We start from the raw sequence: 72,089 nt of genomic DNA, 5'->3' as shown, positions 1-72,089 counted from the left end.
TTTTTTTCGCTTTTTTTCTCTTTTTTATTGTATTCACTGCTTTTTCTTGCTTCAAGAATCATTTTTATGATTTTTCAGATCCTCAGTAACATGTCTCCTTTTTCATCATTCTTTCAAGAGCCAACATTCATGAACCACAAATTCAAAAGACATATGCACTGTTTAAGCATACATTCAGAAAACAAAAGTATTGCCACCACATCAAAATAATTAATCTGTTATAAAATTTAAAAATTCATGCAATTCTTCTCTTTTTCAATTAAGAACATTTTTCATTTTAAGAAAGGTGATGGATTCATAGGACATTCATAACCTTAAGGCATAGACACTAAGACACTAATGATCATAAGACACAAACATGGATAAACATAGGCATAAATTTTCGAAAAACAAGAAAGTAAAGAACAAGGAAATTAAAGAACGGGTCCACCTTAGTGATGGCGGCTTGTTCTCCCTCTTGAAGATCTTATGGAGTGCTTGAGCTCCTCAATGTCTCTTCCTTGCCTTTGTTGCTCCTCTCTCATGATTCTTTGATCTTCTCTAATTTCATGGAGGAGGATGGAATGTACTTGGTGCTCCACCCTTAGTTGTCCCATGATGGAACTCAATTCTCCTAGGGAGGTGTTGATTTGCTCCCAATAGTTTTGTGGAGGAAAGTGCATCCCTTGAGGCATCTCAGGAATTTCATGATGAGTGGGATCTCTTGTTTGCTCCATCCTTTTTTTAGTGATGGGCTTGTCCTCATCAATGAGGATGTCTCTCTCTATGTCAACTCCAACTGAATAACAGAGGTGACAAATGAGATGAGGAAAGGCTAACCTTGCCAAGGTAGAGGACTTGTCTGCCACCTTATAGAGTTCTTGGGCTATAACCTCATGAACTTCTACTTCTTCTCCAATCATGATGCTATGGATCATGATGGCCCGGTCTAGAGTAACTTCGGACCGGTTGCTAGTGGGAATGATTGAGCGTTGGATAAACTCCAACCATCCTCTAGCTACGGGCTTGAGGTCATGCCTTCTCAGTTGAACCGGCTTCCCTCTTGAATCTCTCTTCCATTGGGCGCCCTCTTCACAGATGTCTATGAGGACTTGGTCCAACCTTTGATCAAAGTTGACCCTTCTAGTGTAAGGATATTCATCTTCTTGCATCATGGGCAAGTTGAATGCCAACCTTACATTTTTCGGACTAAAATCTAAGTATTTCCCCCGAACCATTGTAAGCCAATTCTTTGGGTCCGGGTTCACACTTTGATCATGGTTCTTGGCGATCCATGCATTGGCATAGAACTCTTGAACCATCAAGATTCCGACTTGTTGAATAGGGTTGGTAAGAACTTCCCAACCTCTTCTTCGAATCTCATGTCGGATCTCCGGATATTCACTCTTTTTGAGTTTGAAAGGGACCTCGGGGATCACCTTCTTTAAGGCCACAACTTCATAGAAGTGGTCTTGATGCACCCTTGAGATGAATCTCTCCATCTCCCATGACTCGGAGGTGAAAGCTTTTGCCTTCCCTTTCCTCTTTTTAGAGGTTTCTCCGGCCTTGGATGCCATAAATGGTTATGGAAAAACAAAAAGCAATGCTTTTACCATACCAAACTTAAAAGGTTTGCTCGTCCTCGAGCAAAAGAAGAAAGAAGAGAGTAGAAGAAGAAGAAATGGAGGAGAGGGAGATGGCTTTGTGGTTCGGCCAATAAGGGGAGAAGTAGTGTTTAGTGTGTGTGAAAATGAAGGAGTGAAGATGGGTTTATATAGGGATGAAGGGAGGGGTAGGGTTCGGCCATTATGGGAGGGTGGGTTTGGGTGGAAACGTGGTTTGAATTTTGAATGGTGAGGTAGGTGAAGAAGAAGAGAGAGGGTGGTGGGGTAGGTGGGGATCCTGTGGGGTCCACAGATCCTGAGGTGTCAAGGAAAAGTCATCCCTGCACCAATTGGCGAGCAAAATTGCTCTTTGTGCCAATTCTGGCGTTAAACGCCGAGCTGATGCCCATTTCTGGCGTTTAACGCCAGCTTCTTGCCCTTTTCTGGCGTTTAATGCCAGTCTGGTGCCCCTTTCTGGCGTTAAACGCCCAGAATGGTGCCAGACTGGGCGTTAAACGCCCATCTGCTAGCCTCACTGGCGTTTAAACGCCAGCAAGTTCTCCTCCAGGGTGTGCTGTTTTTCTTTCTGTTTTTCTTTCTGTTTTTGCTTTTTCAATTGATTTTGTGACTTCTCATGATCATCAACCTACAGAAAACATAAAATAACAAAGGAAGATAGATAAAATATAACATTGGGTTGCCTCCCAACAAGCGCTTCTTTAATGTCAGTAGCTTGACAGAGGGCTCTCATGGAGCCTCACAGATACTCAGAGAAATATTGGAACCTCCCAACACCAAACTTAGAGTTTGAATGTGGGGGTTCAACACCAAACTTAGAGTTTGGTTGTGGCCTCCCAACACCAAACTTAGAGTTTGACTGTGGGGGCTCTGTTTGACTCTGTTTTGAGAGAAGCTCTTCATGCTTCCTCTCCATGGTGACAGAGGGATATCCTTGAGCCTTAAACACAAAGGATTCTTCATTCACTTGAATGATCAATTCTCCTCTGTCCACATCAATCACAGCCTTTGCTGTGGCTAGGAAGGGTCTCCCAAGGATGATGGATTCATCCATGCACTTCCCAGTCTCTAGGACTATGAAATCAGCAGGGATGTAATGGTTTTCAACTTTCACCAAAACATCCTCTACAAGTCCATAAGCTTGTTTTCTTGAATTGTCTGCCATCTCTAGTGAGATTCTTGCAGCTTGTACCTCAAAGATCCCTAGCTTCTCCATTACAGAGAGAGGCATGAGGTTTACACTTGACCCTAAGTCACACAGAGCCTTCTTGAAGGTCATGGTGCCTATGGTACAAGGTATTGAAAACTTCCCAGGATCTTGTGTCTTTTGAGGTAATTTCTGCCTAGACAGGTCATCCAGTTCTTTGGTGAGCAAAGGGGGTTCATTCTCCCAAGTCTCATTACCAAATAACTTGTCATTTAGCTTCATGATTGCTCCAAGGTATTTAGCAACTTGCTCTTCAGTAATATATTTATCCTCTTCAGAGGAAGAATACTCATCAGAGCTCATGAATGGCAGAAGTAAATCCAATGGAATCTCTATAGTCTCAGTGTGAGCCTCAGATTCCCATGGTTCCTCATTAGGGAACTCATTGGAGGCCAGTGGACGTCCATTGAGGTCTTCCTCAGTGGCGTTCACTGCCTCTTCATCCTCTCCAAGTTCGGCCATGTTGATGGCCTTGCACTCTCTTTTTGGATTTTCTTCTGTATTGCTTGGGAGAGTACTAGGAGGGAGTTCAGTAATTTTCTTGCTCAGCTGTCCCACTTGTGCCTCCAAATTTCTAATGGAGGATCTTGTTTCAGTCATGAAACTTTGAGTGGTTTTGATTAGATCAGAGACCATGGTTGCTAAGTCAGAGTGGTTCTGCTTAGAATTCTCTGTCTGTTGCTGAGAAGATGATGGAAAAGGCTTGCCATTGCTAAACCTGTTTCTTCCACCATTATTGTTGTTGAAACCTTGTTGAGGTCTCTGTTGATCCTTCCATGAGAAATTTGGATGATTTCTCCATGAAGAATTATAGGTGTTTCCATAGGGTTCTCCTATGTAATTCACCTCTTCCATTGAAGGGTTCTCAGGATCATAAGCTTCTTCTTCAGATGAAGCATCCTTAGTACTGCCTGGTGCAGCTTGCATTCCAGACAGGCTTTGAGAAATCAAATTGACTTGTTGAGTCAATATTTTGTTCTGAGCCAATATGGCATTCAGAGTATCAATCTCAAGAACTCCTTTCTTCTGACTTATCCCATTGTTCACAGGATTCCTTTCAGAAGTATACATGAATTGGTTATTTGCAACCATTTCAATTAGTTCTTGAGCTTCTGTAGGCGTCTTCTTCAGATGAAGAGATCCTCCAGCAGAGCTATCCAGAGACATCTTGGATAGTTCAGAGAGACCATCATAGAAAATACCTATGATGCTCCATCAGAAAGCATGTCAGAGGGGCACTTTCTGATCAATTGTTTGTATCTTTCCCAAGCTTCATAGAGGGATTCTCCTTCCTTCTGTCTGAAGGTTTGGACTTCCACTCTAAGCTTACTCAATTTTTGAGGTGGAAAGAACTTTGCCAAGAAGGCATTGACTAGCTTTTCCCAAGAGTTCAGGCTGTCTTTAGGTTGTAAGTCCAACCATATTCTAGCTCTGTCTCTTACAGCAAAAGGGAATAGCATAAGTCTGTAGACCTCAGGGTCAACCCCATTAGTCTTGACAGTGTCACAGATTTGCAAGAACTCAGCTAAAAACTGATGAGGATCTTCCAATGGAAGTCCATGGAACTTGCAATTCTGTTGCATTAGAGAAACTAATTGAGGCTTAAGCTCAAAGTTGTTTGCTCCAATGGCAGGGATAGAGATGCTTCTCCCATAGAAGTCGAGAGTAGGTGCAGTAAAGTCACCCAGCACCTTCCTTGCATTGTTGGCATTGTTGTTGTTTTCGGCTGCCATGTCTTCTTCTTTGAAGATTTCTGTTAGATCCTCTACAGAGAGTTGTGCCTTAGCTTCTCTTAGCTTTCGCTTCAAGGTCCTTTCAGGTTCAGGGTCAGCTTCAACAAGAATGCCTTTGTCTTTGCTCCTGCTCATATGAAAGAGAAGAGAACAAGAAAATGTGGAATCCTCTATGTCACAGTATAGAGATTCCTTGAGGTGTCACAAGAACAGAAAAATAGAAGGAAGAGGTAGAAGAATTTGAACTTAGTGAGATAGAGTTCGAATTGTGCATTGAGGAGGAGTGGTACTCCATAAATAGAAGGATCTGAGAAGAGGGGAAGAGATTTTTTTCAAAAATTAAGTTAAAAAGATTTAAAAAAAATATTTTGAAAAACTTGAATTGATTTTCGAAAACTAAAAGTGGAAAAGAAATCAAGTGATTTTTGAAAAAGATTTTGAAATTAGAAATGAAAAAGATATGATTGAAAACTATTTTGAAAAAGATATGATTTGAAAAACAATTTTAAAAAGATTTGATTTTAAAAATTAATGACTTGCCTAACAAGAAAAGATATGATTCAAACATTAAACCTTTCTCAACAGAAAAGGCAACATACTTGAAATGTTGAATCAAATCATTAATTGATAGCAAGTATCTTTGAAAAAGGAAAGAAATTGATTTTGAAAACATTTGATTGAAAAGATATGGTTTGAAAAAGATTTGATTTTGAAAAACTTTGAAAACTTGAAAAAAATTGAATTAAAAACAGAATCTTCCCTCTTGTGCCATCGTGGCGTTAAACGCCCAGAATGGTGCACATTCTGGCGTTTAACGCCCAATGCTCTACCCTTTTGGGCGTTAAACGCCCAACCAGGCACCCTGGCTGGTGTTTAAACGCCAGTCTGCCCTTCTTCACTGGGCGTTTTGAACGCCCAGCTTTTTCTGTGTAATTCCTCTGCTGCATGTACTGAATCTTCAGTTCCCTGTACTATTGACTTGAAAATAGAACCAAGATCAAATAAACAATGCATGCAAGACACCAAACTTAAAATGAGACACTGGACTCAAACAAGAAACATAAAATATTTTTGGTATTTATGACTTTGTAATTTTTTTTGGATTTTTCGAAAATTAAGTGGAAAAGTAAAATAAAGGATTCAAAATTCTTAATGAGAATTCCAGGAATCATTGCAATGCTAGTCTAAGACTTCGGTCCAGGAATTAGACATGGCTTCACAGCCAGCCAAGCTTTCAAAGAAAGCTTCGGTCCAAAACACTAGACAGGCCAATGGCCAGCCAAGCCTTAGCAGATCATTGCTCTAACAGCAAGATTGATAGAGATCAACAAGCTCTTGTGATGATAAGTTGAAACCTCGGTCCAATAAGATTAGACATGGCTTCACAGCCAGCCAGACTTCAACAGATCATCATGAAACTCTAGAACTCATTTTTAAGAATTCTGAAAAATACCTAATCTAAGCAACAAGATGAACCGTCAGTTGTCCATACTCGAAACAATCCCCGGCAACGGCGCCAAAAACTTGGTATGCGAAATTGTGATCACTACTTTTCACAACTCAAATAATCCCTAGTAATGGCCCCAAAGACTTGGTGCTCAATACCATGGCATAAACACAACTTCGCACAACTAACCAGCAAGTGCACTGGGTCGTCCAAGTAATAAACCTTACGCGAGTAAGGGTCGATCCCACGGAGATTGTTGGTATGAAGCAAGCTATGGTCACCTTCTAAATCTTAGTCAGGCAGACTCAAATGGGTATGGGTGATATATGAATAAAACATAAAGATAAAGATAGAGATACTTATGCAATTCATTGGTGAGAACTTCAGATAAGCGAATGGAGATGCTTTGTCCCTTCCGTCTCTCTGCTTTCCTACTGTCTTCATCCAATCCTTCTTACTCCTTTCCATGGCAAGCTGTATGTTCGGGCATCACCGTTGTCAATGGCTACAGTCCTGTCCTCTCAGTGGAAATGTTCAACGCACCCTGTCACGGCACGGCTATCCAGCTGTCGGTTCTCGATCATGTCGGAATAGAATCCAGTGATTCTTTTGCGTCTGTCACTAACGCCCCACAATCGCGAGTTTGAAACTCGTCACAGTCATTCAATCATTGAATCCTACTCAGAATACCACAGACAAGGTTTAGACCTTCTGGATTCTCTTGAATGCCGCCATCAATTCTAGCTTATACCACGAAGATTCCGGTTAAAGAACCCAAGAGATAAACATTCAAGCCTTGTTTGCTTGTAGAACGGACGTGGTTGTCAGCCACGCGTTCATAAGTGAGAATGATAATGAGCGTCACATAATCATCACATTCATCAAGTTCTTGAGTGCGAATGAATATCTTGGAATAAGAACAAGCTGAATTGAATAGAAGAACAATAGTAATTGCATTAATACTCGAGGTACAGCAGAGCTCCACACCTTAATCTATGGTGTGTAGAAACTCCACCGTTGAAAATACATAAGAACAAGGTCTAGGCATGGACGTGAGGCCAGCCTCCCAAAACATGATCAAAGGATTCAAAGACCTAAAGATGATCTAAGATCCTAAGATGAAAAATACAATAGTAAAAGGTCCTATTTATAGGGAACTAGTAGCTTAAGAGTTACAAAGGTGAGTAAATGACATAAAAATCCACTTCTGGGCCCACTTGGTGTGTGCTTGGTCTGAGCATTGAAGCATTTTCGTGTAGAGACTCTTCTTGGAGTTAAACGCCAGCTTTTGTGCCAGTTTGGGCGTTTAACTCCCATTTTGGTGCCAGTTCCGGCGTTTAACGCTGGGAATTCTGAAGGTGACTTTGAACGCCGGTTTGGGCCATCAAATCTTGGGCAAAGTATAGACTATCATATATTGATGGAAAGCCCAGAATGTCTACTTTCCAACGCCGTTGAGAGCGCGCCAATTGGGCTTCTGTAATTCCAGAAAATCCACTTCGAGTGCAGGGAGCTCAGAATCCAACAGCATCTGCAGTCCTTTTCAGTCTCTGAATCAGATTTTTGCTCAAGTCTCTCAATTTCAGCCAGAAAATACCTAAAATCATAGAAAAACACACAAACTCATAGTAAAGTCCAGAAAAGTGAATTTTAACTAAAAACTAATAAAAATATACTAAAAACTAACTAAATCTACTAAAAACATACTAGAAACAATGCCAGAAAGCGTACAAATTATTCGCTCATCACCTTGTCTATGGTATTCCGAGTAGGATTCTGGGATTGAATGACTGTGACGAGCTTTAATCTCCTGAAGGCTGGGTGTTAGTGACAGACGCAAAAGAATCAAGGGATTCTATTCCAACCTGATTGAGAACCGACAGATGATTAGCCGTGCTGTGACAGAGCATTTGGACCTTTTTCACTGAGAGGATGGGATGTAGCCATTGACAACGGTGATGCCCTACATAAAGCTTGCCATGGAAAGGAGTAAGAAGGATTGAAGGAAGAAGTAGGAAAGTAGAATAAGAAAGGGCATAGTATCTCCATACGCTTATCTGAAATTCTCACTATTAATTTACATAAGTATTTCTATCCCTTGTTATTTATCTTTATTTCCTGCTTATTATTTATTATTATTCGAAAATCCATAATCAATTATAATCCGCCTGACTAAGATTTACAAGATGACCATAGCTTGCTTCATACCAATAATCTCTATGGGATCGACCCTTACTCACGTAACGTATTACTTGGATGACCCAGTAAACTTGCTGGTTAGTTGAACGGAGTTGTGACCACACATAATTGTGAACCATGGTATTGGTATCATGTTTTTGGCGCCATTGCCAGGGAAAGAAAAAGCAATGAATTTTACAAAATACAATAACAAATGAATCACAATTTCTTCATGATCTTCAAGTTGTTCTTGGTAAGTCCTCTTGTTTGATCTTGATGTTTTCTTGTTTGGTGTATTTTCTTGTTTTTCATATGCATTTTTTGTTTGTTAGAGTCCATGCATTAAAGATTTCTAAGTTTGGTGTCTTGCATGTTTTCTTTGCATCAATTTTTTTTTCAAAAATATGTTCTTAATGTTCATCATGATCTTCAAAGTGTTCTTGGTGTTCATCTTGACATTCATAGTGTTCTTGCATGCATCATGTGTTTTGATCCAAAATTTTTATGTTTTGGGTCATAATTGTGTTTTTCTCTCTCATAAAAAAATTCAAAAATCAAAAAAATATCTTTTCCTTATTTTTCTCATAATTTTCGAAAATTTGAGTTGACTTAGTCAAAAGTTTTCAAAATTAGTTGTTTCTTACAAGTCAAGTCAAATTTTCAAAAATTTAAAAATCTTATCTTTTCAAAATCTTTTTCAAAAATCATATCTTTTCCAATTTTTCCTCTTTCTCGAAAAATTCAAAAATTCTTTTTCAAATTATTTTCAAAATCTTTTTCTTATCTTTATATCAAATTTTCGAAATTACACTAACAAGTAATATAATTGATTCAAAAATTTGAATTTTGTTACTTTCTTGTTAAGAAAGGTTCAATCATTAAATTCTAGAATCTTATCTTTTAGTTTCTTGTTAGTTAAGTAATTAATTTTAATTTTAAAAATTTAAATCTTTTTCAAAATATCTTTTTCCTAAAAATTTTATCTTTTTATCTTATCTATTTATCTTATCTTTTTATCTTATCTTTTTCAAAATTTTATCTTTTTCAAAATTTGATTTCAAAATATCTTATCTAACTTATCTTCTTATCTTTTCAAATTTGATTTTAATATCTTTTTCAACTAACTAATTAACTTTTTGTTTGTTTCTTATCTTTTTCAAAATCACCTAACTACTTTTCCCTCTTCAATTTTCGAAAATACCTCTCTTTTTTTCAAAAATTCTTTTTAATTGTTTTAAATTTTAAATTTTAATTATATCTTATCTTTAATTTTCGAAAATAACTAACTCCTTTTCAAAAATATTTTCGAAAATCCTTCTCTCATTTTCTTCTATTTATTTATTTACTAACACTTCTGTTCACCTATCTTCATCTAAAAAAATTCGAACCCATTCTTCTTCACTCTTCTCCCCTTTCTTCTTCTACTAACAATAAGGAACCTCTTTACTGTGACATAGAGGATTCCTCTTCTTTTCTTGTTTTCTTCTCTTTCATATGAGCAGGAACAAGAAAAAAGGAACTCTTGTTGAAATTGATCCTGAACCTGAAAGGACTCTGAAGAGGAAACTAAGAGAAGCTAAATTACAACAATCTAAAGGTAACCTTTCAGAAATATTAGAGCAAGAGAAGGAGATGGCAGCCGAAAATAATAATAATGCAAGGAGGATGCTTGGTGACTTTACTAAACCCACGTCCAAGTTTGATAGAAGAAGCATCTCTATTCCTGCCATTGGATCAAACAACTTTGAGCTGAAACCTCAGCTAGTTGCTTTAATGCAACAAAATTGCAAGTTTCATGGACTTCCATCTGAAGATCCTTATCAGTTTTTAACTGAGTTCTTGCAGATTTGTGAGACTGTAAAGACTAATGGAGTAGATCCTGAAGTCTACAGGCTCGTGCTTTTCCTTTTTGCTGTAAGAGACAGAGCTAGAACATGGTTGGACTCACAACCTAAAGATAGCCTGGACTCCTGGGAAAAGCTGGTCACGGCCTTCTTGGATAAATTCTTTCCTCCTTAAAAGTTGAGCAAGCTTAGAGTGGATGTTCAAACCTTCAAACAAAAAGATGGTGAATCCCTCTATGAAGCTTGGGAAAGATACAAGTAGCTGACCAAAAGGTGTCCATTTGACATGTTTTCAGAATGGACCATATTAGATATATTCTATTATGGTCTATCTGAATTTTTTGAAAATGTCATTGGACCATTCTGCAGGTGGATCCATTCACCTAAAGAAAACACCTACAGAAGCTCAAGAACTTATTAACATGGTTGCAAACAACCAGTTCTTGTACACCTCTGAGAGGAACTCCGTGAATAATGGGACACCTCAGAGAAAGGGAGTTCTTGAACTTGATGCTCTGAATGCCATATTGGCTCAGAACAAAGTGTTGACTCAGCAAGTCAACATGATTTCTCGAAGTCTAAATGGATGGCAAAATGCATCCAACAGTACTAAAGAGGCAGCTTTTGAAGAAGCTTATGATCCTGAGAACCCTGCAATGGCAGAGGTTAATTATATGGGTGAACCTTATGGAAACACCTATAACTCATCATGGAGAAATCACCCAAATTTCTCATGGAAGGATCAACAAAAGCCTCAACAAGGCTTTAATAATGGTGGAAGAAATAGGCTCAGTAATAACAAGCCTTTTCCATCATCTTCTCAGCAACAGACAGAAAATTCTGAACAGAGCCCCTCTAATTTAGCAAACTTAGTCTCTGATATGTCAAAAGCCACTTTCAGTTTCATGAGTGAAACAAGATCCTCCATCAGAAATCTGGAGGCACAAGTGGGCCAGCTGAGTAAGAAAGTCATTGAAACTCCTCCCAGCATTCTCCCAAGCAATACAGAAGAGAATCCAAAAGGAGAGTGCAAGGCCATTGATGTGATCAATATGGCCGAATGCACGAGGGAGGAGAAGAACGAAAATCCTAGTGAGGAGGACCTCTTGGGACATCTCTCAAGCAAGAAGGAGTTTCCTATTAAGGATCCAAAGGAATCTGAGGCTCATATAGAGACCATAGAGATTCCATTAAATCTCCTTCTGCCATTCATGAGCTCTGAAGACTATTCTTCCTCTGAAGAGGATGAAGATGTGACTGGAGAGCAAGTTGCTCAATATTTAGGAGCTATCATGAAGCTGAATGCCAAGTTGTTTGGTAATGAGACTTGGGAAAATGAATCTCCCTTGCTCATTAGTGAACTAGATACCTGGATTCAGCAAATTTTACCTCAAAAGAGACAAGATCCTGGCAAGTTCTTAATACCTTGTACCATAGGCACCATGACCTTTGAAAAAGCTCTGTGTGATCTGGGGTCAGGGATAAATCTTATGCCACTCTCTGTAATGGAGAAGCTGGGGATCATTGAGGTACAACCTGCATTGTTCTCATTACAATTGGCAGACAAGTCATTAAGACAAGCTTATGGATTAGTAGAGGACGTGTTAGTAAAGGTTGAAGGCCTTTACATCCTTGCTGATTTCATAATCTTAGACACTAGAAAGGAAGAGGATGAGTGCATCATCCTTGGAAGACCTTTCCTAGCCACGGCAGGAGCTGTGATAGATGTCAACAGAGGTGAATTAGTCCTTCAATTGAATGGGGACTACCTTGTGTTTAAGGCACATGGCCATCCCTCTGTGACAAAAGAGAGTAAGCATGAAGAGCTTCTCTCAGTACAGAGTCAAACAGAGCCCCCACAGTCAAACTCTAAGTTTGGTGTTGGGAGGCCACAACCAAACACTAAGTTTGGTGTTAAGACCACACATCCAAACTCTAAGTTTGGTGTTGGGAGTTTACAACATTGACCTGATCACCTTTGTGGCTCCATGAGAGCCCACTGTCAAGCTATTGACATTAAAGAAGTGCTTGTTGGGAGGCAACCCAATTTTTATTTTATTTTATTGTTATTTTGTGTTTTATTAGGTACATGATCATGTGGAGTCACGAAAAAAATATAAAAATTAAAAACATCAAAAACAGCAGAAGAAAAATCACACTCTGGAGGGAGGACATAGTGGCGTTCAACGCCAGTAAGGAGCATCTGGCTGGCGTTCAACGCCAGAACAGAGCATGATTCTGGCGCTGAATGCCAGAAACAAGCAACATCCTGGCGTTTGAACGCCAGGAAAGTACCTTGAGGAAAGCTGGCACTGAACGCCAGTAACAAGCATGGAACTGGCGTTCAACGCCAGAAACATGCTTCACATAGGCGTTGAACGCCCAGAACGTGCATCACCTCGGCGTTTAAATGCCAGAATGGTATGCAAAGGCATTTTACATGCCTAATTGGTGCAGGGATGTAAATCCTTGACACCTCAGGATCTGTAGACCCCACAGGATCACCTCAGGATCTGTGGACCTCACAGGATCCCCACCTACCTCGTCCTCTCTCTCTCCATTCATGGTCATCCCTTCTTGTTTCCATTCACCACTCACATCCATCCACTCTTCCCCATACACCCCACCTACCTTCAAAATTAAAAATCTCTTTCCCACCCAATCCCACCCATATAGTCGAATACACACATCCATCCATCTCCTCCATATCTTATTCTTATTCTTCATCTTTTCTTTCTTTTCTTGCTCGAGGGCGAGCAATTTTCTAAGTTTGGTGTGGTAAAAGCATAGCCTTTTGTTTTTCCATAACCATTGATGGCACCTAAGGCCAGAGAAACCTCAAAAAAAAAAAGAGAGAGAAAAGGGAAGACAAAAGCTTCCACCTCTGAGTCATGGGAGATGGAATGACTCATCTAAAGGGTTTATAGCTCAGTGGTAGAACATTTGACTGCAAATCAAAAGATTCCTACGATACCTCAGGGGATAAATTGTCCTCCACACAATTATTGGGAGCAACAAAGGATAGGAGCACCAAAATTACTAGGGATCATCCAACAGAAGCAAGGAAGAGACATAAAGGAGCTCAAAGAGCACCATTGGTTCTTCAAGAAGGCGCCACCCTCACTAAGGTGGACTCATTCCTTGTTCTTATTTTTCTATTTTTCATTTTTATTTATGTTATATGTTCATCTATGTTTTGTGTCTCTACTTCATGATCATTAGTATGTAGTAACTATGTCTTAAAGTTATGAATAATTCCATTAATCCTTCACCTCTCTTAAATAAAAAATGTTTTTAATTCAAAAGAACAAGAAGTACATGAATTTTGAATTTATCCTTGAATTTAATTTAATTATATTGATGTGGTGACAATACTTTTTGTTTTCTGAATGAATGCTTAAACAATGCATATTTTTTATCTTGTTGTTTATAAATGTTAAAATTGTTGGCTCTTGAAAGAATGATGAACAAAGAGAAATGTTATTGACAATCTAAAAAATCATGAAATTGGTTCTTGAAGCAAGAAAAAGCAGTGAATAAGCAAAAGCTTGCAAAAAAAAACCAGAAAGAAAAAGAAAAAGCAAGCAGAAAAAGCCAGTAGCCCTTAAAACCAAAAGGCAAGGGTAAAAAGGATCCAAGGCTTTGAGCATCAATGGATAGGAGGGCCCAAGGAAATTAAATCCAGGCCTAAGCGGCTAAATCAAGCTGTCCCTAACCATGTGCTTGTGTCATGAAGGTCCAAGTGAAAAGCTTGAGACTGAGTGGTTAAAGTCGTGATCCAAAGCAAAAAGAGTGTGCTTAAGAGCTCTGGACACCTCTAACTGGGGACTCTAGCAAAGCTGAGTCACAATCTGAAAAGGTTCACCCAGTCATGTGTCTGTGGCATTTATGTATCCGGTGGTAATACTGGAAAAAAAAGTGCTTAGGGCCACGGCTAAGACTCATAAGTAGCTGTGTTCAAGAATCAACATACTTAACTAGGAAAGTCAATAACACTATCCGAAATTCTAAGTTCCTAGAGAAGCCAATCATTCTAAACTTCAAAGGAAAAAGTGAGATGCCAAAACTGTTCAGAAGCAAAAAGGTACAAGTCCCCCTCATCTAATTAGAATTAATATCCATTGATATTTTGGAATTTATAGTATATTCTCTTCTTTTTATCCTATTTGATTTTCAGTTGCTTAGGGACAAGCAACAATTTAAGTTTGGTGTTGTGATGAGCGGATAATTTATACGCTTTTTGGCATTGTTTTTAGGTAGTTTTTAGTAAGTTCAAGCTACTTTTAGGGATGTTTTCATTAGTTTTTATGTTAAATTCACATTTCTGGACTTTACTATGAGTTTGTGTGTTTTTCTGTGATTTCAGGTAAATTCTGGCTGAAATTGAGGGACTTGAGCAAAACTCTAATGGGAGGCTGACAAAGGACTACTGATGCTGTTGGAATCTGACCTCCCTGCACTCGAAATGGATTTTCTGGAGCTGCTGAACTTCAAATGGCGTGCTCTCAATGGCGTTGGAAAGTAGACATCCAGAGCTTTCCAGCAATATATAATAGTCCATACTTTATTTGGGAATTGACGACGTAAACTGGCGCTCAACGCCAGTTTCATGTTGCTATCTGGAGTAAAACGCCAGAAACACGTCACGACCCGGAGTTGAACGCCCAAAACACGTTACAACTTGGTGTTCAACTCCAAAAGAAGCCTCAGCTCGTGGATAGATCAAGCTCAGCCCAAGCACACACCAAGTGGGCCCCGGAAGTGGATTTATGCATCAATTACTTACTCATGTAAACCCTAGTAGCTAGTCTAGTATAAATAGGATAATTTACTATTGTATTAGACATCTTGGGACGATTAGTTCTCAGATCATGGGGGCTGGCCATTCGGCCATGCCTGAACCTTTCACTTATGTATTTTCAACGGTGGAGTTTCTACACACCATAGATTAAGGGTGTGGAGCTCTGCTGTACCTCAAGTTTTAATGCAATTACTACTGTTTCTATTCAATTCTCTTTATTCCTATTCTAAGATATTCGTTGCACTTCAACTTGATGAATGTGATGATCCGTGACACTCATCATCATTCTCACCTATGAACGCGCGTGACTGACAACCACTTCCGTTCTACCTTAGACCAGGCGCATATCTCTTGGATTCCTTAATCAGAATCTTCGTGGTATAAGCTAGAATTGATGGCGGCATTCATGGGAATCCAGAAAGTCTAACCTTGTCTTTGGTATTCCGAGTAGGATTCTGGGATTGAATGACTGTGACGAGCTTCAAACTCCTGAAGGCTAGGCGTTAGTGACAGACGCAAAAGAATCAAGGGATTCTATTTCAACCTGATTGAGAACCGACAGATGATTAGCCGTGCTGTGACAGAACATTTGGACCTTTTTCACTGAGAGGATGGGATGTAGCCATTAACAACGGTGATGCCCTACATACAGCTTGCGATGGAAAGGAGTAAGAAGGATTGAAGGAAGAAGTAGGAAAGTAGAAAAAGAAAGGGCACAGTATCTCCATACGCTTATCTGAAATTCCCACTATTAATTTACATAAGTATTTCTATCCCTTGTTATTTATCTTTATTTCCTGCTTATTATTTATTATTATTCGAAAATCCATAATCAATTATAATCTGCCTGACTGAGATTTACAAGATGACCATAGCTTGCTTCATACCAACAATCTCTGTGGGATCGACCCTTACTCACGTAAGGTATTACTTGGATGACCCAGTACACTTGCTGGTTAGTTGAACGGAGTTGTGACCACACATAGTTGTGAACCATGGTATTGGCATCATGTTTTTGGCGCCATTGCCAGGGAAAGAAAAAGCAATGAATTTTACAAAATACAATAACAAATGAATCACAATTTCGTCCACCAATCATCAATTCTAGGTAATGGATATTTATTCTTCACAATAACCTTATTCAGTTGTCGATAATTAACACACAAGCGCATACTTTCGTCCTTCTTCTTTACCAGTAATACTGGCGCTCCCCACAGAGAAACACTTGGTCAAATAAAGTACTTACCCCACAGATCTTCCAGCTGAGCTTTCAGTTCAAGCATTTCTAAAGGTGACATCCTGTAAAGAGTAATCAAAATCGGACTAGCTCCACGAACTAACTCAATTGTGAATTCAACCTCTCAGTTAGGTGGAAATTCATTAATATCATCCGGAAATACGTCTGGAAATTCACATACAACCGAAATCTGCTCTAAACTTTTATCATCACCTGATACTCCCACAATTAATAACATAATGCCCTAAGATACAATTCCAGAACAATTTACTATCATAGAGTTCAAATAGTAACTATTCACCACAACCGGCGTTTCTGACCCTTCCGGCATAAACTGTACTGACTTCTCAGAACAATCAAGCAAAACATGATTCTTGGATAACCAATCCAATCCCAAGATGAGATCTAGACCAGTCATCGGCAAACAAATCAAAACATGCACAAATTCACCTTGTTGTACTAGAAATAGAACTTGTGGACATCCTAACCTATTCACTATAGCTTCATGAGTAGCATTATGCACTTTCAAATCATAACCTAAACCCACCATCCTCAATCCTAGTTCAATATCCTTTTCAAATTCAATAAATGAATGAGTTGCTCTTGAATCAAATAAAGCATTTAAGATTTTACCAGCTATTTCACAGTTACTTCTAATCAGTGTCTCAAATCCCTCAGCACCTGCTGCAGAAGTGGTATATACTCTCCTTGCCTATTGTACCCTACCAGTCTCATACTTCTTCTTCTCCAAACAATCATTGGCCAAGTGTCCGGGCTGTCCACAAAAATAGCATACCCCAAGTCCTGAGCTGCACGGAACTCCAAAATGATACTACTCGCACCTCTGACAGCTCAAATTCTGCTGTGGCTACTTTCTAAACCTTCTCCCCTGATTAACATTAGTATTCGACCTTCTGTAACTACCCTGGCCTTGATTCTGCTGTGGAACAAAGCCTCCATACTTGAAATTTCTACCTCTCAGAGCAAAGTTTCTTCATGAAATCTTTTGAAAAGGCACCCTCAGACTTCCTTTCTCTGCTGCCGCCTTCCTCACACATTCCTCAACCACCCTACTCTTATTCACTAATTCAGAAAATACTGATCTTCATTGGGGAAACAAAGCTCAGAATATTGCTCCGAAGACCTCCCTCATATTTAATACATTTCCACTCAGCAAAATCTTCAAGTGCACCTTAACAGATATGAGAATAGCGACATAGCTTCTCAAACCTACTAGTATACTTAGTAACAGTCATTTGGCCCTGTTTTAATTGTATCAATTCAAGTTCCTTAGAATTTTTGGTTGAATTAGGAAAGTACTTCTTATAGAACTCTGTTCGGAAGACCTTCCAAGGAATCACATCGCCATCTGGCTACAGGATACATCGTGTTCCCTGCCACTAATACTGAGCCTCACCTTGCAACTGATAAGTTCCAAACTCAACCCATTGCTCCTCAGGAACCTGTTGAGCCTGCAATGCCCGTTCCATAGCCTGAATCCAATTATCTGCATCAGTGAGATTTGAGGTTCCCTTGAAGGCCGGAGGGTGAACTTTCAGAAATGTAGCAAGTGTCATAGGGCCATCTTCATCATTATTGTTCCTGTGATTACCCTGGTTTATCTGATTACCAAGTGCCTCGGCTGTTGCCTGCATAGCTATAGCCATATTCCCCAGGACAGCCATGAAATCTATTGGATCATTTCCTGCCGGGCTAGGAGTAATGGTGCCTATCCTACCTCTACCTCGCCTGCGACTACATCTGCGAGTCGACATCTGGTCCCTATATAAACCAAACAAGTGATATTAAGTTGATCAGTCTCAATATCGCAAGTCTAATGCTTTAAGTTCCAAATGCATGCTCAAAAACAATTATGCCATATATATCAATCAGATATCCTAATAGCACATAGACACATATACAGAGAATGCACATAACCATAATCAGTCCGTCTTTTAGGCTCTATAGGAACGAACTACTCTGATACCATAATGTAACACCTTACCACACTGAGCTTTACGCTTAAGCCATAAAACAGAGGTGGTGTGGTATTACGACCTCTAAAATAAAATATTTACATATAATATCAGAAAAATTATAATATACTAGGAGCCTTGAAGAATAGATGAAATAAAAATCGCAAAATAAAAACGCTACGCTTAAGAGACGAGTTAACTTGCGTGCTAAGAAAACCATAACTATCAAGCATAAGATAACAAAAATAGGAATAGAGGGCCAAAGATATAAAATATCAAGCTCCTAACTCAGCCCGCGAAGTCGATTCTGGCCGGAGAACCCCCACACACACACACACACACACATACATATCCAAAACCCAAATTTACATAAACAAAATCCTGTCTCTCCATAAGTTTCTAAGAGGATAAAAAAGAACAAGTAATGCGGAGAGAAAACTAAGTGCATGTATATGTATGACTATACAATCCAAAAAATAACCCGACAACCACTTTGCCTTAGAAGCTCAGACGCCTAAGGAGGTCTGATAAATCCCAATTTTGTGGTTTATTTTGTACTTATTTTGGGGGATTTTATCATCTTTTCTCACATTTATTCAATGAAATAGCATGGTTTTGCAATTCTCCCTTGATTTGTGCTTAAATGTGAAAACGTGCTTTTTAAGCCCTAAAATTAGTGATTTTAATTCACTTTAATTCTATTTGATACCTTGATATGTTTGTTGAGTAATTTCAGGTTCATAAGGCAAGTATTGGATGGAAGAAGTGAGGAGAAAAGCATGTAAAGTGGGAGAACTCATGAAGAAATGAAGGAACCGTAAAGCTGTCAAGCCTGACCTCTTTGCACTCAAACGACCATAACTTGAGCTACAGAGGTTCAAATGAGGCGGTTCTAGTTGCGTTGGAAAGCTAACATCTGGGGCTTCAAAATGATATAAAATCTGCCATATGTTGCTTCGCGTATAAGGGTGCACACGCGCCATGTACGCGCGCGCACCGATGCTGCTCGTGGCCCACTAAAGTGAAATCGCTCCCAGCGATTTCTGAAGCACTTTGGGCCCAACCCAACTCATTTTCAATGCTATTTCATACAAAATTCAAGCTTGGGCAAGGGGGGAGCAATTGTTTGGTAGTATAGCATCATGTAGGTTAGTTTCTAGAGAGAGAAGCACCCTCTTCTCTCTAGAATTAGGTTAGGTTAATCCATCTTAGATCTAGGCATGATTTCTTGATTTCATCTTGTTTCCTTTCCAATTTCTTGTTTCTACTACTATATTCTTCTTAGTTCTTTTGTCAATTTTACTTTTATGTCTCTTTTATGTCTATGAACACTCATGTTGGATCTTAATTTTTTCTAATGCAATTTTATGTTTCCATGTTTCTTTTATGTTTATCTTCATTGCTATTGTTGATTTCTTGTTCATGATGGTTATGGATTTTGGTAATTCTTGCATTTTGTGATATTTATTTTTGTTGCACTCTAGGTGTTTGATAAAATATTTTCTCTAGTTTTTTAGTAGTTTTCTTTACTCTTGGCCTAGGCTAAGGGAATTGAGTTACCTTGAGTCATTGGGTCTCAATGAATTGGTGATTTGAGAATCCTTGGTGATCAATTTGATAGCCATTGACATTAGCCTACTACTAGGTTAATTAGTAGTGAGGTTAGACCTTATGGGTTGATGTGATCAAGCCTATTTGACATACTTCAAGCTTAGGAGTAGATATTACGTACTTAAAGCTCTTGGAAGTAGACTTAATAGGTTGGCCTCTCATAATTATCAATATATGGGTTATAGACAAGGATGGTGATCTCAATTTCCCACGTCTTAGCCAAGAGTTCTTTCCCTTTATTTTATTAGTTCTTGTCATTTTACTTTCTTGTTATTTACTTTTATTGTCAAAATATAAAATCAAAACCCCTTGATCCCCGTAGTCAATAATTGAGCACTTCATTACAATTCCTTGTGAGACGACCCGGAGTCTATATACTTTGGTTAATTCTTATTGGGGATTGTTAATTGTGACAACCAATATTTTTGTATGAAAGAATTATTGATTGGTTTGGAAACTATACTTTACAACGAGACTCCATTAGATAAATTCTAAACCGTCAAGAATTCGTTCATCAAGGTACCTCTCGACGTGCATATGAAAAACAACAACATAGTATGAGGTGAGAACCAGAGGTTCTCAGTATGGTAAAGGTACCACACATATAAGATATAAGGTCTTGGGAATGCCAGAGGCAACCCTAGAATACTGACACTCAGATTATAAAGCTTAAAGTATTAAACAGAAGTCATAAAAGGTGGTTTTCTAAGAGTATCAAAGCCCAACTTAACTTAATCTTAAACCTAAGTTCCATTGGCTTTCATCTATACCTCCATCTCCTTCGACAAATCACAGACAAATAAGCATATAAAGGCAAACACAAGAAGGTTACAAGTACTGCAGGTAACAATTATACATTTAACATAGCAAGTACACTTAGGCACACCCAGTTAATGCACAAACAAGTAATTCAAGTAATATGCACATGATGCTTGCCTGTCCTATGGCTGATGAGTCTCATTTGTCAGTTATCAAGCCAACCCAAGAAAGTCTGGTTTGCTAAACCTTTGGACTTTCCCCCGACGTGCATCCCCATGATTCTATGCACATCTTTTACTCACTATATATATATATATATATATATATATATATATATATATCAAATCGCTCAATGGAGCTACCATTCCCAGGAATTTATAGGTGCCCGATTACCCTTACGTCGTAGGGTCAACAGAGTATCGAGTGTTCGACTTGGTACACATGGCGGCAAGCCACGGTACTTTACCCAGGGAATCTCATATCTCAGATCATTTAGTTCATCAAGCCAAATATCATACCTAATCATTCATCTGATTATTCAAGCCAAGTATCATACATGATCATCCATAACATTTCATAATTAATTCATCACTTTTCAGCTTTACTTCGTCTCCAAGTTATTCCCATCTCCTAACTTCATCTGATTTTCAGGTTTAATACTATTATTTATGACTAATGGAATGAAAATAGATATTTAGAAGTTTGAAATAGGGATTAAAAATAAAAAATCATGCTTGATGGAATAGGGACCACGCGTATGCGTGGCTTATGCGTACATGTGGAGTATAAATGTAGCTCGCACGCGCATTCCCTTACCATGCGTACGCATAGATGAGAACATCATGTCACGCGTACGTGTGGGCCATGCGTACGCGTGGACATGCATGTCGGTCCGTCACGCATACGCATAGGGCTACTTGCGTACACGCAAGTAAAAACTCCATGCCACGCGTACGCGTGGGCAGGGACGGATACATGGGGGGACAAGTAGAGGACTGGCCCCCCAACTTTTAAAAAAAACTAATAATAAAATTTAAGAAGCCCAAGTTCCCAACCCAATAAAATATAATGATATTTGAATAAATACTATATTATCACGCGTCTTCAGTACCAAAAAAAAAACACTACATTATCTTGCTTCCCTTATTCAGTTTGACGCTTAATATTCTTTTGAAGCCATAGCGAATTAGCCATTCCCAAGACGCCTTCCACTTTCAAGTGTCACAGCGGTACAACCGTACAAGGTACAATATGCTAAACACTTTTTTATTATACATGTATAAAATTGTTATATTCTATACCTGGCATGGATAGTGCATTATAAATAGAATTAGTCTTTGAAGTTTGATCCAATGGCGGTAGAAGCTCCAAATAATTCTAATTATTTAGTAATAAACTAATAACCAATTTCCTTTGCAAGATAGCATTTTCGTTTGTGTGTAACATCTATCATGACCAATTGACCACCAACTAACTATTGATACGGATTCCATTGATGTTGTACCGCCTGTACGCCTAGTAGATTTTGACTTTTGAGCAAATACCACTGTGAACAAATGCCACTTTGAGTTCTATTCTATTGATGTTGTACGCCTAATAGTTTTTTTATTTTTTTCTTAAAAATATTGTTAATTTGTTATTGATATTTAATTAATAGAAAATATTTCGACTTTGTTTATGTGAGTATATAATTATTTGAATTTTTTTCAGGTAAAAAAAGACTAGAATATTTTATGATGAGAAAGCAAAGTAAAATTGATGCAATTTTTAAGAGAAAAGCTACTGATAATGTTGGAGTTCAAACAAGTCAACCCTCTAATCTTATTTCACAAGAAGTTCAAGTAAGTGAACTTTCTAATCTTACTCAAAATACACATCAACATGAAGCCAAAGTTCCAAGATTAGAAAGAGATGTTGATATCTCTTTACTAGAAAGGGATCTAGGAAAGCGACATCCAATTTAGCAGTATAATGTCAATAAACGTGATAAGATTTGTAGAGCATACATAATAGCTGGGCCATACCAACCAACAAACATTAGCTATCCAGCTTCTGGTAATAACAATCACAGTCAATATTTTCAATCTTCTTGGTTTAAAAAATTTTCAAGTTAGTTAGAATATTCACTAGAAAAAGATGCTGCTTATTGTTTGCCTTGCTATTTATTTAGTAAACATTATAGTGCTCGCAATGATAGAAAAAATTCATTTTCAGAGTTAGGATTTAGTAATTGGAAGAAAGTAAACAATGGAGTGAATTGTGCATTTGTATGTCACGAGGGTTTTATTCCTAATTCTCTCTATAATTTATGTGTGAAATATTGTGATGATTTAATGGCTCAATCTAAGCATATAGACAAAGTTCTTGATAGGCATAGTGATGAAACTATTGCAAATAATCGCTTAAGGTTGAAGACATCTATTGATGCTATTCGATGGCTTGCATTCAAGCATGTGCATTTAGAGGCGACGATGAAAGTCTTGGGTATTTGAATAGGGGAAGTTGTATTGAGTTAATTAAGCTTTTAGCTTCATATAATCAGAATGTTAATAATGTTGTCCTTGAAAATGCTCCTGAAAATGCTTAATATATATCTCCCAGTGTTCAAAAAGATATATTGCATATCTTTGCTAGAAAAGTGCGTGCAACAATTCGAGAAGAAATTGGTGATTCTAAATTTTGTATAATTATTGATGAATCAAGAGATGAGTCAAAGCGAGAACAAATGTCTGTGTTTTTGAGATTTGTAGACAAGCACGGTTGTGTTCAAGAAAGATTTTTTGATCTTATACATGTTTCTGATACGTGTTCTTTGACATTGAAAATAGAAATTTCATCAGTTTTTCTCGTCATAATCTTGATGTTCAAAATCTTAGGGGACAAGGGTATGATGGAGCTAGTAATATGCGTGGTGAATGGAATAGATTGCAAGCTCTATTTTTGAAAGATTGTCCTTTTGCTTATTACATTCACTGTCTTGCTTATTGATTACAATTAGCACATATTTTTGCAGCCGAAGAAGTTTGCTATGTTCATCAATTCTTTTCAAAACTTACACTAACTGTGAATGTTGTGACTGTTTCTCCTAAACGTCATGATTAGTTAAGGGTTGCTCAAACAAATAATGTTGCAGACTTAATTGCCGATGATCAACTTGTGACAGGTAGTTGACTTGATCAAATTGGTACTTTGCAAAAAGCTGGAGATGCTAGATGGGGGTCTCATTTGAATTTTGTATGTAGCTTGCTATGCATGTTTGATGCTACTTGTGAAGTTCTTGAAAAAAGCACTGAAGAAGGTAATTTCTCCACTCGTGGTGATGCTAGTGCTGCTTATGATGCTATCACATCCTTTGAATTTGTCTTTGTTTTGCATTTGATGAGAAATATTTTGGAAGTTAGTCATGATCTTTGTCAAGCTTTGCAACGAAAAAATCAAGACATATTGAATGCTTTAACTTTGGTTTTTACTACCAAGACTTTAATCCAACGCATGAGAGAATCAAGTTGGGAGGCTTTTGAAGGTTGTGGTAGGCTTAGAGAAGGGGGTTGAATCTATGCCTTCCTTTTAAGTTGCTGTTATGGCCCTTTTAAAACAAACTTTTAATTCTGATTCTATTTGTATTCAGTAGTGGAAATTTATGAGACAATTTATTTTTGTATCATGAATATCAGAAAACAGAACACAACAGAGAAGAGAAAAGTTAACACTAGCATGTATCCTGGTTCGGTTGCCTTGTGCTATGCAACCTACGTCCAGTCTCCTCCACAACAATGGAGAAATTTTTACTATAGTTAAAAGTATTACATACACCAATTCCACAGGATTGACCCAATCCTTTCACACTCAAGTTCTAACCTAACTTGACAATGGCTATGCTAATACCTAACTATTCACTCTTAGTGCTAACCCAACTAAGAAATGGATACCTCACACGTACAAGATACAAGACATAGACATACCTAAAGAAATCTGAAATAACTCTAGGCTTTTCTCTCAAGTGTATCACTCAGCCTTTTTCCACTCACGGCTTTTACTTGAGCTCTATCAATATGCCTTTTCTCTCAAGAAATTAAGAAAGATAAACATAGAAAAGTACATTACAATCTGTAAAACATGAAGGAGATTGACTTCATCAACAGCCTCTTTGCTATGTGATAAATGGTTCACGAAATTGTGATCATCAATGGCGCCATCAACATGGTACGCTCAATTGCAATCTCAACTCGCACAACTAACCAGCAAGTGCACTGGGTCGTCCAAGTAATAAACCTTACGCGAGTAAGGGTCGATCCCACGGAGATTGTTGGTATGAAGCAAGCTATGGTCATCTTGTAAATCTCAGTCAGGCGGATTCAAATGGTTATGGAGGATTAATGACTAAAAGATGAATAAAACATAAAATAAAGATAGAGATATTTATGTAGTTCATTGGTGAGAATTTCAGATAAGCGTATGGAGATGCTTTGTCCCTTCCGTCTCTCTGCTTTCCTACTGTCTTCATCCAATCCTTCTTACTCCTTTGCATGGCAAGCTGTATGTTGGGCATCACCATTGTCAATGGCTACAGTCCCGTCCTCTCAGTGAAAATGTTCAACGCGCTCTGTCACAGCACGGCTATTCAGTTGTCGGTTCTCAATCATGTCGGAATAGAATCCAGTGATTCTTTTGCGTCTGTCACTAACGCCCCACAATCGCGAGTTTGAAGCTTGTCACAGTCATTCAATCCTTGAATCCTACTCGGAATACCACAGACAAGGTTTAGACTTTCCAGATTCTCAAGAATGCCGCCATCAATTCTAGCTTATACTACGAAGATTCTGATTAAGGAGTCCAAGAGATAAACATTCAAGCCTTGTTTGCTTGTAGAACAGAAGTGGTTGTCAGGCACGCGTTCATAAGTGAGAATGATGATGAGCATCACATAATCATTACATTCATCATGTTCTTGGGTACGAATGAATATCTTAGAACAAGAATAAGCTGAATTGAATAGAAGAACAATAGTAATTGCATTAATACTCGAGGTACAGCAGAGCTCCACACCTTAATCTATGGTGTGTAGAAACTCCACCGTTGAAAATATGATAAACCCATATTTTATGCTTTATCTTGTGCTTAATTGAGTGGATTTTATCAACTCTTTACCCACTTATTCATACAATTTGCATGTTTTACATTTGCCTTCCTAATTATGTGCTTTGATTGAAAACATGCTTCTTTGATCTTATATTTGCTTATTATTAATCCTCTCTTATGACCATTAGATGCCATGATATGTGTGTTAAGTGTTTTCAGATATTATAGGGCAGGAATGGCTTGGAGGATGGAAAGGAAGCATGCAAAAGTGGAAGGAATACAAGAAGTTGGAGAAACTGCAAAGCTGTCAGCCTGACCCTCTCGCACTAAAACGACCATAACTTGAGCTACAAAGGTCCAAATGACGCGGTTTCAGTTGCGTTGGAAAGCTAACGTCCGGGGCTTCAATTTGATATATAATGTGCCATAGTGGCCCTGACGCTAGGTGACGCGACCGCGTGCTCCATGCGGCCGCGTCGCAGTGACGAAAAACCAGCGCGGCAGATTTCTTCTCCAGCGATTTCTGGGCTGTTTTCGACCTAGTTTTTGGCCCAGAAAACTCAGATTAGAGGCTATAAAGTTGAGGGATTGCATCCATTCATATCATGCTTTTGATAATTCTCTTTTTATTATTTTAGATGTAGTTTTCAGATAGAGAGGTTCTCTCCTCTCTCTTAGGATTAGGATTTAGGACTTCTCTTATTTTTAAGAGTGACTCTCAATCCCAGGTTCTTTATTTTTATTTATCCCAATTTAATTTATGAATTCTTCCATGTTACAGATTACTCTTTTAAATTAATGTTATTTGAGATATTTCAGTTTATGATTGCTTTATTCATGAATGCTTTTTATTTAATTTAGATAGTTTCCCTTTTAGGCTTTGGTTAAATAATTGGTGACTCTAGAGTTATCAAACTCATTGTTGATTGAAAATTGGATTTCTTCATTTCATTAATTCATATTCCAATAACTCTAGTCTTTCCTCAAAATTAATTCATCCACTTAACTTACCTTCATAGTTAGAGGTTAACAAAGTGGGAGAAAAATTCAATTCTCATTACAATTGATAAGGATAACCAGGATAGGACCTCCATTTCCCATACCTTGCCAAGAGTTTATTTTATAGTTATTTATTTATTTTTCTTATTATTTTTTTGTGCAACATACTGCCCCCTTACTTCCAAAACCCCAAATTTTCCTTTTTCATAGCCAATAATAAGAACATACCTCCCTGCAATTCCTTGAGAAGATGACCCGAGGTTTAAATACTCGGTTAACAATTTTTAAAGGGATTTGTTACTTGTGACAACCAAAACGTTTGCACGAAGGGATTTCTGTTAGTTTAGAAGCTGTATCTACAACGCGAATATTTTTAATAATTCTTTACTAGCAAAAATCCTAACGTCAAAATACATAAGAACAAGGTCTAGGCATGGCCGAATGGCCAGCCTTCCAAAGAGGGTTCAATCATAAAAACATGATCCAAAGCATCATAGCAAAAGGTCCTATTTGTAGAGAACTAGTAGCTTAGGGTTTACAAAGATGAGTAAATGACATAAAAATCCACTTCCGGGCCCACTTGGTGTGTGCTTGGGCTGAGCATTGAAGCTTTCATGTGTAGAGACTTTTCTTGGAGTTAAACGCCAGCTTTTGTGCCAGTTTGGGCGTTTAACTCCCATTCTTGTGCCAGTTCCGGCGTTTAACGCCAGAATTCTTAAGCCGACTTGGAACGCCTATTTGGGCCATTAAATCTCAGGTAAAGTATGAACTATTATATATTGCTGGAAAGCCCAGGATGTCTAATTTCCAACGCAATTGAAAGCGCACCAATTGGATATCTGTAGCTCCAGAAAATCCACTTCGAGTGCAGGGAGGTCAGAATCCAACATCATCTGCAGTCCTTTTCAGCCTCTGAATCAGATTTTTGCTCAGGTCCCTCAATTTCAGCCAGAAAATACCTGAAATCACAGAAAAACACACAAACTCATAGTAAAGTCTAGAAAAGTGAATTTTAACTAAAAACTAATAAAAATATAATAAAAACTAACTAAAACATACTAAAAACATACTAAAAACAATGCCAAAAAGCGTATAAATTATCCGCTCATCAATAAACCAGATTTGCAAACCTCAGATTCAGTTCTTCAGTATTAGCCGAATGCTTCTTTGAAAGAAAGCATTATCCAAGTAGAGGAACTTCTTTACAGAACACAACTCACCAAACTCTGGTTTTCTCTCATTGGCTTCTGAATGAATAGAAAGCTTCTTTTATCTCCTTGCATGTTGCTTGGTTGCTTTTCCTAGGTCAACTTCTTAAGCCTTGAGCTTCACCAACCCCAGCCATTCACTTTCTCCCATTTTTACTTAAATTAGAAACTTTGGTTCTGACCATCTTTTTGACTGAAAGCCTCAATACAGCAACCAAAACAAGTCTTCCAATGGTAAATCAGATCTCAGCCCTTGAAAACTAACTTGGTCCCCAAGATTCGTTTGAGACTGTAGATACATGATAAACCCATATTTCATGAGATCTTTTGTACTTAATTTGAGTGATTTATACAATCCCTCACCTACTTATTCACATTAATTGCATGGTTTTACTTTTCCTTCCTTATTATGTCGTATTGTGAAAAACGTGTTTCCTAAGCTTTAAAAATTAATTATTTTAATTACCTTTATTTCCATTCAATGTCGTGATTAGTGTGTTGAGTAGTTTCAGATTTTCTAAGGCAGAATGACTTAAAGGATGAAAAAGGAAACATACTAAAAGGAAAGGAGAAAGCAAAACGGAGCTTTAAGGAAACTGGTATCCACGCGATCGCATGGACGACGCGATCGCGTGCCAGAAGCGAAGATTCAGCGACGCGGTCACATGACTGACGCGACCGCGCGCCTTAAGCAGAACGCACATGACGCGGTCGCATGACTGACGCGACCGCGTGGCAAGGAAAAGCTCCGAATGACGCTACCGTGTGGCCCACGCGGACGCATGACAGAGGCCACGCACCAGAAAATTACAAAACACGCCCCAGCGAGTTCTAAAGCCCTTTTTGGCCCAAATCCAAGTCCAGAAAGCATAAACCAGAGGTTATAAAGTGGGGGAATGCATCCATTCAGAATCATGCTTTTCATAATTCACTTTTCATGATTTAGATCTAGTTTGGAGAGAGGCTCTCTCCTCTCTCTTTAGGATTTAGGTAGTGTTTTTAGAAATTAGGATTTAAGACTTCTCTTAGCTTGTAAGAGTGACTCTCGATCCAGGTTTTATATTTCCTTGTTTTCAAAGCTTTCCTTCACTTTATTTATTCCAGCATTTGAATTGATCATTTACTTTTATAATTTAATTTATGAATTATCCCATGTTACAGATTATTATTTGAATTAATGATATTGAGATATTTTCAGTTTATTATTGCTCTTGTTAATTTATGATTATCATTGTTTACGATTTGAGGATATTTTTATTATTCCAGCAATTTTACTTTTTTCCCTTTTGATTCTGATTAAGAATTTAGTAACTCAACAGTTATTAAACTCAACTTAATTAATAATCGTTATCTTGCTAATTGAGCTGAACCTAAATAATCCCAACCTTTTCTTAGGAAATAATTAGGATTCAAAGGTCAATTTAATTAGTCCCTTGACTTTCCTTTGCCCTGGTAAAGGTTGACCAAGTGGAGTTTAGATTCAACTTTTATTATAGTTGAGAGAGATAACTAAGTTAGACCTCTAAATTCCCTTATCTTGCCAAAAGTTGTTTTATAGTTATTATTTATTTTTAATTGCCATTTAATTCACTCATTATTTAAATTACTTGCTTTTCACCTTCTAAACCCCGATTACAACCTTTATAACCAATAATAAGAACATACTTCCTCGCAGTTCCTTGAGAAGACGACCCGAGGTTTGAATACTCGGTTAACAATTTCTAAAGGGGTTTGTTACTTGTGACACCCAAAACATTTGTACGAAGGGATTTTTGTCGGTTTAGAGACCATATCTACAACGCGACTGTTTTTATGACATTCTTTACTGGCAAAAATCACAACGTCAATACACAGCAGATTAGAGTAGAAATTAACTTTTCCTTGTAACCCATTTTCAGAATGGCAGAGTGTTGGGAAGAAGAGAAGAAAATGAGATGCATGTAGAAGGAAATGAAAATCACCTTTAAATCTGACCTCTTCTTGATATAGATTGATGATGGGTGATTAGACTTAGGGGTCTCACTCTATCCTTTGAAATTCAAAATGATTGGCTTCTATAGGAACTTAGAATCCAGATAGTGTTATTGATTCTCCTAGTTAAGTATGATGATTCTTGAACACATCTACTTTATGAGTCTTGGCCGTGGCCCAAAGCACTCTGTCTTCCAGTATTACCACTGGATACATACATGCCACAGACACATAACTGGGTGAACCTTTTCAGATTGTGACTCAGCTTTGCTAGAGTCCCCAATTAGAGGTGTCCAGGCTTCTTAAGCACACTCTTTTTTTTGCCTTGGATCACGACTTTATTTTTACCCTTGCCTTTTGGTTTAAAGGGCTGTTGGCTTTTTCTGCTTGCTTTCTCTCTTTTTTTTTCGCACATAATCTCTCTTTTTTTTGTATTCACTGCTTTTTCTTGCTTCAAGAATCATTTTTATGATTTTTCAGATCCTCAGTAACATGTTTCCTTTTTTCATCATTCTTTCAAGAGCCAACATTCATGAACAACAAATTCAAAAGACATATGCACTGTTCAAGCATACATTCAGAAGTCAAAGTATTGCCACCACATCAAAATAATTAATCTGTTATAAAATTTAAAATTCATGAAATTCTTCTCTTTTTTAATTAAGAACATTTTTCATTTAAGAAAGTGATGGATTCATAGGACATTCATAACTTTAAGGCATAGACACTAAGACACTAATGATCATAAGACACAAACATAAATAAAACATAAAACATAATTTTCGAAAAAAAAAACAGAAAAATAAAGAACAAGGAGATTAAAGAACGGGTCCACCTTAGTGATGGCGGCTTGTTCTTCCTCTTGAAGATCTTATGGAGTGCTTGAGCTCCTCAATGTCTCTTCCTTGCCTTTGTTTCTCCTCTCTCATGATTCTTTGATCTTCTCTAATTTCATGGAGGAGGATGGAATGTTCTTGGTGCTCCACCCTTAGTTGTCCCATGTTGGAACTCAATTCTCCTAGGGAGGTGTTGATTTGCTCCCAATAGTTTTGTGGAGGAAAGTGCATCCCTTGAGGCATCTCAGGGATTTCATGATGAGGAATTTCCTCATGTCCATGAGTGGGATCTCTTGTTTGCTCCATCCTCTTCTTAGTGATGGGCTTGTCCTCATCAATGAGGATGTCTCACTCTATGTTAATTCCAACTGAATTACAGAGGTGACAAATGAGATGAGGGAAGGCTAACCTTGCCAAGGTAGAGGACTTGTCCGCCACCTTATAAAGTTATTGGGATATAACCTCATGAACTTCTACTTCCTCTCCAATCATGATGCTATGAATCATGATAGCCCGGTCTATAGTAACTTCGGACCGGTTGCTAGTGGGAATGATTGAGCGTTGGATAAACTCCAACCATCCCCTAGCCACGGGCTTGAGGTCATGCCTTCTCAGTTGAACCGGCTTCCCTCTTGAATCTCTCTTCCATTGAGCGCCCTCTTCACAAATGTCTATGAGGACTTGGTCCAACCTTTGATCAAAGTTAACCCTTCTAGTGTAAGGGTGTTCATCTCCTTGCATCATGGGCAAGTTGAATGCCAACCTTACATTTTCCGGACTAAAATCTAAGCATTTTCCCCGAACCATTGTAAGCCAATTCTTTGGGTCCGGGTTCAGACTTTGATCATGGTTTTTGGTGATCCATGCATTGGCATAGAACTCTTGAACCATTAAGATTCCAACTTGTTGAATGGGGTTGGTAAGAACTTCCCATCCTCTTCTTTGGATCTTATGTCGGATCTCCGGATATTCACTCTTTTTGAGTTTGAAAGGGACCTCGGGGATCACCTTCTTCATGGCCACAACTTCATGGAAGTGGTCTTGATGCACCCTTGAGATGAATCTCTCCATCTCCCATGACTCGGAGGTGGAAGCTTTTGCCTTCCCTTTCCTCTTTCTAGAGGTTTCTCCGGCCTTAGATGCCATAAATGGTTATGAAAAAACAAAAAGCAATGCTTTTACCACACCAAACTTAGAAGGTTTGCTCGTCCTTGAGCAAAAGAAGAAAGAAGAGAGTAGAAGAAGAAGAAATAGAGGAGATGAATGTGGCTTTGTTTTTCGGCCAAGGGGGAGAAGTAGTGTTTAGGTTGTGTGAAAATGAGGGGCTGAAGATGGGTTTATATAGGAGTGGAGAGAGGGGTAAGGTTCGGCCATTATAGGTGGGTTTGGGAGGGAAAGTGGTTTGAATTTGAATGGTGAGGTAGGTGGGGTTTTATGAAGGATGGATGTGAGTGGTGAAGAGAATGGTAGGATTTGATAGGTGAGGGATTTTTGAGGAAGAGGTGTTGAGGTGATTGGTGAATGGGTGAAGAAGAGAGATAGTGGTGGGGTAGGTGGGGATCCTGTGGGGTCCACAGATCCTGAGGTGTCAAAGATAATTCATCCCTGCACCAAGTGGCGAGTAAAAATGCTCCTTCTGCCAATCCTGGCGTTAAACACCGGGCTGGTGCCCATTTCTGGCGTTTAACGCCAGCTTCTTGCCCATTCCTGGCGTTAAACGCCAGTCTGGTGCCCCTTTCTGGCGTTAAACGCCCAGAATGGTGCCAGACTGGGCGTTAAACGCCCATTCTGCTATCTTCACTGGCGTTTAAATGCCAGCAGATTTTCTTCCAAGGTGCTGTTTTTTTCTTTCTGTTTTTCATTCTATTTTTGCTTTTTCAATTGATTTTGTGACTTCCCATGATCATCAACCTATAGAAAACATAAAATAACAAAGGAAAATAGATTAATATAGCATTGGGTTGCCTCCCAACAAGCGCTTCTTTAATGTCAATAGCTTGACAGTGGGCTCTCATGGAGCCTCACAGATACTCAAAGCAATGTTGGAACCTCCCAACACCAAACTTAGAGTTTGAATGTGGGGGTTCAACACCAAACATAGAAGTAGGTTGTGGCCTCCTAACACCAAACTTAGAGTTTGACCGTGGGGGCTCTGTTGGACTTTATTTTGAGGGAAGCTCTTCATGCTTCCTCTCCATGGTTATAGAGGGGTATCCTTGAGCCTTAAACACAAAGGATTCTTCATTCACTTGAATAATCAATTCTCCTCTGTCAACATCAATCACAGCCTTTGCTGTGGCTAGGAAGGGTCTGCCAAGGATGATGGATTCATCCATGCACTTCCCAGTCTCTAGGACTATGAAATCAGCAGGGATGTAATGGTCTTCAACCTTTACCAGAACATCCTCTACAAGTTCATAAGCTTGTTTTCTTGAATTATCTGCCATCTCTAGTGAGATTCTTGCAGCTTGCACCTCAAAGATCCCTAGCTTCTCCATTACAGAGAGAGGCATGAGGTTTATGCTTGACCCTAGGTCACACAGAGCCTTCTCAAAAGTCATGGTGCCTATGGTACAAGGTATTGAAAGCTTCCCAGGGTCCTGTCTCTTTTGAGGTAATCTCTGCCTAGTCAAGTCATCCAGTTCTTTGGTGAGCAAAAGGGGGTTCATCCTCCCAAGTCTCATTACCAAATAACTTGTCATTTAGCTTCATGATTGCTCCAAGGTACTTAGCAACTTGCTCTTCAGTGACATCTTCGTCCTCTTCAGACGAAGAATACTCATCAGAGCTCATGAATGGCAGAAGTAATTTCAATGGAATCTCTATGGTCTCAGTGTGAGCCTCAGATTCCCATGGTTCCTCATTAGGGAACTCATTGGAGGCCAGTGGACGTCCATTGAGGTCTTCCTCACTGGCGATTGATGAGCGGATATTTTATACGCTTTTTGGCATTGTTTTTAGGTAGTTTTTAGTAAGTTCAAGCTACCTTTAGGGATATTTTCATTAGTTTTTATGTTAAATTTACATTTCTGGACTTTACTATGAGTTTGTGTGTTTTTCTGTGATTTCAGGTAATTTCTGGCTGAAATTCAGGGACTTGAGCAAAACTCTGAAAAAGGCTGACAAAAGGACTGCTGATGCTGTTGGAATCTGACCTCCCTGCACTCGAAATGGATTTTCTGGAGCTACAGAACTCCAAATGGCGCGTTCTCAACGGCGTTGGAAAGTAGACATCCAGGGCTTTCCAGCAATATATAATAGTCCATACTTTATTCGGAAATTGACGACGTAACTTGGCGTTGAACGCCAAGTACATGCTGCTGTCTGGAGTTAAACGCCAGAAAAACGTCATGATCCGGAGTTGAACGCCCAAAACACGTCATAACTCGGAGTTCAACTCCAAAAGAAGCCTCAACTCGTGGATAGATCAAACTCAGCCCAAGCATATACCAAGTGGGCCCCGGAAGTGGATTTATACATCAATTACTTACTCATGTAAACCCTAGTAGCTAGTCTAGTATATATAGGACCTCTTACTATTGTATTAGACATCTTTGGTCCCAGTTTTGTTTTATTCTTCATCCTAAGAGGCTATTGATCACGTTTTGGGGGCTGGCCATTCGGCCATGCCTGAACCTTTTACTTATGTATTTTCAACGGTGGAGTTTCTGCACACCATAGATTAAGGGTGTGGAGCTCTGCTGTACCTCAAGTTTCAATACAATTACTATTACTTTTTATTCAAATCTCTCTTATTCGTATTCCAAGATATTCATTCGCACCCAAGAACATGATGAATGTGATGATTATGTGACGCTCATCATCATTCTCACCTATGAACGCGAGTGATTGACAACCACTTCCGTTCTACTTGCAACCGAGCTTGAATGTGTATCTCTTAGATTCCCCAATAGAATCTTTGTGGTATAAGCTAGATAGATGGCGGCATTCATGAGGATCCGGAAAGTCTCACCTTGTCTGTGGTATTCCGAGTAGGATCCTGGGAATCCGGAAAGTCTAACCTTGTCTGTGGTATTCCGAGTAGGATTCCGGTAATGAATGACTGTGACGTGCTTCAGACTCGCAAGTGCTGGGCGTTAGTGACAGACGCAAAAGAATCATGGGATTCTATTCCAGCAGGAGCGGGAACCAACCAGTGATTAGCCGTGCTGTGACAGAGCGCGTGAGCGTAGTTTTCACTGCGAGGATGGGATGTAGCCTTCGGCCAGTGTGATGCCTCCAGACGATTAGCCATGCGAGTGACAGCGCAGAGGACCATTTTCCAGAGAGGATACAAAGTAGCCATCGTCGAATGGTGAACCCCTATACACAGCTTGCCATGGAAAGGAGTAAGAAGGATTGAATTGAAGCATTAGGAAAGTAGGCGTTCTTGAGCCATACAGTATCTCCATTCGCTTATCTGAAATTCCCACCAATGAATCTGCATAAGTATCCCTTTTATTATTTCTTTTTATTATTAATTTTCGAAACCATAAACCAATTTAATCTGCCTAACTGAGATTTACAAGGTGACCATAGCTTGCTTCATACCAACAATCTCTGTGGGATCGACCCTTACTCGCGTAAGGTTTATTACTTGGACGACCCAGTACACTTGCTGGTTAGTTGAACGGAGTTGTGTCCACTCGTGCCAATTTCAAATTCCATAAAAGTACAAGGAGTACAACTTAAAGAATATGGATCACAATTTCGTCCACCATGTTTTTGGCGCCGTTGCCGGGGATTGTTCGAGTATGGACAACTGACGGTTCATCTTGCTGCTCAGATTAGGTAATTTTCTTTTCAAAAAGTTTTCAAAAATCTTTCAAAAATATTTTTTTATTATTTTCATTTTTTCCAAACTCTATTTTCGAAAAAATTAATAAAAATCCAAAAAAATTAGAAAATCATAAAAATCAAAAATATTTTGTGTTTCTTGTTTGAGTCTTGAGTCAATTTTTAAGTTTGGTGTCAATTGCATGCTTTAAAAATCTTTTCTTGCATTTTTTGAAAATCCCATGCATTCATAGTGTTCTTCATGATCTTCAAGTTGTTCTTGATAAGTCCCCTTGTTTGATCTTGATGATTTCTTGTTTTGTGTTGTTTGTTGTTTTTCATATGCATTTTTGTTTGTTAGAGTCCATGCATTAAAGATTTCTAAGTTTGGTGTCTTGCATGTTTTCTTTGCATCAATTTTTTTTTTAAAAATATGTTCTTGATGTTCATCATGATCTTCAAAGTGTTCTTGGTGTTCATCTTGACATTCATAGTGTTCTTGCATGCATCTTGTGTTTTGATCCAAAATTTTTATGTTTTGGGTCATGTTTGTGTTTTTCTCTCTCCTCATTAAAAATTCAAAAATAAAAAAAATATCTTTTCCTTATTTCCCTCCAAATTTTCGAAATTTTGGGTTGACTTGGTCAAAAATTTTTTAAAATGAGTTGTTTCTTACAAGTCAAGTCAAAATTTCAATTTTAAAAATCTTATCTTTTCAAAATCTTTTTCAAAAATCATATCTTTTTCATTTTTTTATTATTTTCGAAAATTTTAAAAAAATTATTTTTCAAAAATCTTTTTCTTATATTTTATATCTAATTTTCGAAAATTAGCTAACAATTAATGTGATTGGTTCAAAAATTTGAAGTTTGTTACTTTCTTGTTAAGAAAGGTTCAATCTTTAAGTTCTAGAATCTTATCTTGTAGTTTCCTGTTAGTTAAGTTTTTTTTAAAAAAAAAATTTAATTAATTTAATCTTTTTCAAAATATCTTTTTCTTAAAAATATTATCTTTTTATCTTATCTTTTTCAAAAATATTATCTTTTTCAAAATTTGATTTCAAAATATCTCATCTAACTTCTTAACTTCTTATCTTTTTCAAATTTGATTTCAAATCTTTTTCAATCAACTAACTAACTTTTTGTTTGTCTCTTATCTTTTTCAAAACCACCTAACTACTTTTCCCTCTTCAATTTTCGAAAATATCTCTCTCTTTTCAAAAATTCTTTTTAATTAACTAAATGTTTCAAATTTTAATTTTAGTTTTAATTTTATCTTTAATTTTCAAAAATTACTAACCCCTTTTTCAAAATTAATTTCGAAATCTCCCTTCTCTTTTCTTCTTCTATTTAATTATTTAATTACTAACACTTCTCTTCACCTCTCTCCATCTAAAAATCCGAATTCTTCTTCATTCTTCTACCCCCTTCTTTTTCTACTAACATAAAGGAATCTCTATACTTTGACATAGAGGATTCCTCTTTCTTTTCTTGTTTTCTTCTCTTTCATATGAGCAGGAACAGGGATAAAGGCACTCTTGTTGAAATTGATCCCGAACCTGAAAGGACTTTGAAGAGAAAATTAAGAGAAGCTAAATTACAACAATCCAGAAACAACCTTTCAGAAATTTTCGAACAAGAGAAGGAGATGGCAGCCGAAAATAATAATAATGCAAGGAGAATGCTTGGTGACTTCACAAAGCCAACGTCCAAGTTTGATGGAAGAAGCATCTCCATTCCTGCCATTGGAGCCAACAACTTTGAGCTGAAACCTCAGCTAGTTGCCTTAATGCAACAAAATTGCAAGTTTTATGGACTTCCATCTGAAGATCCTTATCAGTTTTTAATTGAGTTCTTGCAGATCTGTGAGACTGTAAAGACGAATGGAGTTGATCCTGAAGTCTACAGACTCATGCTTTTCCCTTTTGCTGTAAGAGACAGAGCTAGAATATGGTTGGATTCACAACCCAAGGATAGCCTGGACTCATGGGATAAGCTGGTCACTGCCTTCTTGGATAAATTCTTTCCTCCTCAAAAGCTGAGCAAGCTGAGAGTGGATGTTCAAACCTTCAAACAAAAAGATGGTGAATCCCTCTATGAAGCTTGGGAAAGATACAAGCAGCTGACCAAAAGATGTCCATCTGACATGTTTTCAGAATGGACCATTTTAGATATATTCTATTATGGTCTCTCTGAATTTTCGAAAATGTCATTGGACCATTCTGCAGGTGGGTCTATTCACCTGATGAAAACGCCTGAAGAGGCTCAAGAGCTCATTGACATGGTTGCAAATAACCAATTCATGTACACTTCTGAGAGGAATTCCGTGAATAATGGGATACCTCAGAAGAAAGGAGTTCTTGAAATTGATACTCTGAATGCCATATTGGCTCAGAACAAAGTGTTGACTCAACAAGTCAACATGATCTCTCAAAATCTGAATGGATGGCAACATGCATCCAACAGTACTAGAGAGGCAGCTTCTGAAGAAGCTTATGATCCTGAGAACCCTGCCATGGCAGAGGTTAATTACATGGGTGAACCTTATGGAAACACTTATAACCCATCATGGAGAAATCATCCAAATTTCTCATGGAAGGATCAACAAAAGCCTCAACAAGGCTTTAACAATGGTGGACATAATAGGCTGGGCAATAGCAAGCCATATCCATCATTTTCTCAGCAACAGACAGAGAATTCTGAACAAAACACTTCTAATTTAGCCAATGTAGTCTCTGATCTGTCAAAGGCCACTTTCAGTTTCATGAGTGAAACAAGATCCTCCATTAGAAATCTGGAGGCACAAGTGGGCCAGCTGAGTAAGAAAGTCATTGAAACTCCTCCCAGTACTCTCCCAAGCAATACAGAAGAGAATCCAAAAGGAAAGTGCAAAGCCATTGACATAGTCAATATGGCCGAATGCACAAGAGAGGAGGAGGACGAAAATCCTAGTGAGGAAGACCTCCTGGGACGTCCCTCAAGCAAGAAGGAGTTTCCTATTAAGGATCCAAAGGAATCTGAGGCTCATATAGAGACCATAGAGATTCCATTAAATCTCCTTCTGCCATTCATGAGCTCTGAAGACGTTCTTCCTCTGAAGAGGATGAAGATGTAACTGGAGAGCAAGTTGCTCAATACTTAGGAGCTATCATGAAGCTGAATGCCAAGTTGTTTGGTAATGAGACTTGGGAAAGTGAACCTCCTTTGCTCATTAGTGAACTGGATACCTGGATTCAGCAAATTCTACCTCAAAAGAAACAAGATCATGGCAAGTTCTTAATACCTTGTACCATAGGCACCATGATCTTTGAAAAAGCTCTGTGTGATCTGGGGTCAGGGATAAATCTTATGCCACTCTCTGTAATGGAGAAGCTGGGGATCATTGAGGTACAACCTGCCTTGTTCTCATTATAACTGGCAGACAAGTCATTGAGACAAGCCTATGGAATCGTAGAGGACGTGTTAGTAAAGGTTGAAGGCCTTTACATCCCTGCTGATTTCATAATCTTAGACACTAGGAAGGAAGAGGATGATTGCATCATCCTTGGAAGACCTTTCCTAGCCACAGTAGGAGCTGTGATAGATGTCAACAGAGGTGAATTAGTCCTTCAATTGAATGGGGACTACCTTGTGTTTAAGGCACATGGCCATCCCTCTGTGACAAAAGAGAGTAAGCATGAAGAGCTTCTCTCAGTTCAGAGTCAAGAAGAGCCCCCACAGTCAAACTCTAAGTTTGGTGTTGGGAGGCCACAACCAAACTCTAAGTTTGGTGTTAAAACCCCATATCCAAACTCTAAGTTTGGTGTTGGCAACTATACAACATTGACCTGATCACCATGTGGCTCCATGAGAGCCACTGTCAAGCTATTGACATTAAAGAAACGCTTGTTGGGAGGCACCCAATTTTATTTATCTAATTCTTATTTTTATTTTTATTATTGTTATTTTGTGTTTTAGTAGGTACATGATCATGAGGAGTCACGAAAAAATCAAAAAAATTAAAAACAGAATCAAAAACAGCAGAAGAAAAAAATTTACACCCTGGAGGACGCACAGGCTGGCGTTCAACGCCAGTAAGATGCATCTAGCTGGCGTTCAACGCCAGAACAGAGCATCATTCTGGCGCTGAACGCCAGAAACAAGCAACATTCTGGCGCTGAACGCCAGGAATGTGCCCAGAGAGGAAAAACTGGCGCTGAACACCAGTAACAAGCATGAAACTGGCGTTCAACGCCAAAAACATGCTTTACATGGGCGTTAAACGCCCAGAATGTGCACCAATGGGCGTTTAAATGCCAGAATAGTGTGCAAGGGCATTTTACATGCCTATTTGGTGCAGGGATGGAATTTCTTGACACCTCAAGATCTGTGGACCTCACAGGATCCCTACCTACCTCGCCCTCTCTCTTTCCATTCATGGTCATCGCTTCTGTTTTTCATTCACCACCTACATCTATCCACTCTTCCCCATACACCCCACCTACCTTTACAATTCAACTTCTCTTTCCCACCCAATCCCACCCATATAGCCGAATCCATCTCCCCTCACTCACCTCCATTTTCTTCTTCTTCTTCTTCCTCTCTTCTTTCTTCTCTTGCTCAAGGGCGAGCAATATTTTAAGTTTGGTGTGGTAAAAGCATAGCTTTTTTGCTTTTCCATTACCATTAATGGCACCTAAGGCCAGAAAAACCTCAAAGGGAAGACAAAAGCTTCCACCTCTGACCCTTGGGAGATGGAAAGACTCATATAAAGTCATCATAGCTCAGTGGTAGAACATGTGGCTGCAAATCAAGAGATCCCTGAGATACCTCAGGGGATAAGTTGTCCTCCACACAAACATTGGAAGCAACTAAGGGTAGAAACACCAAAATTACTAGGAATCATTCAACAGAAGCAAGGAAGAAACATAGAGGAACTCAAAGAGCACCATTGGACCTTCAAGAAGGCGCCACCCTCACTTAGGTGGATTCATTCCTTGTTCTTATTTCTTTCTGCTTTTCGGTTTTTATGCTGTGTTTATCTATATTTTGTGTCTTTAGTTCATGATCATTAGTACGTAACCATGCCTTAAAGCTATGAATAAAATCCATTAATCCTCCACCTCTCTTAAATGAAAAATGTTTTAATTCAAAAGAACAAGAAGTACATGAATTTCGAATTTATCCTTGAATTTAATTTAATTATATTGATGTGGTGACAATACTTTTGTTTTCTGAATGAATGCTTGAACAGTGCATATGTCTTTTGATCTTGTTGTTTATGAATGTTAAAATTGTTGGCTCTTGAAAGAATGATGAACAAAGAGAAATGTTATTGATGATCTGAAAAATCATGAAAATGATTCTTGAAGCAAGAAAAGCAGTGAACAAGAAGAAGCTTGCGAAAAAAACAAAAAAAAAAGAGAAAATGGCGAAAAAAATAATAGAAAGAAAAAGAAAAAGCAAGCAGAAAAAGCCAATAGCCCTTAAAACCAAAAGGCAAGGGTAAAAAGGATCCAAGGCTTTGAGCATCAATGGATAGGAGGGCCCAAGGAAATTAAATCCAGGCCTAAGCGGCTAAATCAAGCTGTCCCTAATCATGTGCTTGTGTCATGAAGGTCCAAGTGAAAAGCTTGAGACTGAGTGGTTAAAGTCGTGATCCAAAGCAAAAGAGTGTGCTTAAGAGCTCTGGACACCACTAACTGGGGACTCTAGCAAAGTTGAGTCACAATCTGAAAAGGTTCACCCAGTTATGTGTCTGTGGCATTTATGTATCCGGTGGTAATACTGGAAAACAAAGTGCTTAGGGCCACAGCCAAGACTCATAAGTAGCTGTGTTCAAGAATCAACATGCTTAACTAGGAGAATCAATAACACTATCCGAAATTCTAAGTTTCTAGAGAAGCCAATCATTCTAAACTTCAAAGGAAAAAGTGAGATGCCAAAACTGTTCAGAAGCAAAACGCTACAAGTCCCGCTCATCTAATTATAATTAATATTCATTGATATTCTGGAATTTATAGTATATTCTCTTCTTTTTATCCTAATTGATTTTCAGTTGCTTGGGGACAAGCAACAATTTAAGTTTGGTGTTGTGATGAGCGGATATTTTATACGCTTTTTGACATTATTTTTAGGTAGTTTTTAGTAAGTTCAAGCTACTTTTAGGGATGTTTTCATTAGTTTTTATGTTAAATTCACATTTCTGGACTTTACTATGAGTTTGTGTGTTTTTCTGTGATTTCAGGTAATTTCTGGCTGAAATTGAGGGACTTGAGCAAAACTCTGAAAAAGGCTGACAAAAGGACTGCTGATGCTGTTGGAATCTGACCTCCCAACACTCGAAATGGATTTTCTGGAGCTACAGAACTCCTAATGGCGCGCTCTCAACGGCGTTGGAAATTAGACATCCAGGGCTTTCCAGAAATATATAATAGTCCATACTTTATTCGGAAATTGACGACGTAACTTGGCGTTGAACGCCAAGTACATGCTGCTGTTTGGAGTTAAACGCCAGAAAAACGTCATGATCCGGAGTTGAACACCCAAAACACGTCATAACTCGGAGTTCAACTCCAAAAGGAGCCTCAGCTCGTGGATAGATCAAACTCAGCCCAAGCATACACCAAGTGGGCCCCGGAAGTGGATTTATACATCAATTACTTACTCATGTAAACCCTAGTAGCTAGTCTAGTATATATAGGACCTCTTACTATTGTATTAGACATCTTTGGTCTCAGTTTTGTTTTATTCTTCATCCTAAGAGGCTATTGATCACGTTTTGGGGGCTGGCCATTCGGCCATGCCTGAACCTTTTACTTATGTATTTTCAACGGTGGAGTTTCTGCACACCATAGATTAAGGGTGTGGAGCTCTGCTGTACCTCAAGTTTCAATACAATTACTATTACTTTTTATTCAAATCTCTCTTATTCTTATTCCAAGATATTCATTCGCACCCAAGAACATGATGAATGTGATGATTATGTGACGCTCATCATCATTCTCACCTATGAACGCGAGTGATTGACAACCACTTCCGTTCTACTTGCAACCGAGCTTGAATGTGTATCTCTTAGATTCCCCAACAGAATCTTTGTGGTATAAGCTAGATAGATGGCGGCATTCATGAGGATCCGGAAAGTCTCACCTTGTCTGTGGTATTCCGAGTAGGATCCTGGGAATCCAGAAAGTCTAACCTTGTCTGTGGTATTCCGAGTAGGATTCGGGTAATGAATGACTGTGACGTGCTTCAGACTCGCAAGTGCTGGGCGTTAGTGACAGACGCAAAAGAATCAAAGGATTCTATTCCAGCAAGAGCGGGAACCAACCAGTGATTAGCCGTGCTGTGACAGAGTGCGTGAGCGTAGTTTTCACTGCGAGGATGGGATGTAGCCTTCGGCCAGTGTGATGCCTCCAGACGATTAGCCATGCGAGTGACAGCGCAGAGGATCATTTTTCAGAGAGGATACAAAGTAGCCATCGTCGAACGGTGAACCCCTATACACAGCTTGCCATGGAAAGGAGTAAGAAGGATTGAATTGAAGCAATAGGAAAGTAGGCGTTCTTGAGCCATACAATATCTCCATTCGCTTATCTGAAATTCACACCAATGAATCTGCATAAGTATCCCTTTTATTATTTCTTTTTATTATTAATTTTCAAAACCATAAACCAATTTAATCTGCCTAACTGAGATTTACAAGGTGACCATAGCTTGCTTCATACCAACAATCTCTGTGGGATCGACCCTTACTCGCGTAAGGTTTATTACTTGGACGACCCAATACACTTGCTGGTTAGTTGAACGAAGTTGTGTCCACTCGTGCCAATTTCAAATTCCATAAAAGTACAAGGAGTACAACTTAAAGAATATGGATCACAATTTCGTCCACCAGCGATCACTGCCTCTTCCTCCTCTCCAAATTTGGCCATGTTGATGGCCTTACCCTCTCCCTTTGGATTCTCTTTTGTATTTCTTAGAAGAGTACTAGGAGGGAGTCCAGTGACTTTCTTACTCAGCTGACCCACTTGTGCCTCCAAGTTTCTAATGGAGGACCTTGTTTCGGTCATGAAATTTTGAGTGATTTTGATTAGATCAGAGACCATGGTTGCTAAGTCAGAGTGGCTCTGCTTAGAATTCTCTATCTGTTGCTGAGAAGATGATGGAAAAGGCTTGCCATTGCTAAACCTGTTTCTTCCACCATTATTGTTGTTGAAACCTTGTTGAGGTCTCTGTTGATCCTTCCATGAAAGATTTGGATGATTTTTCCATGAAGGATTATAGGTGTTTCCATAGGGTTCTCACATGTAATTCACCTCTTCCATTGATGGGTTCTTAGGATCATAAGCTTCTTCTTCAGATGAAGCGTCCTTAGTACTGCCTGGTGCAGCTTGTATTCCAGACAGACTTTGAGAAATCATATTGACTTGCTGAGTCAATATTTTGTTCTGAGCCAATATGGCATTCAGAGTATCAATCTCAAGAACTCCTTTCTTCTGATTTGTCCCATTGTTCACAGGATTCCTTTCAGAAGTGTACATGAATTGGTTATTTGCAACCATTTCAATGAGTTCTTGAGCTTCTGCAGGCGTCTTCTTCAAAAGAAGAGATCCTCCAGCAGAGCTGTCCAATGACATCTTGGACAGTTCAGACAGACCATCATAGAAGATACCTATGATGCTCCATTCAGAAAGCATGTCAGAAGGACACTTTCTGATCAATTGTTTGTATCTTTCCCAAGCTTCATAGAGGGATTCACCTTCCTTCTGTCTGAAGGTTTGGACTTCCACTCTAAGCTTACTCAATTTTTGAGGTGGAAAGAACTTTGCCAAGAAGGCATTGACTAGCTTTTCCCAATAGTTCAGGCTTTCTTTAGGTTGTGAGTCCAACCATATCCTAGCTCTGTCTCTTACAGCAAAAGGGAATAGCATAAGTCTATAGACCTCAGGGTCAACCCCATTGGTCTTGACAGTGTCACATATTTGCAAGAATTCAGCTAAAAACTGATGAGGATCTTCCAATGAAAGTCCATGGAACTTGCAATTCTGTTGCATTAAAGAAACTAATTGAGGCTTAAGCTCAAAGTTGTTTGCTCCAATGGCAGGGATAGAGATGCTTCTCCCATAGAAGTCGGGAGTAGGTACAGTAAAGTCACCCAGCACCTTCCTTGCATTGTTGGCATTGTTGTTGTTTTCGGCTGCCATGTCTTCTTCTTATTTGAAGATTTTTGTTAGGTCCTCTACAGAGAGTAGTGTCTTAGCTTTCGCTTCAAGGTCCTTTCAGGTTCAGGGTCAGCCTCAACAAGAATGCTTTTGTCTTTGCTCCTGCTCATATAAAAGAGAAGAGAACAAGAAAATATGGAATCCTCTATGTCAAAGTATAGAGATTCCTTGAGATGTCAGAGGAAAAGAAGAATAGAAGGAGGAGGTAGAAGAATTCGAACTTATCAAGAGAGATAGGGTTCGAATTGTGCATTGAGGAGAAGTGTTAGTCCATAAATAGAAGGATGTGAGAAGAGGGGAAGAATTTTTGAAATTAAAGTAAAAGATTTTAAAATAATTAAAAGAAATTTTGAAAATTTGATTGATGATTTTCGAAAACTAAAGTTGGAAAAGAAATAAAGTGATTTTTGAAAAAGATTTTTGAAAGTAGAAATCAAAAAGATATGATTGAAAATTAATTTTGAAAAAGATGTGATTGAAAAGATATGATTGAAAAGATATGATGGAAAAATAATTTAAAAAGATTTGATTTTTAAAATTAATGACTTGGCTAACAAGAAATTTAAAAGATATGATTCAGACATTAAACCTTTCTCGACAGAAATGGCAACATACTTGAAATGTCGAATCAAATCATTAATTGTTAGCAAGTATATTTTTTTTTGAAAAATGGGAAGAAATTGATTTTGAAAATATATGATTGAAAAGATATGATTTGAAAAAGATTTGATTTTGAAAAATTATGAAAACTTGAAAAAAATTTGAATTAAAAACAAAATCTTCCCTCTTGTGCCATCCTGGCATTAAACGCCCAGAATGGTATCCATTCTGGCGTTTAACGCCCCACCTGGCTGGCGTTTAACGCCCGACCTGGATGGCGTTTAAATGCCAGTTTTCCTTCCTCATTGGGCATTTTGAACGCCCAGCTTTTTCTGTGTAATTCCTCTGCTGTATGTTCTGAATCTTTAATTCTCTGTATTATTGACTTGAAAAGACACAAATTAAAATTTTTTTTGAATTTTTAATGATGAGGAATAATCAAAATGAAACTAAGATCAAATAAACAATGCATGCAAGACACCAAACTTAGAAGTTTGTATACTATTGACACTAACAAATTGAGAATGCATATGAGAAACAACAAAACACTCAAGACAAGAGAATTTAAAGATCAGAGCAAGGAAATCATCAAGAACAATTTGAAGATCAATGAAGTACATAATGCATGTAATTTTCAAAAATCAGAAGAATAAAGACATGCAATTGACAACAAACTTAAAATTAGACACTAGACTCAAACAAGAAACATAAAATTATTTTGTGGTTTTAAGATTTTATAATTTTTTTTGGATTTTTTTTTGAAAATTGAGTGGAAAAGAAAATAGGGATATCAAAATTCTTAATGAGAATTCCAGGAATCATGCAATGTTAGTCTAAAGCTTTAGTCTAAAGAAATTAGACATGGCTAGCCAAGCTTCAGCAGGACATTACATTCAAGAGCTAAATTGATGAGAATCAATCAGCTTTGATGATGATAAGAACATCACCTTGAAACTCTAGAATTCATTCTTAAAAATTCTGAAGAAAAATACCTAATCTAAGCAACAAGATGAACCGTCAGTTGTCCAAACTCGAACAATCCCCGGCAACGGCGCCAAAAACTTGGTGCATGAAATTGTGATCATCAATGGTGCCATCAACATGGTACGCTCAATTGCAATCTCAACTCTTTATCACAACTTCGCACAACTAACCAGCAAGTGCACTGGGTCGTCCAAGTAATAAACCTTATGCGAGTAAGGGTCGATCCCACGGAGATTGTTGGTATGAAGCAAGCTATGGTCATCTTGTAAATCTCAGTCAGGTGGATTCAAATGGTTATGGAGGATTAATGACTAAAAGATGAATAAAACATAAAATAAAGATAGAGATATTTATGTAGTTCATTGGTGAGAATTTCAGATAAGCGTATGGAGATGCTTTGTCCCTTCCGTCTCTCTGCTTTCCTACTGTCTTCATCCAATCCTTCTTAATCCTATCCATGGCAAGCTGTATGTTGGGCATTACCATTTTCAATGGCTACAGTCCCGTCCTCTCAGTGAAAATATTCAACGCGCTCTGTCACAGCACGGCTATTCAGCTGTCGGTTCTCGATCATGTCGGAATAGAATCCAGTGATTCTTTTACGTCTATCACTAACGCCCCACAATCGCGAGTTTGAAGCTCATCACAGTCATTCAATCCTTGAATCCTACTCGGAATACCATAGACAAGGTTTAGACTTTCCGGATTCTCAAGAATACCGCCATCAATTCTAGCTTATACCACGAAGATTCTGATTAAGGAATCCAAGAGATAAACATTCAAGCCTTGTTTGCTTGTAGAACGGAAGTGGTTGTCAGGCACGCGTTCATAAGTGAGAATGATGATGAGCGTCACATAATCATCACATTCATCACGTTCTCGGGTACGAATGAATATCTTAGAACAAGAATAAGCTGAATTAAATAGTAGAATAATAGTAATTGCATTAATACTCGAGGTACAGCAGAGCTCCACACCTTAATCTATGGTGTGTAGAAACTCCACCGTTGAAAATACATAAAAAAAGGTCTAGGCATGGCCGAATGGCCAGCCTCCCAAAGAGGGTTCAATCATAAAAACATGATCCAAAGCTTCTTAATACAATAGCAAAAGGTCCTATTTGTAGAGAACTAGTAGCTTAGGGTTTACAAAGATGAGTAAATGACATAAAAATCCACTTCCGGGCCCACTTAGTGTGTGCTTGGGCTGAGCATTGAAGCTTTCATGTGTAGGGATTTTTCTTGGAGTTAAACGCCAGCTTTTGTGCCAGTTTGGGCGTTTAACTCCCATTCTTGTGCCAGTTCCGGCGTTTAACGCCAGAATTCTTGAGTTGACTTGGAACGCCTGTTTTGGCCATCAAATCTCGGGCAAAGTATAGACTATTATATATTTCTGGAAAGCCCAGGATGTCTACTTTCCAACTCAATTAAGAGCGCGCCATTTGGGCTTCTGTAGCTCCAGAAAATCCACTTCGAGTGCAGGGAGGTCAGAATCCAACTGCATCTACAGTCCTTTTCAGCCTCTGAATCAGATTTTTGCTCAGGTCCCTCAATTTCAGCCAGAAAATACCTGAAATCACAGAAAAATACACAAACTCATAGTAAAGTCCAGAAAAGTGAATTTTAACTAAAAACTAATAAAAATATAATAAAAACTAACTAAAACATACTAAAAACAATGCCAAAAAGCGTATAAATTATCCGCTCATCAATAAACCAGATTTGCAAACCTCAGATTCAGTTCTTCAGTATTGGCCGAATGCTTCTTTGAAAGAAAGCATTATCCAAGTAGAGGAACTTCTTTACAGAACACAACTTACCAAACTCTAGTTTTCTCTCATTGGCTTCTGACTGAACAGAAAGCTTCTTTTATCTCCTTGCATGTTGCTTGGTTACTTTTCCTAGGTCAACTTCTTAAGCCTTGAACTTCACCAACCCCAGCCATTCACTTTCTCCCATTTTTACTTAAATTAGGAACTTTAGTTTTGACCATCTTTTTGACTGAAAGCCTCAATACAGCAACCACAACAAGTCTTCCAATGGTAAATCAGATCTCAGCCCTTGAAAACTAACTTGGTCCCCAAGATTCGTTTGAGACTGTAGATACACAGCAGATTAGAGTAGAGATTAACTTTTCCTTGTAACCCATTTTCGGAATGGCAAAGTGTTGGGAAGAAGAGAAGAAAATGATATGCATGTAGAAGGAAATGAAAATCACCTTTAACTTCTGACCTCTTCTTGATATAAATTGATGATGGGTGATTAGACTTAGGGAAGAAGCTCTCTCTTTCTTTTTCTGAGTTCTGACCAAGAGGGGACAGGTAAACGTTGCTTTTGGGTGAGAGCAAGATGGAAGAGTTTGAATGAGAGAGGCAACCGGGCTTGGATCGGATCTTTTTCATTCAGCCCGTTGCCTTGTATTCTTTGTTTCTTTTGGGCTTTGTTTGCATTTTAGCCCACCAGCCTTGTTTATATGTTTCTCTTATTCACTTGGGCTGCTGCTGCATTATATTTATTTTTGGCCTGCAACATATCATCATAAATAATTAGCAACATGTAATTATTAACACTCAACACTAATTATTTATTTTGCTCAAAAATAATGTTTGTCATCACTAATTAATTTTGTTAATTTCTTAACTCAACAATCTCCCCCTTGATGACAAACATATTTAAGCAATAACCAAAGGAATTAAATTTTAGCAAAGTTAGAAAACTTCCCTTTGATTGATGTTTCTTGCTTTAGTGTTGCTCCCCCTTTCCTTTTCAATAGTAGCTCCCTCTAGATTTATGCTTTTCTCTTTGTTCCTGTTTTACATTGTACTTATAGATAACACAATAAAGAGCTACACACATTTATCTTGTCTAAGGGATATAAAATAAACAACACCACAGAATTAGCCCAACATATCATGTCAACAGCAAAAACAAAGTATCAAGATTAATCAAGGGCAAACTGATATCATATGAAAGCAATTTCCAATTTGCATGTCAATTCATTTCCTGTATTAGCACAGTTGCAACTCAAAATTTATATGCTCGACACTATCATCAGCAGTAATCAGAAATTCGCAATTAAATCACAAAAAATTTAGTTGCAGCAGAAGTTAATTCAGCAGCTATTACTCCCCCTTTTGTCATCAAGGGTGGATAATAATCAAGATCAACAAAAACATCACCTTAAATCTTGCAAGAAAGAGTTAGTGCACAGTTCAAAAACATGAAGAAAACTAAAATTAAGTGCAGCGGTATTTAGATAATTACAGTCATCCAAGACAACAATAGAAAAAGTTCAAAAGTAGCAAACTAAGCAGAATTCATGAGACAATAAGAGTATACATCAGTAGCTTCATGAAACAATCCTAGGCATCAGAACCGTTCCCCTCGGAGTCAATTTGTTCATCAGCGTCAGTGGCAGGGTCTTCATCCTTCTGTAGGTTGTCAATAAATGTTATAAACACAGCCACTCTATCCCTTGATTTCCGGAGAAAATTTTCATGTTTGCTGGATAGCTTTCTTTGTTTCTTGCTCATTACAATCAAGTGATTAGATTGGGAGACAAACTCCTGAACAACATCCTTTACAATATTCAGCAGAGCAAATTTCTTGCCAGTAGAGATGGAAGTACCCTCGGTTGAAGGAGGAGGAGATTCCTCAGGGACAAAGTCATCATCTTCATCATCTATGACCATTTTTTCAAATCGAGTAGGTCCTTTTTGCTGTTTCACTGCACCACCTCCTTTTAGAAATGAATGTTTATTTTGATACTCCTCATTGGTTAAGTCAACACCGAAAAACTCAAATATGCAAGTTAGAAATATGCCATAAGGAAGTGCTTTGTCTTTTTCACTACTAACAGAGTCAAACATGTATCTAACCATCAAATATGCAAATGAAATTTCAGTTTTGGTGAGAAGGGCATATAAAAAAAGAGTATCAGTGTAGGAAATCCTTTGATATGAACCACTTTGAGGAAGTATGATGTGGTTGACCATTTGGTGCAACTGAGCACGTTCATATCCTAGGGCTTTGTGAGTGGGTGTAATGCCATCAATCAAGGAGACATGTTCACAAATATTAGCTAAAGCATCATGGTAAGAAATACCAACTCCTTCATCCCACTTAACAGACACATAAGCACACGACCCAACATCAGTATACTTCAATGAATCGCTGATTGTTTTATTATTTAAAACTATGTCTCGGCCCTTGACATATGACTGAACAGTGCCTTCATGATATGTCATGTTAGCATAAAACTCTTTGACCAAAAGAGGGTAAACAGGCTTTTTGATGGAAAAGAGATGATGCTGATGCCAAGGCATTTTGGCCAGTTTTACTGACCTTTTCTTTACTGTTTTTAGGTAATTTCATGCATTTTCTTAGGAAATAAGTTAGTTTTGGGTAGATATTCACTCAGACCTTGATTCAAGCATACGTTGTGCATTTTACATTATTTCATGTAGATTTTGCATGATTTTAATGAAAAAATTTTATATAGCATTACTCATGACTTGGACTAGAACTTTGATGCACTCTATTGCTTGATTTCAGGACCAAAGGAAGCAAGGAATGGGAGGTAACTTGCAAAGTTAACGAGAAAAGTGATTGCCAAAAACACTCTCAAAAGCCATCAATGCCCACGTTAAAGAGTCACGTTAACTAAGTTAACGTGAACTCTAACGTGGAGAAGAGAAGTTGAGCCAACGTTAGTGACACTTAACATTGTCACTAACGTTGGCAATTGCTCACAAATGGCCACGTTAGAAGCCACGTTAACCTAGTTAACGTGGCCTCTAACGTCAAAGGGGGAAGAGAAGCCAACGTTAGTGACACTCAACACTGTCACTAACGTTTGCCTAAGGTGCAAAGAGCCACGTTAACTCCCACGTTAACTTGGTTAACGTGGGAGCTAACGTAAGAGATGGAGAGTTGTCGACAACGTTAGTGACACTCAACATTGTCACTAACATTGGAGCAACCACACAACCCCCAAGAGCCACGTTAACTTAGTTAACGTGGAAGCTAACGAGGAGGAATGAAGAATGAGCCAACGTTAGTGACACTCAACATTGTCACTAACGTTGGGATGGCTAAGAATGGCCACGTTAGAAGCCACGTTAACCTAGTTAACGTTGACTCTAACGTGAGACCTAGGGGCACACTTGAACGTTAGTGACAATGTTGAGTGTCACTAACATTCTCGAAGGTTGGCAAAAGCCACGTTAGAAGCCACGTTAACCTAGTTAACGTGAGCTTTAACGTGAAGCAAGAAGGGGCACACTTGAACGTTAGTGACAATGTTGAGTGTCACTAACGTTCTCGAAGGCTAACAAGGCAACGTTAAAAGCCACGTTAACCCAGTTAACGTAGGCTTTAACGTGAGGCAAAGGGGTGCATGGCAACGTTAGTGACAATGTTAAGTGTCACTAACGTTCTCGAACTTGTATTTTCACTAAATGATAAAAACCCCTAACATCTTGAGCTAAAGTCTATGCCCATTTCACACTATCTCTCTGCAAGTAAGCCAAGCCCAATTGAAGAAAGAAACTGCTTTAAGCTCAAAGATCCAGAGGCCCAAGACTTGAAGAGCTAACTAGAAGCTGAGAAGAGTAGTATATATAGGAGTAGTTTTGAAAGAGAGAGGAGTTTTTTGGAGAGTGAGCTAGGACAGAGAACTACTCTTTGTATTTACTTTCTTTGTACTTCTAGCTTTATCATGTATTCTCCATCTTTGATTTTGATTTCTAGAGCTATGAACAACTAAAACCCTTTCATTGGGTTAGGGAGCTCTGTTGTAATTTGATGGATCAATACTAATTTTCTTATTCTTCTTCTATCTTTCCTTTTGATTTTACTTGAAAGCTTTCGATCTTCATCCAATTGGATAGTTATCTTGGAAAAGAAGCTATTCAAACATGGATCTCTTCGGATCCTTGAAAGAGGAATGAAGAGATTAGCTAGAAATGCTTTCTCATGCTGGACCAAATTGAGTATGGATGGGTATGTGGCTATAACCCTCTAAGCATTTGATTTGGGAAGTGCATGTGGTATAATCAGTGACCACACTTCATCTCTTCTCATGAGCAATTGACCAAGGAATTGGCTATTGATCAAGATTTGAGAGATTGAATTGCAAGAAATTGTGATTCAATCACTTAAGATTGCCAAGGAGATCAATGAGTGCATTGATTGAGGAAGAGATGAAAATGAAATTGATCCGGAGAATGCAACATCTCCTAAGCCCAATGAACTCCCCATTTCTGATCTTACCCATTCTCTTTATTTTCTGCAATTTACCTTTATGAGCAATTCCCCCATTCCCATTTACAATTTTGCTATTTACTTTCAGTCATTTACTTTCTCGCCATTTTAATTTTTGCAAATATCAACTCTATTCATGGATTCACTCAACTAGATCATTCCTCTAATTAAAGTTGCTTGATCAATCAATCCCTGTGGGATTCGACCTCACTCTATTGTGAGTTTTTACTTGACGACAAATTCGGTACACTTGCCGAATGGGAATTTGTTGAGAGACAAGTTTTACCCCGATCAAGTTTATGGCGCTGTTGCCGGGGATTGATTGTGCATCAACAATGATTACATTAGAGGATCACTAGATTGAGCCTTTGTATTTTGTTTGATTTAATTTTCTGTTTGGTTAATTTGCTTTCCGTCTTAGTTTAATTCTTCCCCTCCCCTGTTTCTGAGTTTTTCTTTGCTATTTACAATTCAGTTCACTAACCCACTAACTGTTTGATATATTGCATCACTGACACTAACAAGCTATTCTAACAAGATACTTTCTGCATTGCTTTTCTTGCTTGTAATATGTTGGTTATATGACAGGGAGAAGAAGCGGAACTTCAACTTCCTTTGATTCTGAACCTGAGAGAACCTTCTTAAGATTAAGAAGGGAGGCAAAAGAAAAAAGTGTAGTGGGTGCTGAAGAAGAGGAGGAACACTGTGAAGAATACTTTGAAACAACCATGGAAGACCATCGTGAGGAAGAGGTGCACAACCATGGTGGAGGAGGTAAAGCAAATCCTGGTGGGGAAGATAGAAGAGTCTTGGGCTTTTACATCAACCCAAACCCAGGAAATTGCGGAAGTAGCATCCAAAAACCAACCATCCATGCCAACAACTTTGAACTAAAGCCACAGCTCATCACCCTTGTTCAGAACAATTGCTCGTTCGGAGGAGGTGTCCAAGAAGACCCCAACCAACACTTAAACACCTTCCTGAGAATATGTGACCAGTGAAGTCCAATGGCGTTCAACCAGACGTCTACAGACTGTTGTTGTTCCCATTCTCTCTCAGAGACAAGGCAACCAAGTGGTTGGAGTCTTTTCCAAAGGAGAGCTTGACAACTTGGGATGATGTTATGAACAAGTTCATAGCAAGATTTTACCCCCCTCAACGAGTCAATCAGCTGAGAGCTGAGGTACAAACTTTCAGGCAACAAGATGGTGAGACTCTATATGAAGCATGGGAGAGGTTTAAAGACCTAACAAGGAGATGTCCATCTGATATGTTCAATGAATGGGTGCAGTTGCACATCTTCTATGAAGGACTGTCATATGAATCTAAGAAGGCCGTAGACCATTCATCCGGAGGTTCTTTGAACAAGAAGAAGACCATTGAGGAAGCCATAGATGTCATTGAAACTGTAGCTGAGAATGACTACATCTATGCTTCCGAAAGAGGGAACACTAGAGGGGTAATGGAGCTGAACAATGTAGATGCTCTGCTTGCTCAAAACAAGCTCATCACCAAGAAGATGGAGAGAAGTCAAGTGGCAGCAATCACCACTTCAACTCAAGAGGAAGCAAGTGAAGAGGAAGAAGGCACTCAGGAGCAAGCCAACTACATTGGGAATTCACCTAGATACAACCATGATCCATACTCCAAGACCTACAACCCTGGATGGAGGAATCACCCAAACTTTGGGTGGGGAATCAACAAGACCAAGGCCAAGATCAGAGACGTCACAACCCCAACAACACAGCTCCCCAACAATTCACACAGAGGACATACCAACAAAACCACAGCAATACATCTCACTCTTCTATCTCTACCCCCAACATACCATCATTTGATGACAGAATCTCAAAGATTGAAACCTTACTTAAAAGCATATGCAAAGACATTCAAGACAATAAGGTGTTCAAAGAGGAGGTGAGAGCCAGTATGAAGAATCGGGGGGAAGCAATCAAGAAGCTGGAATCCCAAGTGGGATATTTGTCTGAGAAGATGCCCAGACCCACTGATAACTTCCCAAGTGACACGGAGAAGAATCTGAGAGGTGAAGCGAAGAAAGTAAGATGGGAAGACTGCAATATGGTCACTACAAATGACAAGGAGACTGAAGACAAGCCAAGCAAGCTGTCAGAACAACCTGAAAATACCTTAGTAGAGAAGGAGAAGAAAGACCAACAAGAACCAGAAATCTCACAACAGGAGCTACTGAGACTATATGCACCATTTCCTCAACTGCTAAAGGGTGTTGTGGGAAAGAGAATGTACTCAAGGTTCTTAGACTCGTTTGCATCTTTGAATGTGAACATACCATTCATCAAGGTCATTCAGCAAATGCCATCATTCATCAAGTATATGAAGGAACTACTTCCCAGGAAGAGCTCACTCAAGGGGGGCCAGACTATAGTGATGAACAAGGATTGCAGCACCCTCATTCAAACACAATTTCCTGCGAAAAGAAAAGACCCAGGGAGTTTTCATGTCCCTTGTGCTATAGGGGAAACAAATTTTGATAGAGCACTTTGCGATTTGGGAGCAAGCATCAACTTAATACCCCTATCCCTGGTAAAAAGGCTGCAGATCAATGAGATACTACCTACAGATGTAGTCATAAGGCTGGCTGATAAGACTCAAAAGCAAGCAGTAGGAATGGTGGAAAACGTGTTGCTCAAAGTTGGAAAATACTTTCTCCCAACAGACTTTGTCATCCTGGACATGGAGGAGAGTCACCTGCACCCAATCATATTGGGGAGACCATTTCTAGCTATTGCTAGAGCACTCATAGATGTGGAGAAAGGAGAGCTAATATTAAGGATCCATGATGAACAACTGAGCTTCAGTGTTTTCGAACTCTCACTGGAAAAAGATGAAGAGGATAAAGAACCGAGCAAAGGGCATCATGAGATACTAAAGGAAGAAGAAAGCACTGAAGCACAACCAGCTCATCCTGAGATTCACTGGGTTGATGGACAAGGCCAGCAGCAAGTGCCACATGTCAAGGAAAAATTGGAGGAACCTAAGCCACCAGAAGTTTGTGAGGACATTAACAAAAGCTCATCAAAGAAGGTGGCCACCAGGAGTAAGAAAACAGCACCAGGGGCAAAGAAGAAGGTACCAAGGGGGTGGCGAAACAAGAAGATTCCTACGGAAGATTTCTCTCCAGGGGATAAAGTAATCTCAGCCTACTTCACAGATATCCCCCCTAATCTCCCCACTGTACCATCTCAGCTACCTAAGGTCTTCACCATCAACAGAGTTCTCTCCTTGGAGCATGTAGAGATCATTGATACAACCAATGGATACAAGTCCACTGCCAGAGGAGAAGACTTCAAGCATTACCAACCACCATAATAAGGGGGTAACGTCGAGCTAGCGACGATAAAAAAAGCGCTTTGTTGGGAGGCAACCCAACCTCAGGTAGTCATTTTCATCTTCATTTCAATAAAAATCACAAGTTGTTCCCCCTGTATTGCAAGGAGCTAAGTTTGGTGTTTCACACCAGAACAATCAAAAGAGACAGTGTAATTCTAAGTTTGGTGTTCCACCAAAAGGACATTTAGTTAGAATTACACCTGCTCCCAAAACACATTGCTAGCTCTAACCAATTGAGGGAAACCACTTAGATGTAGTTAGACTTTAGTTAATCATTGTTCTGTTAACAACAAGATATGAGTTATCAGCGTATGTGCAAGATTGTGTACTAAACAAGGAACTAAGTTTGGTGTTCACACACCAAATCAAGTTCATAAGACACAAGCACATGCAAGCTAATTATTCCTCAAGTGCTTTGGGAACAAGCAACTTTCAATAACTTTACAGGAACCTTATGGTGAACCCTCGCTCAAGGAAGCAAAGAGCAAGAGGAGAACAAAAAGAAGGCGATTAGAAGTTGTCACCTGAAGGTTGTATTGTCACTTAATTCCATATATTTACAGTTCGAACATTGGAAGCTCAAATGCAATCTTGATTAATGATTACCAGTGAGGCCTAAACATTTTTTTTACTCTACCTTGTTGTTGAGCATGGTCTGTGATTCTGGTTTAAGTGTCACTGCATCTTTCCCTTATTTACTTGTAAGCTTGTCTATTTGTTTGAAGAAGGGAATGTTTTATGTTTTAAAAGAGCAGAGTAAGGCTCATAATGCCCTTTGGGGGTAGTCATAAGTTAGCTAAGTTGGTTCAACCACAAGGTTAGGATGACAACTATCTATCCTGAATGCTTTACTTTTGATATACCCATGAGACTAAGATAACAACAAGATCCTAATAAGAGAAAAGGGAAAGAACAAGGGAAGTCAAAAACAAAAGAAAAAGAGTAAGCAATAAGGCTAGGCACCAATGGTTTACCCTAAGACATGTGTCTGTGGTGCTCCTGTGTGAGGGATCTACTTGGATGAATAAGCTCTTTGGGGTGTTTCATCACCTGGTAACTTGGGTTAACTAACCCAGGATTATCAGCTGAAAATCCACTATCAAGAGTAACCCTCACCACAGAGCATTTAGTAACCCAAAGAGGTGTTGGACACCAAGGTCTGAAGGAAAGAAAATAAATAAACTATATGCCTGTGGTGTGTATGTATGGGGGAGAGACTTGAGCAAGTAAGTCCTTAGGGGTGCTTCAACACCTAGTACCTTGAACCAACTGGTTCGGGAGTGCTGGCTGAAAGCTTATCCTAAAGAGTTGCCCCCTTACAAAACACTTAGCCTAAATAACACAAACAGCCCTTGAAATAACAATAAAAGGATCAATAAATAAAGGTCTCATGGGATATAACAAAGTGAGTATTTTAGGAGATGATAAAGGTCTGAAAGCCAGTAGTGGAATGAACCTAAGTTGCTATGCATGAAACCACCATAAAATCAGTAATATGACTTCCACAAGAATGACTCATTTCTCTGGAGATTCCATTCATCATTCTCTTGTTCCAGTACTTGCTTAGGGACAAACAAGCTTTAAGTTTGGTGTTGTGATGCTAGGGCATTTTGGCCAGTTTCACTGACCTTTTCTTTACTGTTTTTAGGTAATTTCATGCATTTTCATGGGAAATAAGTTAGTTTTGGGCAGATATTCACTCAGACCTTGGTTCAAGCATACATTGTGCATTTTACATTATTTCATGTGGATTTTGCATGATTTTAATGACAAAATTTCATATAGCATTACTCATGACTTGGACTAGAACTTTGATGCACTCTTTTGCTTGATTTCAGGACCAAAGGAAGCAAGGAATGGGAGGTAACTTGCAAAGTTAAGGAGAAAAGTGATTGTCAAAAACACTCTCAAAAGCCATCAATGCCCACGTTAAAGAGTCACGTTAACTAAGTTAACGTGAACTCTAACGTGGAGAAGAGAAGTTGAGCCAACGTTAGTGACACTTAACATTGTCACTAACGTTGGCAATTACTCACAAATGGCCACGTTAGAGGCCACGTTAACTAGGTTAACGTGGCCTCTAACGTCAAAGGGGGAAGAAAAGCCAACGTTAGTGACACTCAACACTGTCACTAACGTTGGCCTAAGGTGCAAAGAGCCACGTTAACTCCCACGTTAACTTGGTTAACGTGGGAGCTAACGTAAGAGATGGAGAGTTGTCGACAACGTTAGTGACATTCAACATTGTCACTAACGTTGGAGCAACCACAAAACCCCCAAGAGCCACGTTAACTTGGTTAACGTGGAAGCTAACGAGGAGGAATGAAGAATGAGCCAACGTTAGTGACACTCAACATTGTCACTAACGTTGGGATGGCTAAGAATGGCCACGTTAGAAGCCACGTTAACCTAGTTAACGTTGACTCTAATGTGAGACCTAGGGGCACACTTGAACGTTAGTGACAATGTTGAGTGTCACTAACATTCTCGAAGGTTGGCAAAAGCCACGTTAGAAGCCACGTTAACCTAGTTAACGTGAGCTTTAACGTGAAGCAAGAAGGGGCACACTTGAACGTTAGTGACAATGTTGAGTGTCACTAACGTTCTCGAAGGCTAACAAGGCAACGTTAAAAGCCACGTTAACCCAGTTAACGTAGGCTTTAACGTGAGGCAAAGGGGTGCATGGCAACGTTAGTGACAATGTTAAGTGTCACTAACGTTCTCGAACTTGTATTTTCACTAAATGATAAAAACCCCTAACGTCTTGAGCTAAAGTCTATGCCCATTTCACACTATCTCTCTGCAAGTAAGCCAAGCCCAATTGAAGAAAGGAACTGCTTTAAGCTCAAAGATCCAGAGGCCCAAGACTTGAAGAGCTAACTTGAAGCTGAGAAGAGTAGTATATATAGGAGCAGTTTTGAAAGAGAGAGGAGTTTTTTGGAGAGTGAGCTAGGACAGAGAACTACTCTTTGTATTTACTTTCTTTGTACTTCTAGCTTTATCATGTATTCTCCATCTTTGATTTTGATTTCTAGAGCTATGAACAACTAAAACCCTTTCATTGGGTTAGGGAGCTCTGTTGTAATTTGATGGATCAATACTAATTTTCTTATTCTTCTTCTATCTTTCCTTTTGATTTTACTTGAAAGCTTTCGATCTTCATCCAATTGGATAGTTATCTTGGAAAAGAAGCTATTCAAACATGGATCTCTTCGGATCCTTGAAAGAGGAATGAAGAGATTAGCTAGAAATGCTTTCTCATGCTAGACCAAATTGAGTGTGGATGGGTATGTGGCTATAACCCTCTAAGCATTTGATTTGGGAAGTGCATGTGGTATAATCAGTGACCACACTTCATCTCTTCTCATGAGCAATTGACCAAGGAATTGGCTATTGATCAAGATTTGAGAGATTGAATTGCAAGAAATTATGATTCAATCACTTAAGATTGCCAAGGAGATCAATGAGTGCATTGATTGAGGAAGAGATGAAAATGAAATTGATCCGGAGAATGCAACATCTCCTAAGCCCAATGAACTCCCCATTTCTGATCTTACCCATTCTCTTTATTTTCTGCAATTTACTTTTATGAGCAATTCCCCCATTCCCATTTACAATTCTGCTATTTACTTTCAGTCATTTACTTTCTCGCCATTTTAATTTCTACAATTATCAACTCTATTCATGGATTCGCTCAACTAGATCATTCCTCTAATTAAAGTTGCTTGATCAATCAATCCCTGTGGGATTCGACCTCACTCTATTGTGAGTTTTTACTTGACGACAAATTCGGTAAACTTGCCGAATGGGAATTTGTTGAGAGACAAGTTTTACCCCGATCAACCAGTCCAGAAATTCTAAATTTTCAACAAAAGGAAGAGAAGATGTGTTAGTAACCGTACCAAAAAAAATTTTCTTAAACCATGTAACTGCATCACCTTTTGATATGACTTGAAAAGACATTACCTCATAAAAAGAAAGATTTTATTTGATTTTAAAATGAAACAGGAAATTAATTTCAAATTTTGAAAACCTTTTAAAAAAATCAACCCAAATGCCTTTTTGGACAAAAAGGAACTGAAACACACAAGCCAACAAATAAGACAAATATTAACAAATGGAACATTCATATTGGACCCAGAGGTGGTTTAAATTAAGGAAATACATAGGACCACCCATGATCTGATTTTTGAGGTTGGCCCAGATCAACTTTCACTTGCAACAAGCCCAAAACATGCTGATTGAAGGGAACGGTCTTTACCTGTCCAGAATTGTCTCATACCTGTTTATGAGACAAAATGCTCCAGCAAACACATTAGCAATTTTTAAACAATGAATCATAACTCAAAATTCCAAGACTGGTCCTAAGCATGCAAAATCTGTCCTCAGGCAGTGGTTTAGTGAAAATATCTGCTAATTGCTCCTCAAATTCAACAAATTGAATGCTAATATCCCCCTTTTGGACATGTTCTCTTATTGAATGAAATTTTACTTGAATATGCTTAGTGCTATAGTGCAAAACTAGATTTTTAGAAATATTATTGGCACTCATATTATCACACAGCAAGGGAATATTTTCAGCATTTAATTTGTAATCAGCAAACTGTGTTTTTAACCACATAAGCTTAGAACAACATGAAGAAGCAGCTATGTACTCAGCCTCTGCAGCGGATAAAGCCACTGTTGGCTGCTTCTTACTTGACCAAACATTCAAGGACCTTCCAAGAAAGCAACATAGGCCTGAAGTGCTCCTTCTATCAACTCTATCACCGGCAAAATCTGCATCACAATAACCAACTGCAGAAAAATCATCAATCTTAGGATACCAAAGACCAAAATTGGATGTGCCATGAACATATCTAATTATCCTCTTAACTGCAGAAAGATGTGACTCTTTAGGTTTGGATTGGAACCTTGAACACAATCCAACACTTTGCATAATATCAGGTCTAAAGGAAGTTAAGTACATAAGAGAACCAATCATTCTTCTATACCTAGTCTCATCTACATCTTTCTCAGTTTCTCCCTTATTTAATTTTGAACTAGGGTGCATGGGAGTACCCATGGGTTTGGCATTTTCCATACCAAATTTCTTAACTAGTTTCTTGGCATACTTCTCTTGATGAATGAAAATACCATTTTTTGTTTGTTTAATTTGTAGCCCAAGGAAAAAATTAAGTTCAGCCATCATACTCATGTCAAATTCACTTGTCATGAGTTTTCCAAATTTATAACAAAGGGATTCATTGGCTGATCCAAAAATAATGTCATCAACATATATTTGGACTAAAAGGAAAGAACCATTAGAATTCATGATAAATAGAGTTGTGTTTGTGGTGCCTCTTTGAAAACCATTTTTCAAAAGAAAAGAGCTAAGCCTCTCATACCAAGCTCTAGGAACTTGTCTTAAACCATAGAGAGCTTTTGATAATTTGAAAACATAGTTAGAATGCTCTTTATTTTCAAAACCAGGTGGCTGCTCCACATACACTTCTCTATCTATCACACCATTCAAAAATGAACATTTCACATCCATTTGATATAATTTAAAACCACAAAATGCAACATAAGCTAAGAGAATTCTTATGGCTTCCATTCGGGCAACAGGGGCAAAGGATTCATCAAAGTTTATTCCTTCTTCTTGGTCATATCTTTGTGCCACTAGCCTTGCCTTGTTTCTTGCAATGCTGCCATCTTCTTCTAACTTATTCTGAAATATCCACTTGGTGCAGGACACTTTCTTTTCACTTGGCCTTGGAACCAAAGTCCATACTTGGTTCTTCTCAAACTCAAAAAGCTCATCCTCCATTACTTTAACCCAAGAGGGGTCACTAAGGGCTTCTTTGACATTCTGAGGCTCCATTTGAGAGAGAAAGACAATGTTTGTCTCTTCATTGGCCTTTCTAGTTGAGGACCGAGTTCTAACCCCATGAGAGACGTTCCCAATAACAAATTTCTCAGGGTAATTCTTCAAGAATCTCCATTCACGAGGTCTGGTGGACTTGGAGGCAGATTCAGTTACCAAGGGATTCTGGGTGCCGATGGCTTCATGATTTCCTTCAGATTCATGAGACAAAATGGAATTGTCTCTTGAATTTTTAGCAGTTGCAGTTTCTTGTTCAGCTTGTCCAGAATTTTCATTTTCATGATTTTGAGCTGTTTCATTATCATTTTGAACTTGATTCCCTGCATCACAATCTTCCAAAATACTTTGCACCAAGTTAGTATCACAAAATGTAACATGTATGGACTCCTCAATAATCCTAACTTCTTGATGATAAACTCTATATGCTTTACTAGTTGTGGAATATCCTACAAACAAACACTCATACGCCTTTGGATCAAATTTACCTAAATTATCCTTGTTATTTAAAATAAAACATTTGCATCCAAAGATGTGCAAGTAGTCTAAATTTGGTGGGTAACCTTTCCAAAGTTCATAAGGGTTTTTTTTTTAAATTTTCTTATGATTGTTCTATTCAAAATGTGGCAAGCCATGTTGACTGCTTCAGCCCAAAGGAATTTTGGAACATTACTCTCACAAAGCATAGCTCTTGTCATATCTTGTATGCTTCTATTTCTTCTTTCCACAACACTATTTTGTTATGGTGTCCTTGGACAAGAAAAGTTGTGAGATATTCCAAATTCCTCACAAAAGGATTCAAATAAATTATTTTCAAATTCAGTTCCATGATCACTTCTTATAGAAGAGATCTTTATATCCTTTTCATTTTGAATTTTCTTGCAAAAAGGTTCAAAGGCCGAAAAGGCTTCATTTTTATGTGCAAGAAATAAAACCCAACCAAACCTAGTATAGTCATCCACAATCACTAAACAATAATGTTTACCACCTAGGCTGAGTTCTTGTTGGACCACATAAATCAATGTGTAGCAACTCAAGTGGCCTTTTAGTAGAGATGTCTTCCTTTGGTTTAAAAGAACTTTTTGTTTGTTTTTCCATTTGGCAAGCATCACAAGTGATGTCTTTGTCAAACCTTATCAAAGGAAGACCTCTTACTAACCATTTCTTTACAAGTTTGTTTATTTGAAACATACTTTCATGGCCCAATCTCTTGTGCCATAACCACTTTTCAGATTCTTTAGAATGAAAACAAGCTACATTTTGATCCTTTAGTTCATCAAGAGTAAGTCCATACACATTATTAAAACGCTTGGCAACAAAAAGCACTTCATTTGTTTTCTCATTAACAATACATCATTCAAGTCTTTTGAAAGTCACTAAATATCGTAAATCACACAGCTGACTTATACTCAAAAGATTGTGTTTCAAACCACATACCAAAAATACATCATCAACGAAAGTAGATTGTTCATTACCTACTTTTCCAACAATAATAATTTTACCTTTACTATCATCTCCAAAGGTCACAAAACCTCCATCATACTTGTTTAGTTTGATGAAATAAGTTGACCTTCCAGTCATGTGCCTTGAGCATCCACTATCCATGTACCACATGTCCTTTTTGTTCTTGGATGCTAGGCAAATCTACATGAAGAGTTTCAAGTAGCCTTAGGTATCCAAATTAATTTGGATCCTTTGAAGTTAATCCATCTTGGTTGCCCAAGTACATTGAAATCACAAATAACATTATAAATTTGGTTTTCCACAACTCTCTTTTCAATGAAACATTGTGCATATGAGTGACAAAATTTTTTGTAATTAAAACAGTTATTTTTTATGCATGTTGTTGAAAATTTGATGAGCTACCATGCTGGAAATGATTAAATGATTGAAATTTTCTGGTTTTTGGAAAAGGTGCATTTCTTTTGACAAACTGATTTTTGTTATAATTATTCCTCTTTGCAAAAAATTTTCACCAGAATTTTTGAAAACCTTTGGATTTTTCGAAAATGAGGTTTTGTTGTAAAAAGGTGGCTTCTTGAAAGCTACCTCATTTTTCGAGTTGAATCCCAAACCTGGCCTGTTTAAACTAGGTTCGGTTCTTGGTGAAGGCTCAGTTTCACTTGTGAATACTTCATCAAATTTTTCTTCAACTGTTGGAATATATCCAATACCATATTTGTTTGGTGTGGATTTAGTATTTAATGAAGAAGCCACAAATTTCATAGGAGAGTCATTGAAAACTGCACTTTCCTTGGCTATATAACCTAAACCAGATTTTTCAAATAATGGATTTTGGCTTGCAAGTAATTTGTCTAAGTTACTAGAATTTTGAGCAAATTTTGCTAAGTCAACAATGTGCTTTCCTTTTATTTTTTCAAGTTCAGATTTTAGAAATCCGTTTTCTTCAATAATGTCCAAAGCACATTCAGTTTCCTTCACTTTTTCTTTTAAAAATTCATTTTCAGCTCTTAACACATCTCTTTCAGATCTGCACTCATTGTACTTGTCAAGCAGTTTTGAGGTGTTTAAAGTGAGATCATCAATAATAGCATATAAATCATCTATGGTCAAATCATAGTAATTTACCTCATCAAGATTATTGTTTCCAGCCATAAAGCAGTCTTTATCTTCACCTTTAGATTCTTCTTCTTTATTTGAGTCGTTCTCAAGATCCTCCCAAGCTGCCATGAGCATTCTTCTCCTTTCTTTCTTGCCTTTGTCCTCCTTTTTGAGCTTAGGACAGTTTAGCTTGAAGTGTCCAGCCTCCTTGCAATGATGACACGTCACTTTGCTCAAGTCCACCTTGTGTTCCTTTGAGCTTGAACCCTTGTGCTTGCCTTTGTTCTTCATCATTCTTCTAAATCTCCTAACAAAAAACATGAGTTCATCATCTGAAATACCATCACTAGACTCACTCTCTTTGGGTTCTACTTTTGACTTGAGGGTTATTCCCTTTTTCTGAGTCCGGGTTCTTGTGTGTGGTTTCATATGTAAGGAGTTTTCCTCTCAACTCATCATAGGTTATGGGGCTTAGGTTGTTGCTCTCGGTTAGGACAGTGGCAGTGGTTTCCCATTCTTTTGTGAGGCTTCTAAGGAGTTTTCTCACCAAGGTTTGTTCTGCATAGTTTGTGCCCATAGCATCAAGGTTGTTGATTATGATTGAGAATCTCTCAAACACTTCATCAATGCTTTCTCCATCCTTCATGTTAAACATCTCGTACTCTTTTTGCAGCATATCAATCCTCGTTTCTTTGACTTGTTTAGTGCCTTTGTGTGTAACCTGGAGTTTTTCACATATTTCTTTGGCTGTCTTGCATCTAGACACCTTCCAGTACTCTTTAAAGCTGATAGTACAGTGAAGAAGGTTGATTGCTTTAGCATTCAGCTTTATCTTCTTCTTATCATCTTCATTCCATTCAGGTTCTTCTTTTGGAGTCACCACTCTATCAGCACTTATTTTTGTTGGGATCTTGGGACCGCTCACAACAATCTTCCATATGTTGTAGTCAATGGATTGGATGAAGATCATTATCCTTTCTTTCCAGTAGGCATAGTTCTTCCCGTTGAAGAAAGGTGGCCGGTTGTTTGACTGGCCTTCAGTGAGGGTGTAGCCAACTATGGTTGTACCCAAGTTATTCGCCATTAGATCTTTGCTCCAAGTGGTTAAGCTTGATTCTTGAGACCTTAGTTCCTGATACCAATTGAAGGTTGTGGTAGGCTTAGAGAAGGGGGGTTGAATCTATGCCTTCCTTTTAAGTTGTTGTTATGGCCCTTTTAAAACAAACTTTCAATTCTGATTCTGTTTGTATTCAGTAGCGAAAATTTATGAAACAATTTATTTTTGTCTCATGAATATCAGAAAATAGAATACAGCAGAGAAGAGAAAAGCTAACACCAGTATGTATCCTGGTTCGGTTACCTTGTGCTATGCAACCTACGTCCAGTCTCCTCCACAACAATGGAGAAATTTTCACTATAGTTAAAAGTATTACATACACAAATTCCACAGGATTGACCCAATCCTTTCACACTCAAGTTCTAACCTAACTTGACATTGGCTATGCTAATACCTAACTATTCACACTTAGTGCTAACCCAACTAAGAAATGGATACCTCACACGTACAAGATACAAGACATAGACATATCTAAAGAAATCTGAAATAACTCTAGACTTTTCTCTCAAGTGTATCACTCAGCTTTTTTCCACTCATGGCTTTTACTTGAGCTCTCTCAATATGCCTTTTCTCTTAAGAAATTACAGAAAGATAAATATAGAAAAGTACATTACAATCTATAAAACATGAAGGAGATTGACTTCATCAATAGCCTTTTGCTATGTGATAAACCAAATTTGCAAACCTCAGATTCAGTTCTTCAGTATTGGCTGAATGCTTCTTTAAAAGAAAGTATTATCCAAGTAGAGGAACTTCTTTACAGAACACAACTCACCAAACTCTGGTTTTCTCGCCTTGGCTTCTGAATGAATGGAAAGCTTCTTTTATCTCCTTGCATGTTGCTTGGTTGCTCTTTCTAGGTCAACTTCTTGAGCCTTGAGCTTCACCAACCCCAGCCGTTCACTTTCTCCCATTTTTACTTAAATTAGGAACTTTGGTTCTGACCATATTTTTTACCGAAAGCCTCAATACAGTAACCACAACAAGTCTTCCAATGGTAAACCAGATCTCATCCCTTAAAAACCAACTTGGTCCCTAAGATTCGTTTGAGACCGTAGATACACAACATATTAGAGCAGAAACTAACTTTTTCTTGTAACCCATTTTTAGAACGGCAGAGTGTTGGGAAGAAGAGAAGAAAATGACTTGCATGTAGAAGGAAATGAAAATCACCTTTAGCTTCTGACCTCTTCTTGATATAGATTGATGACGGGTGATTAGACTTCTATCATTTGCTTAATCTTCTCTTTTTTGCTTCTTTGGTGAATAGCTTAGGGAAGAAGCTCTCTCTTTCTTTTTCTGAGTTCTGACCAAGAGGGGACAGGTTAACGTTGCTTTTGGGTGAGAGCAAGATGGAAAAGTTTGAATGAAAAAGGCAACCGGGCTTGGATCGGATCTTTTTCATTCAGCCTGTTGCCTTGTATTCTTTGTTTCTTTTGGTCTTTGTTTTCATTTTAGCCCACCAGCCTTGTTTATATATTTCTCTCATTCACTTGGGCTGCTGCTGTATTATATTTATTTTTGGCCTGCAACATATCATCATAAATAATTAGCAACATGTAATTATTAACTCTCAACACTAATTATTTATTTTGTCCAAAAATAATGTTTGTCATTACTAATTAATTTAGTTAATTTTTTAACTCAACAGCTTTCATAAAAGAAGTTATATTATATTGTGAGAAACATGAAGTTGAGGTTCTTGATATGAATGCATTGCATATTCCTAGAAGAGGCCAAACTCGCAAAATTGTTGACCAAATTTCAGTGGAGCATAATTACCGTGTTAATTTATTTCTGGCTGTAATTGATACACAGTTGCAAGAGCTTAATGGAAGATTCAATGATAATATGGTGGAATTGCTTACTTTAAGTTCAACTTTAGATCCCAGAGATAATTATAAGTTCTTCAGTGTTAACAAAGTGTGTGAATTAGTAGAACGGTTTTATCTAGATGACTTCAGTGACCAAGAGAAATTTCACATTAGAATACAAGCTCAACATTATGAACTTGATGTTCCTAATCATGTTGAGTTAACTAACTTGTCTACAATTTTGGAGTTATGTCAAGGATTAACGAAGACAGGAAAGTCTTTAACATATCCTTTGATTGATCGTTTGATTCGCTTGGTATTAACTCTCCTTATTTCAACTGCTACAATTGAGAGATCTTTTTCAGCTATGAATATTGTGAAGAATAGACTCAGAAATAAAATGGAAGATGAATTTCTTGCTAATTGTCTTTCGATTTACATTGAGAAGAAGATTGCTGAAAGATTTGACACCAATTCTATTATCGATGAATTTGATGATATGAAGAATCGACGTGTACCACTTTGTTAGTAAAAAGTACGCATATTTTTTTGTACGTCTTTAAATATATATTCTCTATCGGTATATTTTTGTAATGCATCTTACATTATAATTTATTTGCATATTTCTTTAATATGATATATGTTATTGCCCCTCCCCCCCACACGATAACATTTCTGGATCTGCCCCTGTATTTGGGTGTAGTCATACATGATGAATTAATTTGGTTTTATATAGGATGTGTATTATTATATTAATATGAAAAAAATAAGAGTAAAAATTAAAGAAAAAAGTTTTAAAAATACTTATTTTGGTTCATGATATTCTAAAAAATTTTAAGTGTAGTAGTTTTAATTTAAGAGAGACATCATTAATATTTTTAGATGTTACAAGTGAGGATCTTTTGTATGTTATATTATAAGAATTTAATTTTGATGCATTGATTTGTTAGTGTAAAATAGTTTTACATATGCATTCAATTATGTAATAGATGAGCAGATAATTTATACACTTTTTGGCATTATTTTTAGGTAGTTTTTAGTAGGTTCTAGCTACTTTTTAGTATATTTTTATTAGCTTTTAGAAAAAATTTATATTTTTGGACTTTACTATAAGTTTTTGTATTTTTCTGTGATTTCAGATATTTTCTGGCTGAAATTGAGGGAGCTGAGCAAAAATCTTATTCAGGCTGAAAATGGACTGCTAATGCTGTTGGATTATGACCTCCCTCCACTTGGAATGAATTTTTTGGAGCTATAGGAGTCCAATTGGCGCACTCTCAATTAGGTTGGAATGTAGACATCTAGGACTTTCCAGAAATATATAATAGTTCATACTTTTCTCGAAGATAAACGATGTAAACTGGCGTTTAACGCTAGTTCCATTTTGCATTCTGGCGTTGACGTCAGAAACAGGTTGCAAGTTGGAGTTAAACGCCAGAAATAGGTTACAACCTGACGTTTAACTCCAGAAACAGCCCAGGCACGTGAGAAGCTCAAGTCTCAGTCCCAGCACACACCAAGTGGGCCGCAGAAGTGGATTTCTGCACTATCTATCTTAGTTTACTCATTTTCTGTAAACCTAGGTTACTAGTTTAGTATTTAAACAACTTTTAGAGACTTATTTTGTACCTCATGACATTTTAGATCTGAATTTTGTACGTTTTGACAGAATGAGTCTCTAAACTCCATTGTTGGGGGTGAGGAGCTCTACAACGTCTCGATGAATTAAGGCAATTATTTCAATTTTCCCTTCAAACACGCTTGTTTCTATCTAAGATACTAATTTGTACTTAACCGTGATGAATGTGATGATCCGTGACACTCATCACCATTCTCAACCCATGAACGTGTGCCTGACAACCACCTCCGTTCTACATTAGATTGAATGAGTATCTCTTAGATTCCTTAATCAGAATCTTCGTGGTATAAGCTAGAATCCATTGGCTGCATCCTTGAGAATCCGGAAGGTCTAAACCTTGTCTGGGGTATTCCGAGTAGGATTCAGGGATTGGATGACTGTGACGAGCTTCAAACTCGCGAGTGTTGGGCGTAGTGACAGACGCAAAAGGATCAATGGATCCTATTCCGACATGATCGAGAATCGACAAATGATTAGCCGTGCTGTGACAGAGCATTTGGACCATTTTCACTGAGAGGATGGGAAGTAGCCATTGACAACGGTGACGCCCTACATACAGCTTGCCATGGAAGGAGCCTGGCATGTTTGAAAGTAAGAAAGTAGTATGTTGCAAGGATTTAGAAGACAAAGCATCTCCAAAACTCCAACATATTCTCCATTATTGCGTAACAATTACTTATTTTATGCCCTTTCACTTTTTACAATTGAAACTAAAGAACCCTATTGGTATCCTGACTAAGAATAATAAGATAACCATAACTTGCTTCAAGCCAACAATCTCCGTGGGATTCAACCCTTACTCACGTAAGGTATTACTTGGACGACCCAGTGCACTTGCTGGTTAGTTGTGCGGAATTACATAGTGTGAGTGTAATTTTTGTGCACCAAGTTTTTGGCGCCGTTGCCAGGGATTGTTCGAGTTTGAACAACTGACGGTTTATCTTGTTACTTAGATTAGGAAAAATTTGTCTTTTTGATTTAGAGTCACTAGAATTGCATCTTTTATTATTCTTTTTTTTTTTAAATTTCTTCAAAAATATTATTTTTCTCTATTAATTGTTAGTTTTTCATTGAGTCTAGTTACATGTTTTAAGTTTGGTGTCCTTTGTGTTTTTGTCATAAAAAAAATATTTTTTATCTGTTCAATCCTTGCATTTGTTGAATGTGTCTATTTTCTTGGGAATAGTTGCCCCTTTGAGTTTGCCTTTTTAAAATCTTTTACAAAAATAATTTTTCTTTGATTAAATCTTATGCCAGACTTTAAGTTTGGTGTTCTCTTGTTAATTTTTCTTTAATTTTCGAAAATTTTATTTTGGTTTTCTAAAAATTTTAAGTTTGGTGTTCTTTCTTTTGTTCTTGGTGTTCTTGTGAGTCTTCAAGGTGTTCTTGAGTCTTCTTTGTGTTTTGATCTTAAAATTTTTAAGTTTGGTGTGCCTTGGTGTTTTTCCTCCAAAAGTTTCGAAAACAAGGAGCATTGGATTTAAAAATTTTAAGTCTTGTGTCTTTTGTGTGTTTTTTTCTTTCATCAAAAAATTCAAAAATAAAAAAAAAATTATCTTTTCTAACTATTTTTAAGCAAGTATTTCAAAATTTTTCATAAAAATTCAGATTTCAATTTCAAAATTTTTCAAAATCTTATCCTTTTTAGAATTTAAAAAAAAATCACATCGTTTTCAAAAATATCCTAACCACTTTCTCTCTCCTCACTTTTTCGAAAATCTTCATAAAACATTTTCAAATTTTTTATTTTTTATTTTAGTTTTTATTTTATTTTATTATTTTGAAAATTATTTTCTTATATAATAAAATAAATAAAATAAATCCACCTCATCTCCCTTTCTCCATCGTGGACCTAGGTGGAAATGAACAGTCCAGAAGGACTCTGGGGTCATATGCTAACCCCACTACTGCTTCATATGGGAGTAGTATTTGTATACCCTCCATCGGAGTTAGTAGTTTTGAGTTAAATCCTCAGCTCATTATCATGGTGCAGCAAAGTTGCAAGTATTCCGATCTTCCACAGGAAGAACCTACAGTGTTTCTGGCACAATTTTTACAAATTACTGACACAGTACATGATAAGGAAGTAGATCAGGATGTCTACAGATTATTACTGTTTCCATTTGCTGTAAAAGACCAAGCTAAGAGGTGGTTAAATAACCAACCTAAGGCTAGCATAAGGACATGGAAACAGCTGTCAGAAAAATTCCTGAATCAATATTTCCCTCCAAAACGGATGACACAGCTAAGGCTGAGCATCCAAGGCTTTAAACAAGGAGATAATGAATCCCTTTATGATGCCTGGGAGAGATACAGAGAGATGCTAAGAAAATGTCCCTCTGAAATATTTTCAGAGTGGGTGTAGTTAGACATCTTCTATTATGAGCTTATAGAGAAAGCTTAGATTTCTCTAGACCACTCAGCTGGTGGATCTATCCACATGAGAAAGACAATTGAAGAAGCTCACGAGCTCATTGATACAGTTGCCAAAAATCAGCATCTGTATCTAAGCAGTGAACCTTCCATGAAAGAAGAGGCTAAAATAGTAACTGCTGAACTCAGTCCTGCAGAACAAGTTACTGAATTCAATTAGTAATTAAATTTTCTAACAAAACAGCTAGCCGAATTCAAGGAGATACTACAAGACACAAGAATGGCTAATATGAATATAGAAGTGCAGTTGAAGTAAACAGAACAGCAGTTATCAAAATAGATAACAGAAGAGTGCCAAGCAGTTCAATTAAGAAGTGGGAAGACATTAAATACCTCACTTCAAGGTAGCAGGAAGCCAAGAAATGAACAAACTGCTACCCAAAATCCCTTTGAGGACAATAAGAGCCCAGAGAGGAATAATTCTGGCATTCAAACGCCAAAAAAGGGTGAAGGGTTGGTGTTAAACGCCCAACCCATGCTCAGTTCTGGCGTTCAAATGCCAGAAACAGGTAAGAGGTTGGCATTGAATGCCTAAAGGAAGCTCAGTTTTGGCGTTCAGACGCCAGAAACAGGTAAGGAGTTGGCGTCTAACGCCACTCCAGCTTCCACCCCTGGCATTCAAATGCCAGTGGGGAATCAGACACATACAAGTGCTGATAGCAACCCCTCTAAAAAGGCTTCTCAACCCACATCTGTAGGCAATAAACCTGCAGCAACTAAGGTTGAGGAATACAAAGCCAAAATGCCTTATCCTTAGAAACTCCGCCAAGCAGAACAGGATAAGCAATTTGCCCGCTTTGCAGACTATCTCAGGACTCTTGAAATAAAGATTCCGTTTACAGAGGAACTTGAGCAAATACCCTCTTATGCTAAGTTTATGAAAGAGATCTTAAGTCATAAGAAGGATTTGAGAGAAACTGAAAAAGTTTACCTCACTGAAGAATGCAGTGCAGTCATTCTGAAAAGCTTACCAGAAAAGC

General features: G+C 38.1%; 1 non-coding gene across 1 annotated transcript; it reads left to right on the top strand.

Annotated features, from left to right (window-relative positions):
- Positions 1-43,934: 43,934 nt before the first annotated feature.
- LOC112762794 (small nucleolar RNA R71) lies at positions 43,935-44,042 on the top strand. Its single transcript, XR_003182765.1, has one exon. It is a non-coding gene; the product is annotated as a small nucleolar RNA R71 (small nucleolar RNA).
- The last annotated feature ends 28,047 nt before the right edge of the window (positions 44,043-72,089 follow it).

The sequence above is a fragment of the Arachis hypogaea genome, chromosome 2, assembly GCF_003086295.3.
Source record: "Arachis hypogaea cultivar Tifrunner chromosome 2, arahy.Tifrunner.gnm2.J5K5, whole genome shotgun sequence".
Classification (NCBI taxonomy): Eukaryota; Viridiplantae; Streptophyta; class Magnoliopsida; order Fabales; family Fabaceae; genus Arachis; species Arachis hypogaea.
This window is presented reverse-complemented; position numbering and strand designations above follow the sequence as displayed.